Source organism: Cyclopterus lumpus, unplaced genomic scaffold, assembly GCF_009769545.1.
Source record: "Cyclopterus lumpus isolate fCycLum1 unplaced genomic scaffold, fCycLum1.pri scaffold_67_arrow_ctg1, whole genome shotgun sequence".
Lineage (NCBI taxonomy): Eukaryota > Metazoa > Chordata > Actinopteri > Perciformes > Cyclopteridae > Cyclopterus > Cyclopterus lumpus.
In genome coordinates, this window is record NW_022974920.1 from 1 (window position 1) to 53,895 (window position 53,895).

Sequence of the window (53,895 nt, forward strand, 5' to 3'; positions counted from 1 at the left end):
CTGCGCTCACTAAATGCGGGGCTACTTGTGGTTCCTAGAGTCCTAAAAAGTAGGATGGGATCCAGAGCCTTCGGTTATCAAGCTCCTCTTTTATGGAACCAGCTTCCACTTTCAGTCCAGGAGGCAGACACAGTCACCACATTTAAGAATAGACTTAAGACTTCCTCTTTAATAGTGCTTATAGTTGGGGCTGAATCAGGTTTGCCCTGGTCCAGCCCCTTGATATGCTGCTATAGGCTTATAGGCTGCTGGGGGACGTTTTAGGACACACTGAGCTCCTCTTTCCTCTTTTCTCTGTCCACGAATTTACATCTATCCATTGCACATTACTAACTCTACTTCCTCTTTGTGACTTCACGTCCCATTTGGTTTGTTAAAAACGTGAGCAATTGACCACTTCTTCTACGAAAAGGTGCAAGATGGAAATGTTCCTGAATGTAGAGTGAAAATCAAAGCTGTGCCTCAAAGGTTTTCTGCGTGAGGTCCAGACTTGTGTATATATATATAACACCTTGCACCGCACCATGACGTAAATATGCACACTGGCGCGGCAAAATGAGAAGCAGCCATTTTGTTTTAGGAACCAAATCCCATTTCATTGGGAATCAAAAGACACCGAGATCATTACAGACTAGGTGGTGCTCGGCAGATGGAGTGACGGTAATCACAGCAATGGAGGTGGTGCGATGCAGAGCACTGCACGGGACTCCGTATGCGGTGGTGTAGGCGCTCGGTGCCGGAGCCGCTCTGGCTGCAGAGTCTCCGTAAAGCCCGGGCACCAGACTGCAGAGTGGGCGTCGTGAGTCTCCTCTGTTGCACAGTGGAGAAGGCCAATAACTCTGCCAGAGAGCTAAACTCCCGTCATGAAATGTTTGCACTCAAGAGTGAAAAGTACAAGCACTGCTGCTGTGAGCTGAAACTGGTGCTTTTTACTTGAGTCACGGACGCAAAGGGAGGCCAGAAAAGCCCCAACAGCTGGCTGCCTGTTTATAATGGAAAAGAGCGTTTACAGTGGCCAGCAGGGACAATGTTTATGAGCAAAGATGGAACGTTACCTGGGTCTTGAGATCTTCATCCTTTTGCCTTTAGAATTGCTTACGACTGCCTTTAGAATTGCTTACGACTGCAACACAATTGATTAACACAATCAATTATACAGTGATAGTCTTATTAATATTATGGCATTGATTTCAGCCATTTTGCTTAGTGCTTTAGATTCTGGACTCAAAATATTGGCCAAAGACAAATGTTTCTGAAAGAGTGCTATCTTGTGACTCGTTTCGTTGACCGGTTTTCTTGACCCCACTCTCATCCCTACTCTGAGGAGCCACTGGAGGGTGTAAATGCCAACAACGGCTGGTGTGAAAATGGAGAGGGCAATCTTTCTTTCACTTCCCATACTCCTGGTTTTCCCAGCCGAAGTGGATAATCAGACAGTTGACCTTTGAAGCCCTGGAGGGCTGCATGCCAGTGCCTTCAGCAGGGTGGATGTGAACAGAGAGGCCCAGCAGTACCTTTCGTAAACACTGGAGCAAGTCAGAAAACACACAGCTCTTTTCAGCTCTAATGGCCAGCAATAGTCATATGTAGCCATTATACCACTGTTCCCTGATTGTCACTTTGTAGCATCAGCGTCCTTTGGAAATGACATGTTCTCAAGAACAAAACACATGTTCAAATTTTTGGAATACGTTTGCTGATCTAACAACCATCGTGGTGAAGGTTTGGCTAGCTTTCGGCACAAAAAGACACTTGGATAGGGTGAGGCAAGGACTTCTCACCTGGGGTCACATAATGACTTTGTTCAAGTAGGGAGGCTTCCACCAAGAACTGCTGGATTAAGCACTGAGGATGGTCCTTCTCAGTTTAAGTGACACTTCCCCACCGCCGCACACCACTGGATGTCGTTGAACTGCAGCCTAAGTGACAACGACCTCTTGCAGCTGCAGTTATTGTGCCTATTGTCCGCCTCAAGCCAAAGCGAAACCAGTTCGATGTCGTTGTGGAGCCAAAGCTTCCTGTCTTCTTCTGGGAGTCCACACTGGTTTATTTTAAAGGCCAAATAACACCAAGCTACAGTATGGGATGAGTCTCTCGTTCTTTCAATGTACAGCTCTGCCATTGAGCACTCAGCACTCAGCCTTACACACAAACGAGTAACGTGACTGTAACAGCAACTGTCCAAAATAACATACACCTCTGACTCTTGGCTGTTTTATTATTACAGCGTACAATGTGACAAACGGGGCATTAAATACACACTCGTGGGTGGAGATGAAAACGGATTACGGTAAAAACCTGAGATCCCCTGTACAGTTCAACCTGAAATCGCTTGGCATTTGACCACATGTTCTCTCCAATCCAATGGTCACTCTTTGGTTTTCACTCAAAATGAGAATTGGGTCTGTGGACACATTTCAGACAGTCATCTGTCAGCCCTCCAAATGCGTGGTAATAACTCTCAATTATGCATCCTGAATGACGTTGCTAGGTTACAGAGCTGGCTGAAGTGGCTGATGGGACCATCCAGCGGTCAGTTGGTATCACGAACCAATCAAGGGTCCTCACTCAGCCACTTGGCAGCTTGAGTCTGAAACCTGATCTCAAATCCACATCTGGTGATTAAGATGTGCAAATCAGCTGCTGCCTAAAGGATTCAGGGGTTTGGTGACGAACACCCACAAAATGTTACCTCCTCAAAAATGCACGATTCAATATACTTAATAGATTACCGCATCAGCGTTTGATCTGATTTCTGGCTCCCACATTTGCACTGCATGAACATTTGATGTTTCTGGACAGTATCTTTTATGTGCAATGTATTTGTGTGTTTTATTTTACTGCAGAGTTCAAAGAGTTTTTTGCTCTACATCTTTCCCCCTTTGAGCATTTTTCTGCATAGTCTTTGTTTTAAGTAGCAGGAAATGATTACATTACATTAATCTTAATGTTCTGTCTGGATGTACTTATTAATTTTCATATTTATGCCACGACATCTTTTACTTTCCATTCAGCAGTGTATTGCAGCCACAGATGTACCATATTGAGAATGTATGTGGTGTTGTCTTGTTTTAGGATGTGTATTTCAGAAATAAAATGTATTCAGCTCTGAAATGGGTCGATATTATCTTGAATTCTCATTTCTGCTTAAAAATAAAAAGAGAGATGGTGAGATAAAGCACTGAACCAATTTGATATCGGTTGCCGGAAGGCCAATCACATTGTTTTTTTCCTTCAGTTTACTCGTCTTTTGTTGCTCACTGAGCTGTTCATATATAAAAAATCCTGACACAGCCTGAAAAACCCTGAAACGGTCTCCTACGCGCCAAAGACCTTGGTGTTAACGACTCACACGGGGATGATGTGTGTTTGGGAGCAAAGAAAAAAAAAAACATGTGCTCCTCCGATGGCCCCATTTCCAGAGTTGGAGAGTCGTTCTTCCCTTTCATTTAAGTGGGGGCGGTGCACTCGGGATGCCGAGGAAGAAGAATGCAGCAGCCTGCAGCGCAATGAGCTTTACGTCGTGATGTGGAGAGACTGCGAAGAGGATGTGTTGTGTTGCTCACAGCGTTGAAACAACACGTTGACGGCTGTTTCCAGTGTTTGCGTGACAACCACGAGCAAAGGAAACCGATCAGGTGAGCCATGACATTGGTTTAGATCACAGAAACTACCGGTTACAACCTCATAACATATCACAAATTGCATGTGAGCTAAAAATGGATATGCGATACGTGAATAAATAACAAATTCTCACCATCAACCCAACATTTACTTCCATATGCCATATTTCTGCATAATAAAACATCATTTTAAGCAAGCCGTGCTTAGACTTGAGGCGGCATTCATGTTAATTTCGCCCGTTGGCAACTCATATTTTTTCCCCCCATTATTCCGGCACTCCATGGCTGCAGCATGACACTGGCTCACTTCCTCCACCTGTTTTCATTGTGTAAGAGACTTTGCTTTTTCCACCTGCTGAGCACACACCACAATCATATGAATGCATGCACACACACACACACACACACACACACACACACACACACACACACACACACACACACACACACACACACACCATGTGGTACACATTTTTAGAAACACAATCAGCTGTTCCCTCTGTTCCTGCAGTGACCTGGAGACCTCCACCAAGACTGCCATATGTAAAATGTCCCATCCTCTGCTGCTACACTGGGGGTGTTACCACGGACTATGTTCAGACAGCTGCCTGCTCAGAGCCTGATACACCAAGAAAAATACAGAGTTGCGGCACAGCCAAACATCATTGAAAACCACCCTGAGCTCTCGTTTGTGACCAGACAGATCAGGCTGAGTTTGAGGTAATCACGTCTCAAATGACGCAACAGACATAAAAAAAATTGATGTCGTAGTGCGAGCAGAAAAAAGGCGGATTTAAATATTTCGCACAGTGTGAACATCATAAAAGCTTCAACGGAGAGCTGGAACCGGGTGATAGAGAACACATGTGTTACCGTGAGACAGAATGAAACAATGTGCTATTTACAGGGATTTAAATCCACAGGATGCAAATTGAAAATACCCTCTATTTATCAAAGCATCCAGCCTCGTCAACCACCCTGCAGTAACTGGATTTATGTACTTAATGTTCCCTCGGAAAGATGCACCACTCTTTTTCTCCCTATAAGTCATTGTCATTTACGAGCGCTCTTTCCCACAATTGATGGATCACTCTAAAAAAAAGCCATTGTTTAATATGTGATGTTTATGATGTAACTCCACTCATATGTTTGGCCACAGCAGAGAGGGAAATGTGTTTCACGCAGGGTTTCAGTACACGACACTTCTGTCTGAACACGTGTTTTAAAGATTCAAGAGAAAAACCCAGGCGTGCAGATAACCTTTTTCTTTCTTTTCAAAGGACTGTATCTTTGCCCCTTACCTATATATGAGGATGTCATCTGAGGAGCTGTTGTACTGGATCTGGTACATACGGACCCCTGGTATGTGGTTCTGCGGGGGCCATCTGATGGTGGCAGAGCCGGACGTTAGATCCGACACGCTGACCCTCTGCTGATCGGACCGCGCCTGGCCGCCGCTGGCGTTGGACTTGATGGACGTGGGGATGTCCGAAGGCCCCGGGTCGGGGTCCAGTTTGGGGTCAAAGTGCGGCGAGGGGTTGACGACCAACTCAACTGGGGCAGTGGCCTCCCCGGCTGCATTGGACGCTATACACGTGAACTTTCCAGAATCCTGGAAAACGTTGGAAAAGAAAAGACTTAGCTTTTACCTTTACAATAAACAGACCATGAATCTTTTATTCACTTAATTTATGACTGAATTTAGGGGGGAGTTAAACAATCATTAGAACAAAGACCACATTTCCCACTGACAAAGCGATAGCAAAACCAAAATGTTCTTGGCAAACCATTGAATATGCTAACTGCCCCGCTAAACTAATAAAGGATTATCTTATCTTATCTTATCTTAAATGCAGGCAGGAATAGCATTTGCAGTTCCTGATGTTGCTCTTCAATGTAATAGCTCTGACAGCAATCTGAACTAATTTCTATATAGACTTTCTTCCTGGACCTAATCAAAGTCCTCCTGCTGTACAAAGTTAGTCTACTGTATACAAATAAACTTGGTATTAAAATGAACATGGCTTCAGTTTACCAAGTAATCAATATGCTAGGTAATGACAAACAGTGTTGGGAAAGTTCACTTTCTACATGAACTAGTTCAGTTCATAGTTCACACATTTTAAAATGAACTAGTTCAGTTCATAGTTCATAATTCAAAACGTTGAACTAAGTTCACAGCTCCAAAAAATTAACCAGTTCAGTTATTTTTTTCAATATGTTGCGAGCTATAATTGAGATCTCTATCTGTCTGCCATACCGCTCTTGGCCTCTACGCAACTCGGCGCTCTCACACCAGGCATAGGGCTGAAACGTTCAGACGCAACACTGATGACAAAGACGTTCAAAAACAATAGAACGTTTTATTTTTATGTTTATGTTTCTGGCAGACAATGTTCCCAACCAGCTGCATTCAGGGTCCAGCTGAGCTAGGCATGCATAGTCTTGCTCTCAACTACATTTAAGTTACCTGTTATACGCTTTTGCAAAAAAACGTAGGCACATTTTTCTTTTTTTTTAATTCCCGAGCCAAAATTCCTGTGGAAACTTTCTGGAAATTTACCGGAAACTTTCCGCACCTTTGCAACCCTACATATTACACACATTGTCAAGTAGTTTCAGCCAATCTGCCAGAATTTCCAACACTTTACATTCTTGGTTTGTTCTCTGGGGTTCCAAGATTAAATAAATGTTCTCTCTCTCTAAAAACGTATGTTTTTTGGAAAGAAATCAGCCTGTGGCTGAAACATTTCTACATTTTGAGGAATTTGGCACAAAATGTGAACAGATAATGTAAAGCATTTCTTTTGCATACCAGATTTGTAACTCATTGTTAAAAGTTACTTAACCAACTACTTGATATGTAATATGCCTCTTAAATCAATTTAACTTATTTTGCTTTACTTCTGGCTTTTTAAGATTTTTTTATTTTTATTATTGGGCAGCTTTCAGAGAGGATTATAGACAAATTGACAGGGAGAGTGGGTCTTGATGTGCTGGAAATTCAAAATGCCCAATCAATATATTTGTAAAAAACATGCTTCATAGATACCAAGAAGTGTATTTCTAATCTCTCGTAAAAAGCACTTCTTTCAAAATGACTTCATTTAATTATCTCTATAAATGTCAAAAACTTGACACACATTACTTAGTATGATTAGTAGTTTGGGGTATTTTAATCCTTACGATGAAACTTCAACTTTCAATGTCATTGCTCTCGTCATACAGGTACATTCACCCGACTCTTCCCCCTGAACTACGGCTGCCCCAAATAGAAAGCAAAGAAAGTTGACCAACACATTCAGTAATATTCAACACAAGCATAATCAAATCCCATGAAGCCACGTCTCTACCTTGACCGAGGCCTTGAGGATGTCCAGCGAGCCGTTCTCGTAGCAGATGGTTCTGGACGTGTTGCCGATCAGCTTTCCTTCAGGGCTGACCCAATGCGTGGACGGCTCAGGATCTCCGATGGACTTGCAGCGCAGGCTGACCTCCTGACCCTCCATCACGAACATCTTGGAGGTGTGGCGAGTTATCATCGGTGGCTCGCAAACAAACTCCTCCTGTTGAGCGACATCGGACCAAAACACGAGTGTCACCGTATTTGAATCGCTTAAAAAAGTGATGTTGGAACGTATTGTTATTGAGAGTTAACTCCATTAAGTCTTTTATAAACAGCTGCAGGAAAGGTGCAGTACTATCCAGAGGGGTCAATATTTAAAGACTTACTGAGATTTAAACTGCAGTTTTGGATTTTACAAAAAAAGAAAATTCCAACAGTAAGTGAGATAAAATATCCAAGAAAACATATGAGAACTAAAGAAGAAGTGAGCTTTTCTGTGCACAGAGCCCATGACCGGCTTCCAGCGGCGTGCTCTTCCAAAGACTCTCCGAAGGAGTTCTGTTGTGTGCAAATGAAGATTAAGTGAGTTCAGCCCTCGCAATATTTAAAACCCACCCACTGGCACCTAAGCCAGAATAAAGCCAGCCAAAACCCTGGTGGAGTATTATTGCGAGGCCATACAGGGCTTGCCAAGGCTTACCGGGGCTTACTCATCATTCCTACCACTCAGTGCATCTTCAAAAAAGTCCTTGGGTCTTGTAACCAGCAGAGAAGATTGCTGACCTGATGACCGCTGGGCTGTAGCTTCAAAATACAGCACCAGTGCCTTTCAGTCTCATATTATATTCTAAACCTCAATTGCTCCCGTGAAGCTCAGAGTAAAAAGGGCTGTGATTGAACCGGGCTGCTCCCTGATGTGAGTGTGTGGAAGTGTATGAAGCGCTTATCTGGTCTTAATATCTGTTTTGCCCAGTTAACCCCTCAAATACCGAGTAGAGTCAACTCTCCTTTCCATTTCGTGAGGATTCAACCGGTTGGATTGTCGATCTTCCGATGGCGGGAACTCCTGCTTTGAAACCGGTGAAAAACGGTTTCAAAGCAGGAGTTCCCGCCATCGGAAGATCGACAATCCAACCGGTTGAATCCTCACGAAATGGAAAGGAGAGTTGACTCTACTCGGTATTTGAGGGGTTAACTGGGCAAAACAGATATTAAGACCAGATAAGCGCTTCATACACTTCCACACACTCACATCAGGGAGCAGCCCGGTTCAATCACAGCCCTTTTTACTCTGAGCTTCACGGGAGCAATTGAGGTTTAGAATATAATATGAGACTGAAAGGCACTGGTGCTGTATTTTGAAGCTACAGCCCAGCGGTCATCAGGTCAGCAATCTTCTCTGCTGGTTACAAGACCCAAGGACTTTTTTGAAGATGCACTGAGTGGTAGGAATGATGAGTAAGCCCCGGTAAGCCTTGGCAAGCCCTGTATGGCCTCGCAATAATACTCCACCAGGGTTTTGGCTGGCTTTATTCTGGCTTAGGTGCCAGTGGGTGGGTTTTAAATATTGCGAGGGCTGAACTCACTTAATCTTCATTTGCACACAACAGAACTCCTTCGGAGAGTCTTTGGAAGAGCACGCCGCTGGAAGCCGGTCATGGGCTCTGTGCACAGAAAAGCTCACTTCTTCTTTAGTTCTCATATGTTTTCTTGGATATTTTATCTCACTTACTGTTGGAATTTTCTTTTTTTGTAAAATCCAAAACTGCAGTTTAAATCTCAGTAAGTCTTTAAATATTGACCCCTCTGGATAGTACTGCACCTTTCCTGCAGCTGTTTATAAAAGACGTAATGGAGTTAACTCTCAATAACAATACGTTCCAACATCACTTTTTTAAGCGATTCAAATACGGTGACACTCGTGTTTTGGTCCGATGTCGCTCAACAGGAGGAGTTTGTTTGCGAGCCACCGATGATAACTCGCCACACCTCCAAGATGTTCGTGATGGAGGGTCAGGAGGTCAGCCTGCGCTGCAAGTCCATCGGAGATCCTGAGCCGTCCACGCATTGGGTCAGCCCTGAAGGAAAGCTGATCGGCAACACGTCCAGAACCATCTGCTACGAGAACGGCTCGCTGGACATCCTCAAGGCCTCGGTCAAGGTAGAGACGTGGCTTCATGGGATTTGATTATGCTTGTGTTGAATATTACTGAATGTGTTGGTCAACTTTCTTTGCTTTCTATTTGGGGCAGCCGTAGTTCAGGGGGAAGAGTCGGGTGAATGTACCTGTATGACGAGAGCAATGACATTGAAAGTTGAAGTTTCATCGTAAGGATTAAAATACCCCAAACTACTAATCATACTAAGTAATGTGTGTCAAGTTTTTGACATTTATAGAGATAATTAAATGAAGTCATTTTGAAAGAAGTGCTTTTTACGAGAGATTAGAAATACACTTCTTGGTATCTATGAAGCATGTTTTTTACAAATATATTGATTGGGCATTTTGAATTTCCAGCACATCAAGACCCACTCTCCCTGTCAATTTGTCTATAATCCTCTCTGAAAGCTGCCCAATAATAAAAATAAAAAAATCTTAAAAAGCCAGAAGTAAAGCAAAATAAGTTAAATTGATTTAAGAGGCATATTACATATCAAGTAGTTGGTTAAGTAACTTTTAACAATGAGTTACAAATCTGGTATGCAAAAGAAATGCTTTACATTATCTGTTCACATTTTGTGCCAAATTCCTCAAAATGTAGAAATGTTTCAGCCACAGGCTGATTTCTTTCCAAAAAACATACGTTTTTAGAGAGAGAGAACATTTATTTAATCTTGGAACCCCAGAGAACAAACCAAGAATGTAAAGTGTTGGAAATTCTGGCAGATTGGCTGAAACTACTTGACAATGTGTGTAATATGTAGGGTTGCAAAGGTGCGGAAAGTTTCCGGTAAATTTCCAGAAAGTTTCCACAGGAATTTTGGCTCGGGAATTAAAAAAAAAGAAAAATGTGCCTAAGTTTTTTTGCAAAAGCGTATAACAGGTAACTTAAATGTAGTTGAGAGCAAGACTATGCATGCCTAGCTCAGCTGGACCCTGAATGCAGCTGGTTGGGAACATTGTCTGCCAGAAACATAAACATAAAAATAAAACGTTCTATTGTTTTTGAACGTCTTTGTCATCAGTGTTGCGTCTGAACGTTTCAGCCCTATGCCTGGTGTGAGAGCGCCGAGTTGCGTAGAGGCCAAGAGCGGTATGGCAGACAGATAGAGATCTCAATTATAGCTTGCAACATATTGAAAAAAATAACTGAACTGGTTAATTTTTTGGAGCTGTGAACTTAGTTCAACGTTTTGAATTATGAACTATGAACTGAACTAGTTCATTTTAAAATGTGTGAACTATGAACTGAACTAGTTCATGTAGAAAGTGAACTTTCCCAACACTGTTTGTCATTACCTAGCATATTGATTACTTGGTAAACTGAAGCCATGTTCATTTTAATACCAAGTTTATTTGTATACAGTAGACTAACTTTGTACAGCAGGAGGACTTTGATTAGGTCCAGGAAGAAAGTCTATATAGAAATTAGTTCAGATTGCTGTCAGAGCTATTACATTGAAGAGCAACATCAGGAACTGCAAATGCTATTCCTGCCTGCATTTAAGATAAGATAAGATAAGATAATCCTTTATTAGTTTAGCGGGGCAGTTAGCATATTCAATGGTTTGCCAAGAACATTTTGGTTTTGCTATCGCTTTGTCAGTGGGAAATGTGGTCTTTGTTCTAATGATTGTTTAACTCCCCCCTAAATTCAGTCATAAATTAAGTGAATAAAAGATTCATGGTCTGTTTATTGTAAAGGTAAAAGCTAAGTCTTTTCTTTTCCAACGTTTTCCAGGATTCTGGAAAGTTCACGTGTATAGCGTCCAATGCAGCCGGGGAGGCCACTGCCCCAGTTGAGTTGGTCGTCAACCCCTCGCCGCACTTTGACCCCAAACTGGACCCCGACCCGGGGCCTTCGGACATCCCCACGTCCATCAAGTCCAACGCCAGCGGCGGCCAGGCGCGGTCCGATCAGCAGAGGGTCAGCGTGTCGGATCTAACGTCCGGCTCTGCCACCATCAGATGGCCCCCGCAGAACCACATACCAGGGGTCCGTATGTACCAGATCCAGTACAACAGCTCCTCAGATGACATCCTCATATATAGGTAAGGGGCAAAGATACAGTCCTTTGAAAAGAAAGAAAAAGGTTATCTGCACGCCTGGGTTTTTCTCTTGAATCTTTAAAACACGTGTTCAGACAGAAGTGTCGTGTACTGAAACCCTGCGTGAAACACATTTCCCTCTCTGCTGTGGCCAAACATATGAGTGGAGTTACATCATAAACATCACATATTAAACAATGGCTTTTTTTTAGAGTGATCCATCAATTGTGGGAAAGAGCGCTCGTAAATGACAATGACTTATAGGGAGAAAAAGAGTGGTGCATCTTTCCGAGGGAACATTAAGTACATAAATCCAGTTACTGCAGGGTGGTTGACGAGGCTGGATGCTTTGATAAATAGAGGGTATTTTCAATTTGCATCCTGTGGATTTAAATCCCTGTAAATAGCACATTGTTTCATTCTGTCTCACGGTAACACATGTGTTCTCTATCACCCGGTTCCAGCTCTCCGTTGAAGCTTTTATGATGTTCACACTGTGCGAAATATTTAAATCCGCCTTTTTTCTGCTCGCACTACGACATCAATTTTTTTTATGTCTGTTGCGTCATTTGAGACGTGATTACCTCAAACTCAGCCTGATCTGTCTGGTCACAAACGAGAGCTCAGGGTGGTTTTCAATGATGTTTGGCTGTGCCGCAACTCTGTATTTTTCTTGGTGTATCAGGCTCTGAGCAGGCAGCTGTCTGAACATAGTCCGTGGTAACACCCCCAGTGTAGCAGCAGAGGATGGGACATTTTACATATGGCAGTCTTGGTGGAGGTCTCCAGGTCACTGCAGGAACAGAGGGAACAGCTGATTGTGTTTCTAAAAATGTGTACCACATGGTGTGTGTGTGTGTGTGTGTGTGTGTGTGTGTGTGTGTGTGTGTGTGTGTGTGTGTGTGTGTGTGTGTGTGCATGCATTCATATGATTGTGGTGTGTGCTCAGCAGGTGGAAAAAGCAAAGTCTCTTACACAATGAAAACAGGTGGAGGAAGTGAGCCAGTGTCATGCTGCAGCCATGGAGTGCCGGAATAATGGGGGGAAAAAATATGAGTTGCCAACGGGCGAAATTAACATGAATGCCGCCTCAAGTCTAAGCACGGCTTGCTTAAAATGATGTTTTATTATGCAGAAATATGGCATATGGAAGTAAATGTTGGGTTGATGGTGAGAATTTGTTATTTATTCACGTATCGCATATCCATTTTTAGCTCACATGCAATTTGTGATATGTTATGAGGTTGTAACCGGTAGTTTCTGTGATCTAAACCAATGTCATGGCTCACCTGATCGGTTTCCTTTGCTCGTGGTTGTCACGCAAACACTGGAAACAGCCGTCAACGTGTTGTTTCAACGCTGTGAGCAACACAACACATCCTCTTCGCAGTCTCTCCACATCACGACGTAAAGCTCATTGCGCTGCAGGCTGCTGCATTCTTCTTCCTCGGCATCCCGAGTGCACCGCCCCCACTTAAATGAAAGGGAAGAACGACTCTCCAACTCTGGAAATGGGGCCATCGGAGGAGCACATGTTTTTTTTTTTCTTTGCTCCAAACACACATCATCCCCGTGTGAGTCGTTAACACCAAGGTCTTTGGCGCGTAGGAGACCGTTTCAGGGTTTTTCAGGCTGTGTCAGGATTTTTTATATATGAACAGCTCAGTGAGCAACAAAAGACGAGTAAACTGAAGGAAAAAAACAATGTGATTGGCCTTCCGGCAACCGATATCAAATTGGTTCAGTGCTTTATCTCACCATCTCTCTTTTTTATTTTTAAGCAGAAATGAGAATTCAAGATAATATCGACCCATTTCAGAGCTGAATACATTTTATTTCTGAAATACACATCCTAAAACAAGACAACACCACATACATTCTCAATATGGTACATCTGTGGCTGCAATACACTGCTGAATGGAAAGTAAAAGATGTCGTGGCATAAATATGAAAATTAATAAGTACATCCAGACAGAACATTAAGATTAATGTAATGTAATCATTTCCTGCTACTTAAAACAAAGACTATGCAGAAAAATGCTCAAAGGGGGAAAGATGTAGAGCAAAAAACTCTTTGAACTCTGCAGTAAAATAAAACACACAAATACATTGCACATAAAAGATACTGTCCAGAAAACATCAAATGTTCATGCAGTGCAAATGTGGGAGCCAGAAATCAGATCAAACGCTGATGCGGTAATCTATTAAGTATATTGAATCGTGCATTTTTGAGGAGGTAACATTTTTGTGGGTGTTCGTCACCAAACCCCTGAATCCTTTAGGCAGCAGCTGATTTGCACATCTTAATCACCAGATGTGGATTTGAGATCAGGTTTCAGACTCAAGCTGCCAAGTGGCTGAGTGAGGACCCTTGATTGGTTCGTGATACCAACTGACCGCTGGATGGTCCCATCAGCCACTTCAGCCAGCTCTGTAACCTAGCAACGTCATTCAGGATGCATAATTGAGAGTTATTACCACGCATTTGGAGGGCTGACAGATGACTGTCTGAAATGTGTCCACAGACCCAATTCTCATTTTGAGTGAAAACCAAAGAGTGACCATTGGATTGGAGAGAACATGTGGTCAAGTGCCAAGCGATTTCAGGTTGAACTGTACGGGGGATCTCAGGTTTTTACCGTAATCCGTTTTCATCTCCACCCACGAGTGTGTATTTAATGCCCCGTTTGTCACATTGTACGCTGTAATAATAAAACAGCCAAGAGTCAGAGGTGTATGTTATTTTGGACAGTTGCTGTTACAGTCACGTTACTCGTTTGTGTGTAAGGCTGAGTGCTGAGTGCTCAATGGCAGAGCTGTACATTGAAAGAACGAGAGACTCATCCCATACTGTAGCTTGGTGTTATTTGGCCTTTAAAATAAACCAGTGTGGACTCCCAGAAGAAGACAGGAAGCTTTGGCTCCACAACGACATCGAACTGGTTTCGCTTTGGCTTGAGGCGGACAATAGGCACAATAACTGCAGCTGCAAGAGGTCGTTGTCACTTAGGCTGCAGTTCAACGACATCCAGTGGTGTGCGGCGGTGGGGAAGTGTCACTTAAACTGAGAAGGACCATCCTCAGTGCTTAATCCAGCAGTTCTTGGTGGAAGCCTCCCTACTTGAACAAAGTCATTATGTGACCCCAGGTGAGAAGTCCTTGCCTCACCCTATCCAAGTGTCTTTTTGTGCCGAAAGCTAGCCAAACCTTCACCACGATGGTTGTTAGATCAGCAAACGTATTCCAAAAATTTGAACATGTGTTTTGTTCTTGAGAACATGTCATTTCCAAAGGACGCTGATGCTACAAAGTGACAATCAGGGAACAGTGGTATAATGGCTACATATGACTATTGCTGGCCATTAGAGCTGAAAAGAGCTGTGTGTTTTCTGACTTGCTCCAGTGTTTACGAAAGGTACTGCTGGGCCTCTCTGTTCACATCCACCCTGCTGAAGGCACTGGCATGCAGCCCTCCAGGGCTTCAAAGGTCAACTGTCTGATTATCCACTTCGGCTGGGAAAACCAGGAGTATGGGAAGTGAAAGAAAGATTGCCCTCTCCATTTTCACACCAGCCGTTGTTGGCATTTACACCCTCCAGTGGCTCCTCAGAGTAGGGATGAGAGTGGGGTCAAGAAAACCGGTCAACGAAACGAGTCACAAGATAGCACTCTTTCAGAAACATTTGTCTTTGGCCAATATTTTGAGTCCAGAATCTAAAGCACTAAGCAAAATGGCTGAAATCAATGCCATAATATTAATAAGACTATCACTGTATAATTGATTGTGTTAATCAATTGTGTTGCAGTCGTAAGCAATTCTAAAGGCAGTCGTAAGCAATTCTAAAGGCAAAAGGATGAAGATCTCAAGACCCAGGTAACGTTCCATCTTTGCTCATAAACATTGTCCCTGCTGGCCACTGTAAACGCTCTTTTCCATTATAAACAGGCAGCCAGCTGTTGGGGCTTTTCTGGCCTCCCTTTGCGTCCGTGACTCAAGTAAAAAGCACCAGTTTCAGCTCACAGCAGCAGTGCTTGTACTTTTCACTCTTGAGTGCAAACATTTCATGACGGGAGTTTAGCTCTCTGGCAGAGTTATTGGCCTTCTCCACTGTGCAACAGAGGAGACTCACGACGCCCACTCTGCAGTCTGGTGCCCGGGCTTTACGGAGACTCTGCAGCCAGAGCGGCTCCGGCACCGAGCGCCTACACCACCGCATACGGAGTCCCGTGCAGTGCTCTGCATCGCACCACCTCCATTGCTGTGATTACCGTCACTCCATCTGCCGAGCACCACCTAGTCTGTAATGATCTCGGTGTCTTTTGATTCCCAATGAAATGGGATTTGGTTCCTAAAACAAAATGGCTGCTTCTCATTTTGCCGCGCCAGTGTGCATATTTACGTCATGGTGCGGTGCAAGGTGTTATATATATATACACAAGTCTGGACCTCACGCAGAAAACCTTTGAGGCACAGCTTTGATTTTCACTCTACATTCAGGAACATTTCCATCTTGCACCTTTTCGTAGAAGAAGTGGTCAATTGCTCACGTTTTTAACAAACCAAATGGGACGTGAAGTCACAAAGAGGAAGTAGAGTTAGTAATGTGCAATGGATAGATGTAAATTCGTGGACAGAGAAAAGAGGAAAGAGGAGCTCAGTGTGTCCTAAAACGTCCCCCAGCAGCCTATAAGCCTATAGCAGCATATCAAGGGGCTGGACCAGGGCAAACCTGATTCAGCCCCAACTATAAGCACTATTAAAGAGGAAGTCTTAAGTCTATTCTTAAATGTGGTGACTGTGTCTGCCTCCTGGACTGAAAGTGGAAGCTGGTTCCATAAAAGAGGAGCTTGATAACCGAAGGCTCTGGATCCCATCCTACTTTTTAGGACTCTAGGAACCACAAGTAGCCCCGCATTTAGTGAGCGCAGCTCTCTAGTGGGGCAATATGGTACTACAAGCTTCTTAAGATATGATGGTGCATCACCAATCAAAGCTTTGTAGGTGAGGAGAAGAATTTTAAATGTGATTCTTGATTTTACAGGGAGCCAGTGCAGAGCAGCTAATACAGGAGTAATGTGATCTCTTTTCTTAGTTTTTGTTAGTACACAAGCTGCAGCATTCTGGATCAACTGGAGGGACTTAAGAGATTTATTAGAGCAGCCTGATAATAAGGAGTTGCAGTAATCTAGTCTAGAAGTAACAAAGGCTTGAACCAGTAGGTATAGGGAAGAAGAGAACAGCTGCTTGGATCAAGGTGTTCAAGAAGAGAGTCTGCAGCAGACCTTCTGGAATCTGGATGAGGAGGCCCTCTGCACCTCCTCTGCTTTCTCAGAGCAGTGAAGGAGGGATGCGCTACTGTAGGAGTGAGTCACATACTGGCAGACATTTTACTTCTGTTCCTCACGTGGGCACATCCCCCCACCCACATTGCTATAAAAGTGCGAACGCAGTCGGCTTCCCCACACAATTCTCGTCCAAACCTTTTATCTTTCCAGGGGAAAAGTCCAGGGAGCCAGCCCGCTGTTATTCCCCCGGGCCGTTTTGACACTCACTTTTGGGAGCCGTCCAAAACTGCTGAACTGCATTAACCGCATGAGCTGAGTGGCCGCAGTCAGCTGGTGGTGTGGCAGCAGCTCTGCGTTCATCATGGAGGTCGTTGAGGGATGGCGGGGAAGGAAGGAAGGAAGGAAGGAAGGAAGGAAGGAAGGAAGGAAGGAAGGAAGGAAGGAAGGAAGGAAGGAAGGAAGGAAGGAAGGAAGGAAGGAAGGAAGGAAGGAAGGGAGGGAGGGAGGGAGGGAGGGAGGGGGTTTTGCTCGTTCATTTTCCCGGCAGCTGATCTCGCAGTCCAAACCCGCCGGCTCTTCTCTGCAGGCCGCTGCCCTATAATAATGGGGTGACAAATGGGGCAATGTGATTCTTAGAAGTTCAGTGACCATCATCATGGTTCTAACTTCTGCCCGTGACGACGGGGAGCACAGTTCAGCTGAACAAATGATGTGTTACACATGAAATAGATATAAGGAAACTTGTCCCGTTTTCTTTTTTTTTTTAAATTGGGCACAGATTGACAGATTAGTTTTCACTCCCACTTGCATAGCCTCTCCTCTTCTCTACCTTTAAGCTGTAACATGAGGAGAAGATACACAGCAACGAGCATCGCTACAGCTCACAGTATTCAGTGGGAGACTGACTCAAATGTAGAATTACATACTAATAATAATGATTGAAAGATGGACCTGCTAACCACTGATCTCAGTCATAGCGTCGTCCAGCTCTGACCGGATTTGCTGCTAGTCATCGTTAAATGTTATGTATTCGTGACACTCAGAGAGGTTGGAAGGAGATATATAAAAAGTATATATATAATACATATATAAAACCTGTGGAGCACGGAATGTTAGCACGTCATTGACTAGCGTTAGCACTTCCATGCTAAGGTAGGGAGTGCAGTTAGTGACCGTGTGGGTTGCAAGGTAGGTCGGCCTACCTTGACAGGAGTGAATGGAGGCGGGGCTTAGAAAAGGGTATATGACATGTCTTTCAAAATGTATTTTGGCAAAAGCCAAAACACTTTAGTTAGTGGTATCTTAACATAGAGCTTATTTCCCAAAGAGAGGATGGAGAGAGGGAGAGAGCGAAGGAAGCTGCTCTGGTGGTGCATTCAGACTGCGTGGTTGCCCATCTCAGCACCTCCTCCCCTTCTTTGCCTCTGTGGCTCCTTTTTCTTTTCCTTTTCATCTCAGTTTCATCGCACTCTCAGGTTTTCAGCAAAACGTGCTGCGCTGGCAGAAAAGTCGTGAACTGAACCGTCGAGATAACAGATCGACATTTCCTCATTTCTCTCTCTCTCTCTCTCTCTTTCTCTCTATCTCTCTCACTCACTCTCTCTCCCCCCTGTGCCTGTTGGAAGGGGTAGATAGGGGAGGGGAGGAGAGGACAAGTGGAGAGGGAGTTTTATTTTTACAATGTGCCGTCCTTCTTTTTCAGTTCTACCCCGGGGCAAGAATAACCTTACCAGCTTTACCCTTCACCTCTCTCTCTCTCTCTCTCTCTCTCTCTCTCTCTCTCTTGCTTACTCTCTCTCACACACACTAAGGATTATGGGTCTGGGGATCTAGAGATCAACCTCTGTCGGCACCAGGAAATTAATCTATTGATTCCCCTTCTTTTTAATATTCTCATCTGCTCCTCTTTCTCTTTCTTTCCCCAAATGTAATATGTGTATTTGCATGAAAGGCTTGCTGTGTGTGTGTGTGTGTGTGTGTGTGTGTGTGTGTGTGTGTGTGTGTGAGGAAGAAAGGGGAGCAAGGGTGCAGGAAATGACAGCCGATCATATTCTGCTGAGATGATGAGGCTTTTCCTCTTCTTCTCCCACAACTCTCCTTCGTTTTTAATGCCATCTTTCTTCTCCTTCTCTTCCCTCGCTCCATCACCTCGTCCCTTCTGCCTCCTCCCCGTCTTGCTTCTTCTTCTTCTTCTTCTTCTTCTTCTTCTACTTCTTCTTCTTCTTCTTCCCTCCTCTCCCTCCATTAGCCAAATGTCATGTTGTCCCGCTAGTTCTCCAGTTAGTAAAACCGCCAGTCCAGAAGATGACAGCTTTTAGGCCAAGATCAAATCAAAAGGTTTTTCTCCACTGCTCAGACTCAGAGCTCTGCCCTCGGTGTCACTGCTCCAGACGTTGGGGGATGTGGGGAGGGGGTTCAGATCTTACATCATCTTCGCTGTTACATAAAAGCAAAAAACTACATTTCAAGAGTGTTCAGTGTCAAGACATTAGGAATTATTCTTAGTGGCTCTTAGAACGACGATGTCAGACGGCCTACAGTGTACAAAGTATGCTCACCTCTAAAAGGACTGGATTCTCTTTCTCTCCAGTTCTACTGTGAGACCAGTGCTGATGTGGCCTTTCATTGGGGAGTCGCTAAAGTCAGTCATGTAATGAAACTCGTGAAACTCGGTGGAAGATGGAGCACGGGCCAGAGGAATAACCCATTTCATTTTGAGGCAGTGTGGCCTCTCTTCTGTGCCCCTCTAGTTCCAAAGTATGTATGCTTACATTAGGCATTTCATAATGTGTACCATAAAGAGGTGTTATGCCATTGATGAGTCCTTTAAGGTAGCACAATCAGGGTTGCAAAATTCCGGGAATATTCAAAGTTGGAAACTTTCTACGGGAATTAACGGGAATAAAACGGGAATATACGGGAATTAACGGGAATTAACAGGAATAAACTGGAAGTTTGGGGTAACTTAACTGTATTTACCTTGTCATAAGCAGACATGCATGCAAACATTTATAATACAACTTTTAAAAATGACATTTTTGACTTTTTTGACATTTTGTGAGTAGAACTTTATTCTTTCATCGAACAACAAAAACATGACCGTTGAATAAAAAAGTGTATTCCCTATGATCACCACCCCCCAACCCAAATTGTTTTTGGGGTGTTTTTCCCTGAATCCTTTCAGGTCTAAATGCTTTCTTCCTGGACCTCATCAACGTCCTCCTCACTGGTGTAAAAAGTTAATCTACTGTATACAAATAAACTTGGTATTAAAATGAACATGGCTTCAGTTTACCAAGTAATCAATATGCTAGGTAATGACAAACAGTGTTGGGAAAGTTCACTTTCTACATGAACTAGTTCAGTTCATAGTTCATAATTCAAAATGTTGAACTAAGTTCACAGCTCGAAAAAATGAACTAGTTCAGTTATTTTTTTCAATATGTTGCGAGCTATAAGTGAAATCTCTATCTGTCTGCAATACCGCTCTTGGCCTCTACGCAACTCGGCGCTGTCACACTTGCCAGGCATAGGGCTGAAATGTTCAGACGCAACACTGATGACAAAGACGTTCAAAAACAACAGAACGTTTTATGTTTATGTTTATGTTTCTGGCAGACAATGTTCCCAACCAGCTGCATTCAGGGTCCAGCTGAGCTAGGCGTGCATAGTCTTGTTCTCAACTACATTTAAGTTCCCTGTTATATGCTTTTGCAAAAAAACGTAGGCACATTTTTATTTATTTTTTTAATTCCCGAGCCAAAATTCCCGTGGAAACTTTCCGCACCGTTGCAACCCTAAGCACAATCAAACAAGTTTCTAATCGCCGACTTAAATTAACACCTCAATCATCCATTCAGCGGACCAGTATGTATATCTGACACCATTATCTCTTGACCCTTTCACCACACATGTCTGGTGTGTGCAGCTGCTATGGGAAGCACTACCTGAGGCCACGCTGACCTTTTCCCACTAATGATGGCCGCTGTCTCCTCCGCCAGCCGTCTCGCTCTTCATCTTTCTCTTTTGTCTCTCGCCGTCGTGTGTCAGTGCCCAGTGTCACCTTATGAGGCCAGACGATCCTGTCTTTCCCAGCAGGACAATCAAGACCACTACCACCTGACCAGCAATACTGTAAGGTTCTTGAAACCCTGAACATGAAATTAGACCCCCATAGTTTTTTTTTCCGAAAGCTTCTGCTTCCACTTCAACTATCAGGCTTGTCTCATCCAGCATTTATAGATATAAAATGTGATCAAATTAAGACATTAATCCAGTGGATTTTCATGTTTTTAGCCATCTGCCATCTACAATCTCAGGTTGTCATCATGCAAGCGATGCTGTTATGTTTTATTCATGAAATGATATTCCACAAAATCATGTCATTGTTAATCCACGTAATCGTGAACAAGGGACTATAAAGACCACAATAGCTCCTGTGGGCAAGAGGGGGAGGGGTCCAACAAAACCATCTTTCACCCAGAAGGCCGCTGGTCTAGTTTTCCGACCACTCAAAGCTCTTTAACACTACATGACATCATTCACCCATTCACACCCTGATGGGAGGATCTAAGGTTCCACCTGACCATCAGCAGTAACTAACATTCACACACTGTAGTCACAGCTATGGAAGCAATTTGGGGTTTAAGTGTCTTGCCCAAGGACACATTGACATGGCTAGCGGAGCCGGGGATCGAACCTCCGATCCTCTGATTGAAGGACGCTATCTTCAATGCTATTTATTGTGTTTATGTCCTGCACATCAGTTTAAACATCAGTCTCAAACAGACAGGAAGGACTCGTTGCTGGTTATCACTTTCTTTCGCTGCTCCTGTTTTTAACTATCTGTGTGACACCAAACACGCATTATTTTTTTCCGGTGTACCGAGTTGTGAATGAGCCATCGTATTAAATGTGTGCCCGCACATGTTCCATGCTTCTTATGCTTAATATATATCATGTCTCGTTCTTCCTCTACTCATCCCCCTCTCCTCAATTTATCTTGTCTGGTTTGTTTTTCCTCTCCTCTCCTCTCTGCTCTGCTCGCTACCTTTCCTTGTTGATATTCAGAGGATGAGAAGCTGAGTATGTCGAGGAAAAACCTCTCGCCCTTAACCTTGCGTCTTGCTCAGGGAATTATCCGAGTATATTTCATACCTCTCGTGTCCAGTGGAATGCTCCGTAAAGTTACCTTTTCGGGAACGAAAAGGATAAAAGAAGGTTCTGTTGATGCTGTTGTTCGGAGGTTGTTTGACTCGACAATTAATTTTCAGGAATGGAGCGCCGTGTTGCGTGAAAGACTGTTTGGTCATGAAACGGGTTCACATTCTTTCTCCCGGTGTTGGATTAATGGATTACGGCTGAGCTTTTCTCTCTGCTTCTCCTCGGCTCAGTGTCTTCCGATGGCTGACACCCTGCCAGGTGCTTCCCAGGTCCACCACTAATTGTATAACTCTGACCCATTGCTGTCAATTACACACTCGGCCTTTTGCCCCCCCCCCCCCCCCCCCCCCCCCCGTCGGATGTTGTCTTAGTACACCTTTATTCAAAAATCCCATCATGCCTCTGTGGCCCCATCTGCTGGTTGGTTCAGGGGCCTCAGAAGACTTCACACGTATTGTTGTGGTTTTATTTGTGTTGCTGCTGGCGGTCTGCACAAAGCCTCTTTTTTCAGCCATCTGCTTTATATAGTTTACTTTACAATACAGGTTATCGTCATGCAAGCGATTAATGCGTTTGATTTATTTGTTTTTGTTGCAGTTACAGGCCGCCATATGTTTACATTAATCTGACTCTTTTTTCACATCAAGTGTTAAACAACACCAGCCTGAAGTAGTTTTGTCAAAGTTGCATAACAGGTGTGAGACGATTACATAAATGTGCTTTTACCGCAGCGCAGACGTTTTACAAGCTAAGTTTAGTTGATTTAGATCCCCATGCGCTGCCGTAACAACAACAGTAACTACTTTCCTGGGGTCCACATAACAAAAGAAACATAACATCCATAAGAGAGTCAACACTGCACCACACCAGATAGCTTGATATCATTTTACATAATGTTATCACATCTATTAAAGCAAACACACACCCCCACACTAATTTCAAATAAACATACGTTAAATAGCAATATCACAACTTTTGGAAAAACTAAAACAGGAACTTTGACTCCACATTTCTGGAGAGAATAAATACAGTCTCAACATTTTATTGAAACATAGCATGTATTTAAGTGCACAAAGGGGGCGTGGATTTGAACACGTTTTGAACCAAACTCCATGTATTTAGTCTTTTTTATTTTATCCAATGTGCATTCAATTCTTCATTCAAGGCATTGTATGGTTCTTCACAACAGAATGTGTGTTCACTATGATGGATTAACCTCAAATAAGATTTGAATTAATCCGACAGCCAACATTCGAAAAGGGTCTACAGAAATGACGAGTATCCATGATTTGTAGTAAGTAAGTAGTAATCTGATAAATGAGCGCCATTCATTTGAATAGAAAAAAAAGATATGGTAAAATAAATGGGGTAATCAAACAATAAATAAAATAAATGAAATTGTCATCATAAAGTAGTCCCCTGAATTAAATAAGAGTATTCCTCTTTCAAAAATAAGCATATGTATTTATTTATCTAACCACATTGACTCATTTATATATTTAGATTCATGTATCTATTTATTGGCAGACTTCTTTATGACAGTATAGGTTTCATAGCCATATTCATTAATCTCATAGTATTTATTTATTCATGTAGTTATTATGTAGAGTATTGAATAAAAAGGCTTCTAAATGGAGTATGAAGCAGGCAAAAATGAAAATGCCAAAGTAGCTCAAAAGTACAATACTGGAGTAAATGTGTGTTTGGATTTAGTTATTTAACATAATAATTTTATGTTAATTTTATTTTTATTGCAGCTTTTTTCTTGGAGGACATATTATGTTTCTCCGACCAGGACGTCAAGATTGACTCCTTTTAGACTGAACCAGCCATTGGTTCAGGTTTTGGAACAAAGGCGATGAGAAGATCGCAGACAGGATTGAAAAAGCACAACGTTGCTATGGAAACCAACAGCACACAGTTCCTGATGCCATCACGCTTTACAGTCGAGACAAGAGACTTCTCACAGTCGTCAGCTGAACATCGGCTTATTGAGGCAATCAAACAAATGATAACGGCCCTCAGTCTTCATGTGAGAACAGGATCTCGGTGGTAATGACCTTCAAGTTATCGATCGCATCCAGAGCGATGGCCGTCTTGTATTGTTGACAGTTAGACAGGATGTACCAGGAATCAAACCTGCGACCTTTGCTCCACAGAAGAAGAAAAAAGACGTACGCAGGCGGTTCCAGAAAGCAGATCGAAACACATTTCTCTCAGTTCAGCCCTGTGTCAGTTAATAATGGAGCATCCCAAGTATGGGAGCTCACGACCATTTCATTCACACGGTGATGTGTCGGGTTTAGTATCGTGCCTCCATCCCGAGTGGCTCTATTTCAGCCGGCTGTGGCCACTGCAAATCCTATGTGGCTTTCAATGTGTTCCATGTCATTATGAGCATTGAATTATAAACTGCCTTAAATGACACACACACACACACACACACACACACACACACACACACACACACACACACACACTGCCAATGTTGACGTAGTTACACTGCTGTTATCTTGGACCTTTTCCTAATTCTCTAACGTGGTCGGTGCCCATGGGCCAAGGGCAATATGGAAGATATAAAAGGATGACCTTCAGTGTCTGTGCGCTCCAACTGCTGCTGTACATTTCATTGGAGTGTACGTTATAACTCGGTCTGCTCACAAATACACAAAGAGGTCGGCTTAAATAACACAAGGACGTGAAGCCTGTTTCATGGGCACACCAAGTCCTTTTTCATTAGGTGTGTTTTTTAAAAAAATCTGTCTTATATATGTGTTGAGAAAACTGCAGTACAAGACATAAGTTAATTAATTGTGCGGGTCCATGGATCATAGTCCCAAGCGGGGCGGATGAATGAATGACGTTAGCGAGGAGCTATCGTTTAGCTGCCTCGAGCACAATCCCTTCACATTAGTCAGTCCCAGATTCAGAGCTTGTCTGCAACCACCAGCCACAATCATTCAAACACCATCTCGGATGCCAGCGTTTGCATATACGGTGGCTCTGAGAGGTCAAACAACTCGGAAAACTTTAACGTCAGACTTAAGTTTGGTACGTGGTGTGTCAGCGTGACGGACGGAACATCAGACTATTTTGGAACAAAAAGATGGACTTAGTTGTGCAAACGCCTTTAACCGTAATGAGCCGATTAACAGTAGATGGTTTGAGTGCCTTGTTGCCATTTTTCACTCTAAAAGAAGAGCGAAATAGGAAGAAATTAATTGGAATTTATAGATATGGATATAGATAACATGTATACATGTCATGTAATCAAGAAACATTTACTACATCTGGTGGACCCTCCCTTTCAAACCCCAAACCTCCAGTGAAAGAAAGTCAGACTTTCTTACACAGGAGTCAATAAACCATGACATGTAAAACCAGTGGAGTGACTCTTTAATTAATGCACATTGCAAGGGTGGTTGAGTGCATATGCAAGTCCTATTTTCATATGTTAGAATCACACGGTCACAATGAGAAATCCATGAATCCAGCATCCATAAACATTTCGGGGAGAGCAAAAAAAGCAGTGTTTACCGACTAGAATACAATAGAATTCCTTTATGGTTAGAGTACAACGTAATAAAGTTAATCATTACTTGAAACGGTAAGTTAGTGCAGATAGTCGCTGTGTTATGGTGGCCCCTGCATACGTGTGTGTACCTGCATGTATTTGCTGCGTCACCTTCTGTCTCCGAGCCTCCGGCTGAGACATGAGTTACCTCCAGCAAGGGCCACGGGCAACAACAGTAGCTGTACATTTAGTGTGTGTGTGTGTGTGCGAGTGTCAGTTTGTGTGTGAAAGAGAGAGAGTGAGCGAAAGAGGGAGAGAGAACCTGAGGCCTTCATTCAACCATTACTTTGACCCAGAACGCTGCAGACCTCTATAATAGGCCGGGTGTGTCTCTCTCTAGTACACGAACGCGTGCACACACACACACACACACACAGTTACATACTCACACTGAGGCACTTCTCTGTAGAGACACTATCTTTTTCTTTATACTCTCCCTCCCTGATTCCATCTCTGAAATACGCGCACACACACACACAGACACACATACACACACACAGAGCCACACGCACACACACACACGTATAACACAAATGCCCAGTGGGTCCAGCTAGGCTTTATAATTCCATTTCTTGTCTCGCCACCTCCGCTCCAGTGTTGATAAATAGGTACTGCCCTGCACCGGCTGACACCTGAATAATATATAGGACGCACATACACACACACATACACACATATAGGGCATACACAGACCCACACACACACACACACACACAAACACCTGCAGGAAAACACAAATGTAGAGAGAATGCAGGTTTCAACACAAACACAAGGACATGTACAAGCACACACTCTTTCTTGGCCTCTCAGATCCAGTCGTGGTCCTTAGTAAAGTACAGAAGTGCCAAAGCTGATTGTTCAAGGTTGTCGCTGTAAGTGTGCTCATTTAAAATGTTGAAAGCTGCATAAACCCAATACAGAAGCAAACAGTTGCCTCCTTACACACCCAGCAGAAACGCAGAGCTACGGGGGCGCGAGTGTATGGAGCTAAATCCAGGCCAATAGTTTTGTTCGTTTGAAAATAAGATTTGAACCTGAAAATTCAAGTTTTGGTCTTGAACATTGAAAAATTCAACAATGTATTCAAAATAAAAATAAGTGTATGAAAAGTTTTGTTGGTTTAAATATGATTTAGATTCAGTTATGTTTTTGTTTTTTTCGAATAAAATATATTTTTTCATTTTTCAGTAGCATATTTTATATTTTCAACTTTCAATCTTTTTTTTTACAGTTTCAAATCTTTTTTTTTCGGGTTCAAATCGTTTTTTTTTCAGGTTCAGACTTTTGGCCGGGATGTGGCGTGGGGGGCGTGGTTTCAACTACAGGGGCGTGGTATCTTGAGTGACAGCTTAACAAAGATGGCTGACGACCTGCCTCAACTACATTGCCTTCAAGAAACGTGGGTACTGCGAAAATGATAACTCACTCCTTTATATACAGCATATTCACGTGATTGGCAGTAGACACAATTGACGCCAGTGACACAATTATGTTTAGCAAGCTGTTCTAGACCATACTTGGCTTTAATCGCAGTAAAAGAGCAATACACTTTGCCAAGTTGTGGCGTTCCAAAATCCCGCAAAGTTGCACCAAAGTTATTTGCCAATGTCTGTGGAGAGTTTGTAACTGAATCTCCAGCCACGCGTGTGACTCACATTTATCAAATACAGTCAGCGGTTACGACTCAGCGGGTCTCCTGATTGGCCGTCTTCTTACACGTGACTTTTGATACACTTCTTCCGTGGCAGATAACGCACGTTCACACTGATGTATAAATCTGATACACAAACGAATGATTTTAAATGATGTACTTTTTAAATCTCCGGGAAGCTACGGCTCCAGTCTAATCAAAGTCATTGGTGTCCAAATCGAGTTCCAAGTCTTTTGACTTTGGCGAGTCGACACTAAAGTCATCAGATTTGTGACTCCAGTCTGGTGACTCCAGTCCACACCTCTGGGTGTTTGTGTCTCCCTGTTGAGTCCAACATTCTCTAAGCCCTGGTTTGGTTCAGCCCGATATACGCAGGAGGTAAGTCCCCAGTGGAGGACCTCACAATTTACGTCCAATGACAATTATTGTCCAGGCATAGTAAGTAAAGTACGGAGATTGGGCTGTTTAATGGTCACGATATAGTTACCTAAACCTATTTATGGATTATTTGCCATACGAAAAAAATATTTTGCTGATCCATACAGCACAGTAGTTGTTTAAATAACATGAAGACTTACAGTAATCCAGTATTTTGGAGAATGTTCCAGTATTTCTCCAACAACTCCTGAGTGAAATGTCTTCAATGTAGCTGCTAAATGCTCAATAATCGACTATTGGCTTGTTCCTGCCCCAAACTATCGATACTATATTTCGGCCTTTCAAAATCCACTCTGGGTGGACCTCTTCCTCTTACAGCAGGACCCGTGTGTGTGTGTGTGTGTGTGTGTGTGTATTTTAGAGGGTGGCCTAGTTCACAGCGCCCATGTTTCTCCACTCAGTTATTATTCCATCGATAACATCTCCCAGAATACTCTACTGTCTTTTTTATTTTAATTTTTGCTTTGCTCAGCTTACAAGCTGTTCCCTGGTCTTTTAAGGAATCGGGACCGACTCGTGATCACCTTACAACCTGCGAGTCACATTCTGTAGCCGTTAGCTGGCGGGAGGAGAGCTCCAAGACGACTTTTACTCTTTGCCCAGCAATAGTACAGTAAGTGCACCGTTAACACGTTAGCAGAGCAGCTGTGGAAACAATAGGCGTGTGTGTGTGTTCCTGCTCAGCAGTGTTTCCGAGCAAACGGCTTCTGCATGTCACCGCCCTAATATGAAGGACCGCCCTCCAGAATTTCGATTGGTTCGCTGTGCCGGTCTTTTTTTTTACAACACCGGGGAGGTTGTCTTCAACCTCTTTTTGAGCAAAGACTTTAGAGTCTATGGTGAATGATAAATGGGCTGTACATGTATATCTCTTTTCTAGTCTTCCGACCACTCAGAGCTCTTTAACACTCCACGTCATCATTCACACACTGATGGGAGGAGCTACCATGCAAGGTGCCACCTGCCCATCAGGACTAACTAACATGCATACACAGCAGGCACAGCCTGCAGGAACAATGCGGGGTTAAGAGTCTCTGATTGAAGACGAGCCCGCTCTACCACTGAGCTACAACCGCTGTGTTCATGGCAAAGAAGGAACGGGTCACCCAGAGCAACAGTGTGGCTCATTGGTGGCTTTTACTGGAGCTCTGTGGCCCAGAGGAAGAAGACATATCAGGCTTTGATACACACAGACAATACTTGTTCGTAGAAACATTCGTGGTTGGTTTGGGTCTTTTTATGGATTTTTTGAAGATAAAGAAAAGTGTATGTGATATCACCAGATTTATCCTTTAAGCTTCCCTTCTATCCACCTTACATTTTTGCCAGAAACCAAGAAGAGCTCCGCAGACACATTTAGTGTTTTCTCCCGTTCTACTCTGAAAGCGCATACCTGTCATGTTAGTCTGCCATCTGCTGCTTGTGCAAAGCTAATATTTGACCAATTTGAGCACAAGATTTCCACTCTATTGTATATACAACAATATTATATCATAGGGTTGTGGACATTCAAAATGTGTGCTGGTACAATAGTACAATATTATCTTCATCCAAAACACAACAGAGACTCATTTGGTTTTAGTTACATTTTTACAGGATTATTTTTTTTCACATAGTAAGATTTCATAACTCTAATGACCTGATTTTTTCCAAATAAAACAAAACATTTGAATAAAACACAATCATTTAGTTGTGTGAGAAGTTCTGTGTATAAGTCATCTTCCCAATCAAAGATGTGTACTAATTGTTCGTGACATATTTTAATCAGGCATCATTTTGCGTCAGTGCTCCTGAAAATGTTCACAACCGAAACGTGAAGTTGCTGCTACAACACAGCGTGAGCTACTTGGGCTTAGAGCTTTTGATACGTTTTCCTCAAAGATCATCTTTTTATTCCTGTATCAGATACGTTATGAAGTGAGGGGTCATGAGCCTTCCATTAATATGGATTCTTGTTCCCAGCGCTGAGTAATGTGTAGTAGGCTGTGTGAACCGATCAGGACCGACAACAAAGAGACCAAAGTGGAACTGGAACAAACTGCAAAAAATGTGTGTGCTGCTTCAGGTCAATATATTTGTATCATTTGTTCAGTACAGACTCCCGTCGTCTCTCTTGTTTCTGTCATTTCTGTCTGTGTTGTGTCTCATCTCTCAGCTGTGACACTTCTGTATTTCCACACCCTGACCTCCTTCTCATCTTCTCCGTCTCACCTTGTCACCTCCTTCTCACCACTTCCCCTCAGCGTCTCCTTCCTTTGTCTGCCTTCTCTGCGCCGCCGTCTTCCTCCCCTCTCCTCTCCCTTTAATCCCACTCTACCTTGTACCATTTGAGTATTAGTTTGAATTTCAAGTTGAAATTTAAATTGCGACAGCGTCCTCCATTGCCTCGTCTCCTCTGCTCTGCCTCTCCTTCCTCTGTGTGTATATTCCCTCCACTTCAATGTTATGCTTCAAATTCAATCTTTGACTGAACCTTTGTGTTGGATCTCTACTTCTGTTCGTCCCCAGGACAACAAGAACAGAAGTCATTGCAATCAGCAAAGCTGCAACATACAATACAATAATCTATACACGTGGGTCTTGATCGGATGGAGACGGACCGAGACAGAACGATAAGGGGTCGGTCTTCTCTTTGCAGCAGCACGTTTAGTTTTAAGGTTACCTTGGACTGAGAATGATGCTCATTTTGATTAAAAAGTCTTCAAGTTTCACTGAATTAAGCTTCCCAGAAGTGGAGCCCAGCGTGGTTGCCACAGGACTTTCACCCAGGACACTGCTGTTCTTGTCCCATGTGACCCAATTTCTTTTTTTCTTAAGTAGTTTTGTTTTCTTTTTAATTTGAGAAAATGTAATTGACCTGTAATTGAGTGAGCACTTTATCTGTACGGGAACATCATTCTGTGGTAAACAGGGTTGACACAGAGCGCCATCTTCAGGGCAATGGATTTCCATATCATTTAGAATCACATCGCAAGTTGGGATTTTGCTCTGTTGAAAGGCATCTTTCATTCTATTGGCTACGTTTTATTCCGGCGACTGGGTCGCCTCTGAAGATCTCGGACTTGTCTCGGACTCTCATTAAAAGACTTACAGATGACTCCGGCATTTATATGTGGATGGATGGGTCATGACGTTGACCCAGGAGAAAATACTTACCTAGGTTTAGGAATAAATTGTCAACTACGAAGTTACGAGAGAAATAAATCAACGTTGACTTCTCATTTCGGTGAAAGTTTGTTTTTTGTTTGAATCTTTCCTCCCTCCCGCCCTCCATTTATGAGTTTTTGCAGTCTGGTTCACTATCTAATTTTGTGGACATTAACAAATTAAAGCTAATTATTTATCTCATTATTAAGCTTCGCAGCAGCCTGCATAGTTTGACGCGCATGGCTAAGCAGGGCCTTCAAAGGTTCCTTGCCAACCGTCTTCATGTGACGAGTTGGGAATGAGAACGGGTTGGGTGTACGTAGACAGAAATAACTAGAACGGGCACTCGGTAGAGCGCATACCTTCGCCGCAGCCACTTTTTGGTACTTGGCATGAGAGTGTGGGGAACAGTAAATTGATGTAACTTGATACCAGATATTGTGGTAAACATCACAAAAGAATTATGTATGAACATCAGCCTTGATTTATTAATTCGAAAGAAAACCATTGATGTATCGTGAGTCCCTGACCTTTGACCCCCATTTCGCTAACAAGGGTAATGACGGCATTGTGTCGTGGTGGATATCACACGATTGGGCATTAAGTTCTGAACATTTTGGCATTAGTATCATGCAAATTAGACACAAATTAAAAACGCTATGTTAAAAAGATGATTTTGACATTTTTATGATTTTGACCTTTGACCCGATCGCTCCCAAAATCTAATCAAATGGTTCCCGGATAACAGCCAATCATCCCACCAAATTTCATGCGATTCGGTTTAATACTTTTTGAGTTATGCGAATAACAAACAGACATATTTACAAATAAATACACAGCGATCAAAACATAACCTCCGCAAAAGTATTTTGCGAAGGTAATTAACATCTGAAAGAAGAGGAAGAAGAAGAAGAGGTATTCTTGTTATTTAGACTCTTAATGTTTCTCTCAGTAATATGAACAAAACCGAGCACCAAATAATTCCGTCTCCACAACCGTAACCTGTCCTATAAAGGATGAACAAATCCGGACGTCGAAGAATAATTTGTTGTTGGTCACTGTGTTCCTCTCGTTCAGGATGATCCCAGCCGACCACAAGTACTTCCTACTGAGTGACCTGGCGTCGTCGCGGGACTACGAGCTGTGTGTGCTGGCCGTCTACGATGACGGCATCACCGCCCTGACAGGCACCAAGCTGGTGGGCTGCGTGTCCTTCTCCACGGAGACGGAGTACGGCCGCTGTCACTCGATACGGGACCAGGTTAGTACGTTACTCCTCTCTGACGACTTCTGGAGCCCAAATGCGGGGATTTGGATGAACACTTTATTTCACAGATCCCACAGCTACTTCGTAATCTAGCTCTAATTAATCTGATAATGGGGACAGTGTTCAATTATAGCATTCCAATTTATTTGTGGCTTAAAGAGTCTTTTTTACACACTGCTCAGTAGAGATGAGCATGCAACTGTTTATGTTTGGTTTTAAATACCAGGCAAGTATTCTACTTTCCAGTAATAAATGAGTATTTACTGAGAATGTTGCATTTGTTTCCAGAAATAGCAACAAAACCAACTTTGTCATTATATGTGTTTCAGTGCAGCAGCTAAACATATGATTTGACATTTTGGAAATCGTCACAATTGTCCCTTTCAGTTCCCCGAAAACATTAGCTATTTACTTTCCTTCTATTTGTGGAGCTACACATAATTTAGTCGCAGTTAATGTAAATTGAACCTGCCGATAAACGTTAGGCCGATTGTTCAGCATGATGTAAACGTGTGTTTCTATAGTCAAGAAAGGACTTCAATAGCTCTCAATATCTTTCAATTAAAGTAACCAGTGTTTGTTTTAGTTGAATGTTTAAGACTGTATATATTTTTGGCTGTTATGATGTTGATAACTCATCTTGGTGAAAGGCGAAGTCAGCAAAAAGTGCCGCTTATACGTCATCGGATCTGCACACTGGGCTAACTATCTTTCTGGATCTTCTCCTCCAGTTCCTGGGAGGTACCATGATCATCATCATCGGGGGGATCATCGTCGCCTCTGTCCTCGTCTTCATCTTCATCCTCCTGATGAAGTACAAGCTACACAGTAACCACTACAAGCAGAAAGCGGCCGCGCGCCACGCCAACGTCTGCTCCCAGACCAACGGAGGGGGCGGAGGGGGAGCCAACATCCCGCCTCCGTCCTCCACCTCTGCAGGGCAGGGTAACTGGAGGACAAACATGGGGGGGGGGGGGGGGGAGATATGTGACTCGTCTTTGTCGCCTGCTTCTAATAATCCCTCTCGTTGTCTCCCTAGGTGGAGGTGCTAATAAAAACTCCCAACCGTCATCGTCAGCGGAGGGGATGGGAGCTTCTCTTCGGGGGACGACTGTAGTAGACTTAAATCCCACCCACGACGATGACGCCATCTCCCAATAACACACAACAAACTGTCAGTCAAACCCACAACTCAACAATCTCTGAGCCCAAACCAATACTACACCTCCCGCCAACCTTCTTTTTTCTTCTTTTTTTTTGTTGTTGCTGGTGCCTGGAGCCAAACTCCACTTAAGGCCCAGGAGCGACTCCTGTCATTGGTGAGTAGCTGCTGTCGGGCGAGTTCAAGGTGAGGGAGGCGGGAGGCGGGAGTTGGGGTCTGGACCGCTGTCGGGGCCTTCTGCATTCGCACAGATATGTCATTTGCACATTTTCTTTTTTTTGCTGCTGCTGCGATAAGGTATGAATTGAGTTAAATATGGTACACAGCAGTGCAGACAGAGAGGTGGAAGAGGAGAGAGAGAGAGAGAAAGAGAGAGAGAGAGTTTGAAGTTTGTTTGAAATTGAAATCTGCAGCAGACGGGTGCTGAGAGAGGAAGGCAGGCAGTGGGCTGCTCCAGGCAACCATGCGGACCAAGTTCATTCAGCCTGCACAGCTGTGCACCAACTGTACACTCTTCTATTAGAGAAACACACTTTAATGACCAGTCACTCACCTGGAGAACACACACACACACACACACACACACCTGGGTGATGCAGGTACACACAATGTTGCTTCCTCAGATATCTGCAAATCTGCATTCACCATTAAATTGCTCTGTGCAAAGAGCCTACACACTACACACACACTAGACACACACTACACGCACACTACACACACACTACACACACACTACACGCACACTACACACACACAACACACACTACACGCACACTACACAGACACTACACACACACTAGACACACACTACACGCACACTACATACACACTACACACACACTACACGCACACTACACACACACTACACACACACTACACGCACACTACACACACACTACACCCACACTACACACACACTACACGCACACTACACAGACACTACACCCACACTAGACACACACTACACGCACACTACACACACACTACACGCACACTACATACACACTACACACACACTAGACACACACTAGACACACACTAGACACACACTACACACACACTACACACACACTACACGCACACTATACACCCACTACACGCACACGCAGATAGAGATGTATCTGGTAATGTCACCAGTATATTCATGTACACATGAATTACTGCTTTTCTTTCTCGGTAAGGACACTTTACCTTTAATTCTAGCACTTGTGAGGAATGACTCTTCATCATACGGACATCTAGGAGCTGAGGATAAGATATATGTGTCAGTTGGTTCTCAGTTAACTCGTGTCTACATCCTAGATATTAGCCTTTGAAGCCAGAGTTACTCAAGATTTATTGATGTATTAATTGCGCAGCGGTTGAATGTGGATTTACTGGTGCCAGAAGTATTCATATTAAAGTTTTCTTCCAATGCGTTGCTCAACAGGTGCATGTAACAATGCCAGAGGTTTATGTTATGGCCATACATTTTTATTATTTCAACTTAATTTCGGAGACATTGTGTTGTTAAGTTTGGATCTTACACTACAATATCCATGAGCCCCCGTTATGCCACCGTTGTGAGGAAGTCAGTTGCAGACATAAAACAGCTTTAGCGATTTCAAAACACTGCATTTACATTCCTCAAAAACTGAACCCGAATTTGAAAGTGAATTGGTTCAAGCCTCAGACGGCATTCATGAGTAATTTATTAATTTGTTATTCTAGGCCATCGCTCTGCTGCTGTGAGATTTCCAATCATCAAACCATTAACGCCCCAAGAAGAGCAGATGTTTTATCTCGTTCACTCCGAGGGCGAGCTGAATATTCACCTATTTAACACATTTTACATTGTAATCTAATCATATTGCGATAATATCATCATATTATGTGTTTTTCAACATTATTTCCAAATTACATTAAGTGTTCCTCTTTGAAAATAGGTGGAAAAAAAAGTTTTGTCAGGTGTTTGCCAAAAGAATATCCTGTTTAATTTTTTTTTATTCTTCGCATGTCATAAACACAATTTAGATTAGACTTTTCAAATTGTATCTCCAGAGTATCTTTTCCTCAGGGCCTCCTCCATACCGAGCTAACTTTAACTTTACTAACTAAATCAGTTCCTTGTTTTTACGCACATATTATGATTCATAATAGCATCCTTGACTTCTGCTTACGTCTTCTGATATGGCAATAAGACCACACAACATGGTTCAGGGACGCTAAGCTAACTGCTGAGGTACCTCTGGGAATAAAGTGACAGTGTCAGCTTGCGTCTGAAGTCTGAATAATCCCTCCACAATATAAATGTTGACAAGGTTATTATCAAATTCCAAATCCCACTGTTCCCCACCACGGACACACACACATTCTCTCCATTACTTGCTTTCGCCGCTTCCTCCCAATACAAACGAGCGCCGTTTCCCCTCTCAGTGTCTCTCTCCCTCCCTCCAGTCGTTTGTTTGATTTTAATGAGTTGGTTTGTTTTTGATGCCTTCTCTTCTCCTCTGCATCTCAGTTCAAGGTCGTTTTGTTTGTCTGTTATCCTCCGCCAGGGCTTTCCCCTTCATCTCGGGATATTTCTGTCACCAATGTCTGAAACTGCGACGTTAGAAAAAGAAGAAAATAATGGCGAGGTATCGATCAAAGCTCTGGAGGGTGCTCTGCCCCGCCCCTCTCCTTCCACACACTTTCTTCTTTCTCTTTCCTTCATCCTGCATTGTGTAGTTCAGTGGAAGGGGTGTCGGCTCCCTTCCCCGTTTAACTGGACAGGCAGGACGAGTCCTTTGTGTCTGTGTGAGCTGCCACACCTTTGGATCCGTTCTTCATTCCAGAGATTCTCTTGATTCTTTTACAAGCTACATGAGGGGAGACGCTCCTCTGTGTATCAGGAGGCTCTGCATCGGCCTGGGCCATAATATCGACTTCAACCTTCCTGTTTTAAAATGCCGTTTGACACTTGGGTGTCTTTCCACCTGTTGTTGATCCGTGATCTCTCTGGGCCTCCGATCTGGATCAACCGGGTCAGATCTCTAAAGATCTGTCATCAACGTGATGGATACAACTAGTGGTTGAATGCAGCTGAGGTTTACACTGTTATACAGATACAAGTATCAAGGAGTACCGTATTGGCCCAAATATTAATTAAACAACCACAACTGTGAGATGGCAATCCATTTTTTTCAGCATCTGTGTTTTGGAAAAAGACCAAAAATGTACTTACAAAAAAGGATTATTGTGATTTATAAAACCTAACATACGCCGGCCAGTGCGCAATGTCCTTTTATGAATCCCAAATCAACCTGTGAATGTGCGTGTGCACGTGGATCCGCCTCACAACGTTCAGTTGGTCTGAATATGACGTGCCATATCTGTCCCTATCCAATAAACCATGACTGAAATAAACCAAGTCGTGTTCACTGCAGCGACTGACTTTACACACAAGTTAGGGTTAGGGTTAGGGGTTAGGATTAGGGGGTTAGGGTTAGGGGTTAGGGTTAGGTGTATATGATATTCACATACATCTCCCCACGTCGTCCGACGACTTCGCAGTTGAATAGAGACTTACGGCAATGCACTGGCCGACGCATATCACTTAGTATTCCCCTCGCCTTTACACTTTGACCCAGGAAATTGAATCTAATATACGGATTTAACCCGTTGCACAGAGTAATACGGAATGAAGGGGAGCAGAAATAGGAAGGGGTGGTGTGAATATGCCAAGAACCCTTCCGCGCTTGGATTAAGCAATTCTGCATACCTATCCGACACTCCTTTGGAGGGGAGCGTCGGAAGGTAGGAGGGGATAAAGTGGATAAGTTTTGGTATCTAAGGGACTACAGTTTTAGGTTATAAGAGGTTTTGAAGGTAAGGTAGAAGAGGTAATAGAGGTAATATTGTGGGTTGGGTTTAGGTAAGTGGTACAATGGTTGAGGTTAGTGAAAAAGATTGGGTTAGAGTTATATTAATTATTTAAGAATCGGGGTAAGGGTTAAATAGTTAGGGTTATGGTTAAGTTTGAGGTGCATAATAGAATGGTTGAGGTTAGTAAAGAGGACTGGGTTAGGGTTAGATTTGTTATTTAGGAATTGGGGTTAGGGTTAAACGGTTAGGGTTAAGTTTTAGGTGCGTAATCGAATGGTTGGGGTTAGTAAAAAGGATTGGGTTAGGGTTAGAATCGTTATTTAGGGGAAATGAACGAGTTGGTGGATAAATCGGAGGAGCAGAGGGTTGATATGGTTGATAGAGTATTCAGATTAAAAGGTAGTTTATTATATCATAAATACTTAATTTAGATCATTGTATTTAGAGTCGAGGAAAGCTTGGTTTAACGATTGGTCTTTTCTAAGGTTCCATGTTAGGTATACAGTGACCCCTTTCTTCAAATTTTCTGCAAAGAACATGTTCGTCAGTTATGGACCTCAGGATCATTGGGTGTTTCGGCCATTACCACAAGACACCCTCTTCTGAGGAAGGCCCCCCTGGGATGATCAAGTCCCAGGCCGTGTTACTTTACAGCAAATATGAGGGGTCACTGGGTCGGGTTGAGGCCTGTAGGTTGTTAAGTCATGCTTTTAGGCAGTTTGTTCAGGTTTAGTTTATTTTATTTAAGGGACTTTTAAGGGATAAGAATCAATGAATATCTATCATTGAGATTTGTGGTATCAGAAATTAAAGATTCTAAGATTAGAGATTTTTTTTACTTTTGGGGGTTGTATTAAGCACCTGTGTGTGGGTGTTTGTATTTATAACTGTGTAATGAGGATTTGTAGTAAGATAATCTTTGGAACAATCATGTTTTTGAATCTTTGGGGTTAGGGGGTTAGGGGTTAGGGTTAGGGGGTTAGGGGTTAGGGTTAGGGGTTAGGTATAGGGTTAGGGGTTAGGGTTAGGGGGTTAGGGTTAGGGGGTTAGGGTTAGGTGTTAGGGTTAGGGTTAGAGGGGGTTAGGGGGTTAGGGTTAGGGGGGGTTAGGGTTAGGGGTTAGGGTTAGGGTTAGGGGGGGTTAGGGGGTTAGGGTTAGGGTTAGGGTTAGGGCTTTAGGGTTAGGGTCAGACTCGGTGGGGTGCTCCATTTTCGGGTTTGTGCGTACACAGCGTTTATGAATGAAACCGCTGGGCTTTTTATTCCTGAACACATTCGGGGCTAAATCACTCGAAAAGACCCACAATGCAACACTCCGGGGCTCACCTTGTAAGGCATTTGCTCCATACAGAGAAAAACATCTGCTCTTTGGGACATGTAAATATCGTCAAATATAACATGACTTACTTTTTTTTAGGACGCAATATCCATAGGAAAAAAGTAATATAATATAATCGTAATAACCCAATGCTCCAGACAGTTCCCACTGTCACAGACCAGTGGTTCGGATTGGTTTGTGTACCTCCAAATTGGATCCATCTTTTCCCACCAGCCCCACTGCTTCCTCTCCCCCAGTAAATATGAGGTATTATTGGACGTAATTATTGAATCACAAGACGCCGCTGATATTATTTATATTTAAATATCAGACATGTATTTCTGATTCGAGGAGGTCGTGAAAAAAACAGGACTTTTCTCTCAAACTTATGTCTAATATCTAATTCATTACAAGAATATTGACACTCCTCTCCCACCAAGTTCCATATTCTTCTTGTTGCTTGTTCTTCTTCTTGTTCTTCTCCTTCTTCTACTTCTTGTTCTTCTTCTACTTCTTCTCGTTGTTGTTGTTGTTGTTCTTCTTCTTGCTTTTTCTTCTTCTTCTTGTTCTTCTCCTTGTTCTTCTTGTTCTTCTTCTTCTTCTTCTTGTTCTTCTTCTTGTTGTTCTTCTTCTTCTTCTTCTTGTTCTTCTTCTACTTCTTGTTCTTCTTCTACTTCTTCTCGTTGTTGTTGTTGTTCTTCTTCTTCTTGCTTTTTCTTCTTCTTCTTGTTCTTCTCCTTGTTCTTCTTGTTCTTCTTCTTCTTCTTCTTCTTCTTCTTGTTCTTCTCCTGAGTTTCATGACGGCCCCATCTATGCCTGCATTACAATGGCCCGTGTAAGAAGGGAACGATGTGTGAAAGAGACTCACGCCTCCACCTCATTTCTCTCTTTCCTCCTCTTCTTCCTATTTCACTCTCCAGTTGCTGTCTCCTCCTCTTCTCTTTTAGCCGCCTGCCACGATTTTCTCAGTTAAATCTTATTCTTTATTTCTTTATCTCCATTTTTATTTTGTATGTTTTCCTCCAGTCATCCATCCATCATCCACCTCTCCGCTATCACACTGCTCCGCTGTAATATTACATTCTCCTTTTATCTACTCATCATAGTGTCCCCCTTTCCTCCCTGTAATAACACACCTCCCACCTAAAAACAAACTGCTTGTAATGCATCTATGCGCACACACATGCGCACACGCACGCACACACACACACACAAGCACACACACACGTGCACACACACACACATGCCCACACACACACACACACACAAGCACATGCACACACACACACACACACACACACACACACATATACAGACACACACACACAAAGTACACTTTTATTCTTCTGATGGAAGCAATCTCAGCACCCCCCGCTGGCCCTTTGACCATTTGTTGTGGGTTTAATATCTACCATACGCACACACACGCACGCACGCACACACACCCACACACACCCCCACACACACAGACACATATACCTTGGCAATCACAATGTGCCTGCTTTCTCTCCGACCCATATGAACAAATAGTGTTTGTTGGTCAGTCTGACTTACCACTCCTCAAAATGCCATCAGTATCCTTTCCCAGTAGACACACAAACACACAGACAGACACGCACACCCACACACTGAAAGTAGGCAGTGCTAGTAGGCCCCCAAAAACAGAATAAATTGCATCTTACTCTTATCTCTATTCTATTTTGCACCGATGTCAGTATCACTTCTTTTACACGTATTGTTACTCTATTGTTTATATATGTTTGTATTTTTACTTCACCGTTTTGTGTGTTATTCTTCTGTTGTAATATTTGACCAACCTCTGGCACAAGTATTTCTTCAGAAAAAGCTTTTGACTTTGGGAGCCACGAGGCCGGCAACGTGAAGGAGTCCACTTCTCCGTGCAGGTCGGAGGAGGGAAAAGGTGCACGGTCCACGTGGTGTTTGGTTACAAGTGTTTTGTGCATTAATCTGTGTAGACAACTGGATACAGCATTGTAATTGGGTTTACTTCCTCGTATGATATTACTCAGATCTTCCTGTCCATAGAGCCAGGGCGCCAGAGTTTCCTTTAATGGAAGGAGGAAAATAACAACTTTAGAACTTCATTATGTAAATACCGTTCAAGTGTTTGAACTGGTACATTGATTTACCTACAACAACAAAAAGGTCTGCCAATGTACAGGTGTCTCTTTCCCGATGCAAGTCTTTGGGAAAAGGTGTTCTTGGGTCTCGATGCATCTCCAGACGGACACGGAAATTGAACTTCCGCCTTTTGGCCCCTTATGCAAAATCAGAGTTTGAGTTAGCGGCGCGTTATAGCAGTGAACGTAGCAGTGCAGTGTTTTCACTTCATTTGTTGGTGGATAAACGCTACGACTCGTCTCAGGCCAAGCTTGTCACGCCGGAGCACTAATGAAAGAACCCAAATGCACGACCCGAGGCAGAGAGTAAAGTTCACAAGGATTCCTTTATTGATAAAGGTAATATTGCAACAGGATAGAGTCTCTGGAGAAGGACCGCCGAAGGTTCTCCCGATGTAACTGGGGAGGGACTGAGGCCGGTCGGCAAGGCTCTGACCCGCTGTGGTGAGAGCAGCTGTCTCACTCAGGGGAGAGAAGAATCGTCAACGTAAACAGTCCAGGGTCATTCACAGGAAGGCAGTCAAACTCGGCAGAGGTACAGGCAGGGATCGGGCTTACTCGGAAACGAAGGGACGTCGGAATCAGAACAGGATATCAGGCAGGGAAAAACGCTGGTAAGTTGACTCACAGGTGAAGAAAAACGAACTGGCAACGAGACAAGTGAAGCACAGAGTATATATACACACTGGGAGGGGAGTTAACGAGACACAGGTGAAACACATCAGGGCAGGGAGAGGTAATCACATATGAGGAAGTAAAGACAGCAGACATGACACAGGAGGATGATTTCAAAGTAAAACAGGAAGTGACAAGACAACAAAAAGCACTACCGTCTAGTGACGGTTGTGACAAAGCTCCTGTGTGGTTTTATGGAATGCCATTTCGACGCCTCGAGATTTTGGCCGCCGCCATCTTGGTTCCACCATTGTATTGAGGAAGACTTGATACTAGAGATTGAGACCATAAACTCATGTTTACAATGTTTACTGATGGAGAGACATTTTCTATAGACTTCTATACAACCGGAGGAGGACCCGCCCCCTACATTGATACGAAGGGATAATTCTATGCTATTCTGAATTCTATGTTTCAGGTGATGACACACTAATGAAAACATATGAAGAAATCCCCCTTACATCCTCCTTAGTCTCTTTAAGGTGGAAAAGCTATTCTCATGTTGCTGCTCCTGAGAGTTTTAAGGGGGAGCTGCTGAATCAAGTGTGACCCCGAGTTGTAGAAATCGTCCTCCGTTGAAGTCTCTTTGCACTGATATGCTTATTTTTTATTGGGCACTCTCTCTTAACGCTTTTGATAGAAAACCTTTTCTGGGACCATACAGAGCCCAGAGAGAGTCGAGAACTATGTGCAATTTAATTCATTTTTGGTTGAACTATTCCTTCCAGTCCAAAGTGAAACATTTCCTAACACAACACCTGTTGGGTTGATTATGAAGGGATGTAGCGCCACCAGCAGGTCAAACTTTTATCCAGTGAATCCTTTCACGTGATGGATCGGCACAAAGTTCAATGCAAACATTCATGTTCCCAGCGTCCAGTGCCGACACTCGGGGTCAACACAGGAAGTAGAAGGAGAGGAGCTCAGAGCGATGGACGGACGTGGCGCATTTCTAATTTTTGAGGCAAATACCGTTTGCCTTTTTAAAAAATAGTACCTAGCTTTCACAAACCACAACCATATACTGTCGCAGAAAGAAAAAATGTCATTAAATCATAAACACAACCAGGTAGATTAATATCAGCGGCAGCAGCACTACAACTTTTAGGATCTTTTCCCATGTTCAGTACAGACATAAGTGCTCTGCTTTATTTACTGTAATGAGATTGCATAAACGGAGGTAGGAGGCCCATAGCTTGGTATTAGCGTGTGCTGGGCCAGCAGCCTTATTTCCAGGAGACAACGATGGGTGCAGGCTGTCAGTAAGACATTAGAGCGCTGTGGTAAACAAAGATGTAGGTTCTAACATGAGGCATGGTTATGTAGAACACTTGAAATATCATGTATAATGTCTTCAAGCCTGATTGTCCAACAAATTCTGGAGATGTAAAGGTTCCCCGGCACACACAGAAACATGAACACAGACCACACAGACATAGACACCTTAATGCAACACCTCCTGGCTCACTCCAAAGCAATGCCTCCATGTGCCACAGAGAAAGGTGGGGAAAGGAAGCAGAGACTAAGGCTGACGCAGGCTGATAGCATCACGGGACTCCCGAGAAGCCCAGAGAAGCCCGAGAAGCCCCGAGAAGCCCCGAGGGCCTCGTTCGGTGTTTCTTTATTATCCGAAGCCCGGCACAGGGACTAAACTGTTAGCGACTGCCACAGAGCTCCCACGCGGAGCCACAGTGACACCTGGTGGTTGCACCGTGCCGTGGCTTTCACGTCTACCCTCGTGTATCGTGTATGGAAATGGTGAAGCCCCCCCCCCCCTGCTGCAGCAGCCGTGACAACAATCATACACCAGGTCCAGCCCCTCCCTTTACTTAAAAAACGCCTCTAAGTGATGGGTCACCCAGTATTACTCTAATTAACATAATTGCATCGTCATTACATATTTTAAAAAGCCATGAACCGCAGTCGACGGCGGTTAATCCGATGGTCCGCATTATTAACCAGACTGGTGATTCCATTTGTTTGTGTTTCAAGCTCAAGCACAAAGTAAAAATGTGGTGCAATTGAATTACATAAAAAATATTTTTTTGGCTTTTTAGTTTATTTTTTAATTTTTTTAATCGACATGGCAAATGAGCGTCATTTGCTCCCGTTATCCGCCTCGACGTAAGATATTACGCCAATGACATTCCGCATAAGTGTCCTTGAGCAAGACACTGAACCACTGCCGCCCACTGCTCCTTAATAGCTAAGGATAGGTCAAATGCAGAGAAGAATTTCCACAATAAAGGGATCAATAAAGGATACATCATTATTATTATTATTATTATTATTATTATTATTATTATTAAAGCTCCCTGCTGAGTGCAATTATCCGCGTGGCAAAGACTGAAGGTCGCCTCTGCCCGAGAGCTCAGGAAAGTCGACGAGGTGCAGAGGCGTTCCTCAAGAGAGGCTCATTTGCGTAGAAAGGAGAGAGTTTTGTGCCAAAATGTCTGCAAATAACCAGATTAATAATAACCTAAATACATGTACATAGCAAAGGAGCACTGGGACGCTGTGCGGGTGGCATGTCACCCTTTGAGATAGCTGTGAGAACAACTTGGTTTCTTTTGTGCAGGTTGAACACAAATGCTTTTTCTTTTGTTTTACAGGAAATCGTCCTGAAAGGTTTTTCAAATCTGTGGAGGTGCTTGAGGTTGGGTTGCGCACAGTTCTCCAGGTGTGAGTCATGTGTTGCAGCCATGCCCAGACGCTAAAAGTAGAAATGAAGTTCCCAGTCAAACCACTGTATCTGCGGTGGGAGCAGCACACAGTCCCCCTGAACCACGAAGTAGACCTTCAGATTCAAGCACACGTTTCCTCCTTCACACTGTCAGAGCTGTGTTGCAATCAGCTGTGAAACGATGACAGAATAAAAAATCTGTAAGGTTTAAAGTAGTTTGGTTCCAGTCTTTTCCACACAGCTGCTCCCTGTGAATACATATTGTGAATGGCACATTAGAAAAAGTGGCTCTGCTGTTTCCAGATATCTATTTTCACAGGGAGGCATTTGAATATAATGTGCAGAATAACATTGCCAGTGGCTTCTCACAAACCCTTTGACTAAAATAAACTCCAACGTTTTAATCTCCATCTGAAAGAGACCTGCGTGTATGTGGAAAGGAAGTAGAGAGAGAGGGAGAGGGAGAGGGAGAGAGAGAGAGAGGGAGACAGATGGGCGGGTTGTGGGTTTCGAGTTGATGAGAGAGAGAGAGAGAGAGACATCCCGAGGAAGACAAAGAGCGCGAGAGAGAGAGAGAGAGAGAGACGGGGGGATTATGGACTCATATTTAGTTAGTGAGACAGAGAAACAAGCAAACAGAGAGAGGAGTACATATGAGTCACTGAGCCCCGAGACACAGTTATTGACGAGCAGAGATGGAGGGAAAATGAAAACTGTGGAGGAGGGATGGAGGAGAGGGATTGGGAGGAGATGGGATGCGAGGAAGATGAGGAGAAGTCTGCAGATAGAAAGTTGAAGCCCAAATGTACGGCTTACCGAGTGTCTGCTGGTGAGGACGGTCCATTGGTCCTCTATTTGCCTCGGCTCGTTTATTCCTCAACAACTCTAAAGGAATATTAAAAATAATTAATTGAGTTGCACTCCTGGGCTCGCCTTACCTCGGTGTTTAGAGCCGGTGCTGTGATGGGGCTGATCCAAGCATGCAGAGAAATGAGGAAAACACCATGTGTATGGTTTTTAATTTCTTTTCATTTGTGACTTTAATTTAAGAGATTCATGAGTTTTCTTTATTAACCCCTTCCCTCCTCCCTTCCTTCCCCTTGCTCATTTTTATTGAAGAGGATATGTCTATTTAGCTACAATGACCACAATACGCAGTCATAACACATATTCAGTGTGTGATTATAATATATTGTAGTTGTATAAATAAAAATGTATAATGTCATCAGATTTATCTTTTGCTTTAAACCATTGATCTATCAAAAGAAAATGAAGCGCCAAACATTTTAATAATTGGGCGAACAATGAGATGAATGCATCCATCTCCAAGGACATGATTTCCACTGGGAAGGCAGAGCGTGGTTCACCAATAATCTCCCGGCTGTCCATCTGCGATAAGGAGGAGTTGAGACAAATGTCGCCGCGCTGATTTATGACTCCGTCACTTTCTTCATCTTCATGTAGGACGGCGCTCTTTTACTTCTGTTCTGTTTCCTCTCTGAACTCTGATTCTGATTATGTGTTCTTCCAGATCTCCTTACAGTCAGCTCTACAACGCTGGAGGGAGAGGAGTCGGGAGAGGTGAGAGATCTCACACACACACACACACACACACACACACACATGCACACACACACGCACACACACGCACACTCACAAGCGTACGCAGGTGCGGAGAGGGTAACCACCCCGTTGTTCCAGCGGAGAGGCTTCAAGCAGAGCATCTCAAAGGGAGGGAGGTGTGGGAAAAGGAGAGAGAGAGAGAGAGAAAGGGGTGAAAGAGGATGGGAGAGGGAGTGAGGAAGGGAGCAGCCATTAGCCGGCCTGGAGCCTGTTTGCCTCTAAGTGCTCTGTAAATATCGCCTTGCCTTAGTAAACAACATTATTCCTCTTTATTGGGCCATTATATAATGGCCTGATCCCCACATGTATGCAGATGGTGTCGCTCTATTATATAAGCTCTCTCCGCCATCATGTAAGCATTCTCATCCACTCCTCCTTTCTTCTCTCCTTGTCACTCTCTCTTCTCTATTTACTCCATTTACTCTGAATATTTCTAATACATTTCTGGTTTTGGAATAATTTCCTTCACATAGCCCACTTAGTGGAGTTGTTGATTGTGCCATCTGAGTAATTATACACCTTTCCAGCATTTGTTTTAATGAAGTAATTGCTAAATATTCAAAAGCAATTATGAATTGAGTCACTCCGTTTGCATTAAACTGTAACTTATTAAACAAACAATAAAAAATATTGTTACACTTGCCACTTTATATTTCCCTAACTCTATCTTGAAATTATTCATCATTGCAATTACTTACAGATATTCAATCTCACAATTCATTTCGAAGACATGAGGACAAATGTCAGCGTGAGCTCTGATTGGCCAGACTGGTGGCAGCTGACCGCTCAGAGCCCTGCAGCTTTTTAAATATATGTTCTAATGATATACTTAAAGTCTATAATTACTGCGGCTGCATAATCAAGGCTCCATTGTGCACAATCTTCACTTGTCAAATTCAAACACGCTTTAGTTGCACAGTGGGAAACCAACCCCCATCGGCCAAATCGGAAGGGATTATTGACATGGAGAGTTCATTTTAAAGCACTTCCCTTTTTCCAGGATGACTTGATATGAAAGGACTGTCTATGGTTCTCCTCCCTGTCATTAGTTGACTATCATTTGCATTCACTGAACTTTGAGGGCCCCCTCCTGGCAAAATTAGAGTTGAAGCACTTCTCTTTCATGCACCTTTCTTTTATTAGTGTTATCTCACCTGCACCCCAGCACAGCTTTAGCATCCGCATTATTAACCAGACTGGTGATTCCATTTGTTTGTGTTTCAAGCTCAAGCACAAAAGAGTGTGTGGATGTCAAGAAAACAAGCAAATACTAAAGGAACATGCACAAGAATTCCACAAGAAGTTCACATCTCCCTCCCAGAAAAAAGAGAACATGTGTTCTTTTGATGATGAAAAGCAACAGCAGAAAACATTGGGGAAATGTAACAAAGTGAGATTACGATTTCATAAACCTGCCTGTTTATGCAATATGATTCACAGTCTATACCCAACAGCATGGATACAGAACAGGCCAAAGACTGAAAATGACCCCAAAGAAATATAAAATGACCACAAAGAGACACAAAAATGACCACAAAGAGACGCTAAAGCGTTGCAAAGAGACCGAAAGAGACTCAAAATGACCACAAAGACACTCAAAACAACCTCGAAATGACCACAAAGACAGTCAAAACAACCACAAAAAGGTCTCAACAATGTTAGTGTGGCGGTTCCTGGGGCCCATCGTCTCATAATCTGCCCAGGAGTATGTAACATAGTAGTTCAAATTGGATATTAATGCTTCATTAATTATATAATAATAAAATATATAATGACACTGAAGAGAGCCATTTCCCTAAGTAGATCATGTTTACTTTTTTTATTTTTTTCATAATCCACCATCCTCTTTCTCAGGTAAGATTTTGAATACAGGACCTCGGATAGAGTATTTTTACATTTTAGTTTTCCTTTCAAGCAAAGTATCAGAATACTTCACTACTGCCAGTTTGATTTGAGTCCACAAACCAATCACATCTAATGCACCATCACTCACAGCCATCAATCAATCACTGGACCAATCCCTACCTGCCTCCCTCTCTTGTCTCCTGCAGGTGCCCCAGCGGGTTGCATGGTCACATCCTTCTAACGAGCACCGATGATCAGGTGTTGGACCCGGACACACACACACCCCACCTGACGCCGCCTCCGAATCGGATGTGAACATCCAGCCAGAGGAGGAACAGCCACCTTCCCGTCAACAGAAGAAAGGTCTGCTCGCCGTTGGTTACAGGTCCGGCTCTGGGCTTTGAACCCTGCTTGTGATCGCCGCTTAACTGGAGCTTGAAACCTGGAGTGAACATGGCCTGGAGTCTCTTCTTCTTTTTTGAAGGAAGTATCCACTGATCTGACGGGGTTCTTAAGGGTGCTGCGTGGATTTTTTCCGCCTGCGCTTGACAGTCTGAATCCATGGCAACACTTTATGCTGCTCCGGCAATACACTGACCGGATTACTGGATTACGGAGAACCCCTTTCATGACTTTTCCTTTCCAGGATCTTCTCGATTGTGTGTTTGTCGATGGTTCGGTGGCACTGCTCCTCTCTTTGCCCCCAGCATACAGTCATATGCCAAAGGATTACTACAGTGTTATGACAGCATTATAACAAAATTGGGAGAATATGCAGACTTCCAAACGCACACCTCTCTATTAGCTCTTGTTAGTCAAAGAGAAAATTCATGTTGGGCCTTGGATTGAAAATACGAGCACATTGTCAAAATGTCCTGTCTCAAAGCATCAATAATAAACTGTCAAACTAAACGGTGAACTTCTCTGGCACTTTAATCGTAAGTCTTCACCTTCCCTCGCTCTCTCTCTCTCTCTCTCTCTCTCTCTCTCTCATTTTCATGAACAACTGAATAGTATACTCGCCAGTATTACCAATCTAACTCTTCTGGCTGCGAATGACTTAGATAATGTTGAAATAATCAGTGTGTTTGCGTCCATGGTGGATTGGTTCTCTCTGTGTTGGAGTATGAAAAAAGAAAACCATAGTGTCCTCAGATCGGAGCCTTGAGGAACCCCTGCAAGGATTTATTCACGGCCAAACTTAAAGTGCTGACGTCCGGCTCTACGTTTGATGGTGAATCCTGATTTTCGGTGTGACACCGGAAAGCAACCGTACCTGTAAGAAACACTGGGGAACTCCCTCTTACTGAAAACCGGCGCTCGAATTAATTGTATTAACAGGTTTTAAAAGATGGCCAGCAGAACTTGTGCTGTCCCGTCCACTCCCCCCTTCGCTCCCCCTTTGCCGTTTGACAGTGTCTGTGTTTGTATGTGACATACACCTTACAGTGTTTAATGGTTTGATACCCATAATTTACTTTGAATATTACGAAACAAATGACCACAATAAGGAGACAAAAGAAACACATGTGAAATGGGGATTTTATGCTTTCATAGATACAATTATGTGGATTTATAATGAAATAAAAAGGTATTTTTCTTGGAAAAAGTGTATTTGTTATTCAAATTTCCTGTCTTTTGACAGAAGCACTTTATTAATTTGGTGAGGCGGATTCAAACCAACCATAATGTCTTCAGTCTGCTTGAATGGTAGGAAACACGTCCAGTGGAGGCTACATTTGAGGGAAAATATAATAACTTTTTTTTTTACTACAGGATATTGTTTTTTTTACACAATCATGTTGTTTGATGAGGAAAATGTCTAACGCCTTCTTTTAACGTGATGAAGATGTACACTGCAAAACACACAGAGACTGTTGCGGCCACTACACACCAGGGTGTTTCCTTTGTGTGTTTAATTCGCATGTAAATATTTATTTTCCAAACTGTGTTTGTCATGAGTTTTTTCCACACTGAAAGTCAATATTACCGAGTGAAAAAAGGCATCGGAAGGAGGTCAATTTGAGCTTTTGCAATGCGAATAAAGGCGTGGAACGGACATATTCAAAAAACCCTCCTTCTGTTCTTATACACTTCAAGGTAAAAGCCCGAAACATATACACAGAGTAACTGTTAACCAGAGGGAACTTAGATTTACTCTGAGCATTTGGCTAAAAGTAAACTCAATGAAATATCTTTCAGTAGCTTAGGCTATAATAATAATAATAATAATAATAATAAATTCTATTTGTATTGCACTTTATATTTAGCAATCTCAAAGTGCTACAGAGCAGAAAGTTAAAACAAGAACATTTTAAGATAAATTTAAAATAATTTAAAAGCAGAGACTATAGAGGATATTTTAGCAGTAAGCTTTCTTAAAAAGGTGAGTTTTCAGGTCACGTTTAAAATTTAAAATTTAAAATAATTTAAAAGCGGAGCATATAGAGGATATTTTAGCAGTAAGCTTTCTTAAAAAGGTGAGTTTTCAGGTCACGTTTAAAAGCCTCTGCAGTCTGTGGTCAGATGGTCGGGAGGGTGTTCCACAGCCTCGGAGCTGCAGAGGAAAAGGCCCGATCGCCCATATTGCGGAGCTTGGTACTGGGGACTTGGAGGGTGTTTTTGATTGCAGGATGGAGGGTGAATGAGGAGGTCTGGAGGGTGAGTAGTTCTTTTAGGTATTGGGGGGCATGTCCGTGAATGCACTGATGAGTGAGGAGGGAGAGCTTATACTCAATTCTTAGTGGGATGGGGAGCCAGTGTAATGATTTCAGAACGGGGGTGATGTGGTCGTATTTGCGGACTCTTAACAGGATCCTGGCAGCGCTGTACTGAATATGTTGTAGTCTCTGGATGTTCCTGTTAGAAATTCCGATGAGGAGAGCATTACAGTAATCCAGTCCGGACGAGACAAAGGCGTGGACAAGCTTCTCTGCATCTGTCAGGGTGAGTGTTGGACGGAGTTTGGCGATGTTCCTGAGGTGATAGAAAGCTGTCTTGCAGAGGTGTTTGATGTGGGTGTCAAAAGTGAGTTTGGGGTCCATTTTAACACCTAGGTTGGTGACAGATGTGGAAAGAGGGACGTTTTGACCGGAGAAGGTGATATAGGTGATGGTGGAAGAGCGGAGCTGATGTGGTGTGCCAACTAGGATGGCTTCTGTTTTTGAACTGTTTAGCTGAAGAAAATTGAGTTTCAAATTGAGTTTCATCCATGCCTCTATGTCCTCCAGGCACAGACTATAGAACAGATTACATCAGACAGACTCTGCTGTGGGTCAATCTGATCCTGTGACTGAGCAAATCTATTCCAACCTTTCTTTGAACAAGTGGTGCATCGCTGCTAGTTCAATAGTGTCGATGCATAATATTCATAGGCAGGGGCCTTTCCAGAATTTGGGGATATTCTGGGCCCTGACCTCTGGAGGGGGTTAGGTGGATCCTCCCCCGGGATTATTTTGGGATGAACAAATGTGCATCTCTTTTGATTCTTTTCAATTCAATTCAATTCAGTTTATTTTATATAGCCCAATATCACAATTTGTTGTTGTTTTCACAAAGAACCTTGGCTTGGTCCCTTGGTGATTTGTGGCTTTTTGTGCCTCAGCAACAATACGGGTCTTAAATAAAGCCTTTAATAGTTGAATCTGCACTTTTCAATTCAATTCAGTTTATTTTGTATAGCCCAATATCACAAATTACAAATTTGCCTCAGAGGGCTTTACAATCTGTACACATACGACATCCCTGTCCCAGGACCTCACATCGGATCAGGAAAAACTCCCCAAAAATAACCTTTCACAGGAAAAAAAAGGGAAGAAACCTTCAGGAGAGCAACAGAGGAGGATCCCTCTCCCCAGATGGACAGATGCAATAGATGTCATGTGTACAGAATGAACAGCATTACAGAGTTACATAAAAACATTACATGAATATGACAATGTATAAATGGACCTCCACAATCCATGAAACAGAAGAAGGTAGAGAGAAGGGGGGGGGGCGGGTCGCATCAGTAGGGGCCATGGCAGGAGGTCGGCTCACCAGGCATCAGACACAGCCAGGTCCGATGGACCCTATGAGACGTGAAGTCGCAAAGACTCCGGGGAGGAAGCAGAGTTAGTAATGTGCAATGGAAAGATGTACATTTAAAAGAGAGAAGAGGAGATAGGTGCTCAGTGTATCCTAAAACGTTCCCCAGCAGCCTATAAGCCTATAGCGGCATATCTAGGGACTCGACCAGGGCAAACCTGATTCAGCCCTAACCTCATGGTTTAATGCACTTATTGTAAGTCGCTTTGGATAAAAGCGTCAGCTAAATGACATGTAATGTAATGTAATGTAACTATAAGCACTATTAAAGAGGAAAGTCTTAAGTCTACTCTTAAATGAGGTGCCTCCCGGACTGAAAGTGGAAGCTGGTTCCATAAAAGAGGAGCTTGATAACTGAAGGCTCTGGCTCCCATCCTAATTGTGAAGACTCGAGGAACCACAAGTAGCCCCGCATTTAGTGAGCACAGCTCTCTAGTGGGGCAATATGATACTACAAGCTCCTTAAGATATGATGTTGCATCACCAATCAAGGCTTTGTAGGTGAGGAGAAGAATTTTAAATGTGATTCTTTTACTTGCCATCAAATGTTGAGAAATGAGGCGGCAGCAGCAAGCGACAAAGAGGCGTTCTATCATACAAAACGCATTATGATGTGTCACTGGGTGTGTCTGAATCTGTGAGTACGGAAAAATGTAAAGCTACACAAAGCAAAGTTTTTATTTCAACATTGGGTCAAATGTCCATGGAGGAATCCCTAAAAATGCTCTGTGAATCAGATCATTTATACACCACACAACTCGAGAGTGTCCCTGTCAGACGCGTGCTCAAATACTCGTTGGTTTGGGCGAGGGGTGGTCGCCCGGGGAGACGGTTTATGATTTTGTCATAAACAACTCTGGTGGTCAAAGCGAAAAGAATCAATCCAGTTCCACCCCTGTCCAATCAATGCAAGCTTCATTTATTGTGATTCATAAAAAAACAAACATTGTTTAACAACAAGTTATGAAAGTATATTTGTTTTTAATGGCTGAGAGGTTATCAACTTATATAATAGGTACAATATGTTATGTATTTCTCTGAAAAATCATACCTAACAATTATCGTAAGCAAAAGAACCACAGACAGTAGCATTTTTGTAATATTCCTCATGCACATTGCAACAGTTCACTCAGCAGATTATATCATGTTCGCTTAGCATATTATATCATGTTGCAACAGTTTACTCAGCAGATTATATCATGTTCACTCAGCATATTATATCACGTTGCAACAGTTCATTCAGCAGATGATATCATGTTCACTCAGCATATTATATCACGTTGCAACAGGACCACAAAACATCACATTTTCCTCACTTGATCATCAGGAAAGGGTCCCGTGAGCCACTGCAATGCTTTTAATGTGAAATATCAGTGCAGCAATTAAAACAATAAAAGAATATAGTCATAAAAGCACAATTGTACATTGATATTACACAATGTTTTCCCCTATACAATATGTTGTATTTATTATTATTTAATTCATTAACGTTTCATACCCTTTGCCATTACTCTGCTACTGAGTCTTCTCCAGGAAAAGTCTGCACTTCCCTCTCCTGACACACAAGGGTGGGTCGAACTCTGACAATGACAGTGATATTAAATAGTGAATTCAGAGGAACGCTGGCCTGGTTGGACTGCTGTGTGAGAGCTGAGCGGTCCATCGGGTCGATGCTCTGCCCCCTGGACTTCTGCCTCTTCGCCCAGCAGGTTGTCGGCACCACCGAGGTGACCCAGCTCGAATTTGTGTGCGTCCTCTCGTCTTGGCGCCGTCCCACTGTTTGCCTCGAGAGTACGAAAGGAAAGAAACGCCTTTAAGTTACAGAATAAGTTTCTGTTTTTAACAGAAGTGCTTTTGTAGTTTGTTGTTTTTGTATTGCTCTTACAGTAAAAAATGAAAAACTGCATGTCTGCCATAGACTGTTCTGCTGATGTTTCAAATTAAAAGCCTACCTAGGAAATGTTTGATTATCCCTGCAGTACGAAACAAATACCAAACTGGGATCTTAAAGTACACTGAACACTTGAATTGTTGAATATTACATCCCTTTCCCAACCACTCGTGATTTGTATAGTACCTTGCAGTAGCAGAACAGGGCAGCGCAGAACAGGGCAGCACTGAACACCACCATCAGCACCATGACAACTAGTCGGATGAGCAGATGTGTTACAGAAGCTGAAACAGAAACATGATTACGTCAGTTCATACAGGAGCTAAAGTTCCTTCATTCAAATATTTTCCAGCTTTTAATCCTTGTATTTGTTTCTCGTCGTTTTATATTGTCCACCATACCTGTAAGTATTCTCATTACAGCGTTTCTTTAAACTAAGGCTGCAACTAGTTACAAAACTAAAGGGGCTCCGTCATGATATCAGATAACAAAATATAATTTGAGAAAAACACAGATTGGTATTTACAGAGCAGATGTTTACATAATGCTGATAACTAGATCCTCCATCGCGTTACCTAGGACAGTGAGACGGAGCGGCTGGCTCTCAGATGACAAGTTGTGGAAGAAAACATAGAGGTGATAAACACAGCGGTACTCCCCACTGTGGGTGGAGTCGGCAGCAGGGAACAGGAAATGGGCAGAGTGATTGACAGCTGGCAGAGTGTAGTTCTGCGATGTAGCTGATGTGGTCAAAACAAGCTGGAAGGAGCCTCCTGGCTGCTGTGGCAGGGTGGAGCAGCTTATCGTGAACTCGGAGCCCATGAGTAGCTGAAATCCCTGCTGCATGGCCTTGGATACTCCGTCAGTGTGGGTAGCAAATGAGATGTTTGGCTGAACTAGAAAATCTGTTAACACAGTGGA

General features: G+C 43.1%; 1 protein-coding gene across 1 annotated transcript; it reads left to right on the forward strand.

Annotated features, from left to right (window-relative positions):
- The first annotated feature begins 8,022 nt into the window (after positions 1–8,022).
- Positions 8,023–32,866, forward strand: LOC117728495 (leucine-rich repeat and fibronectin type III domain-containing protein 1-like protein). Its single transcript, XM_034529260.1, has 6 exons — positions 8,023–8,049; positions 8,918–9,130; positions 10,872–11,182; positions 31,516–31,699; positions 32,437–32,650; positions 32,745–32,866. Exons 1-6 carry the CDS (start codon positions 8,023–8,025, stop codon positions 32,864–32,866), a joined length of 1,071 nt encoding a protein of 356 aa, XP_034385151.1.
- The last annotated feature ends 21,029 nt before the right edge of the window (positions 32,867–53,895 follow it).

What these genes read in the sequence shown, in the direction of transcription:
- LOC117728495 (XM_034529260.1), top strand. Translation starts at nt 8,023, where the DNA reads ATGGCGGGAACTCCTGCTTTGAAACCG. An exon ending in TCCTCAAGGCCTCGGTCAAG is followed by an intron (nt 9,131 to 10,871) that starts GTAGAGACGTGG and finishes AACGTTTTCCAG; the next exon opens with GATTCTGGAAAGTTCACGTG. An exon ending in GTCACTCGATACGGGACCAG is followed by an intron (nt 31,700 to 32,436) that starts GTTAGTACGTTA and finishes CTTCTCCTCCAG; the next exon opens with TTCCTGGGAGGTACCATGAT.